General features: G+C 45.8%; 2 protein-coding genes, 1 long non-coding RNA gene and 1 other non-coding gene across 4 annotated transcripts; 2 read left to right on the top strand and 2 right to left on the bottom strand.

Moving 5' to 3' along the window:
• Positions 1 to 3362: 3362 nt before the first annotated feature.
• Positions 3363 to 13852, top strand: RBP3 (retinol binding protein 3). The gene is made up of 5 exons (XM_059397691.1): positions 3363 to 6407; positions 8664 to 8854; positions 10794 to 10936; positions 12368 to 12705; positions 13763 to 13852. The coding sequence occupies exons 1-5, from the start codon at positions 3363 to 3365 to the stop codon at positions 13850 to 13852; spliced, it is 3807 nt and encodes a 1268-aa protein (XP_059253674.1).
• Positions 13853 to 14931: 1079 nt separating this feature from the next.
• Positions 14932 to 15035, bottom strand: LOC132017041 (U6 spliceosomal RNA). Its single transcript, XR_009404125.1, has one exon. It is a non-coding gene; the product is annotated as a U6 spliceosomal RNA (small nuclear RNA).
• A 7283-nt stretch (positions 15036 to 22318) lies between these two features.
• On the bottom strand, positions 22319 to 29843 carry ZNF488 (zinc finger protein 488; the record flags this gene model as incomplete). The annotated part of the gene is made up of 2 exons (XM_059397690.1): positions 22319 to 23621; positions 29728 to 29843. Coding segments are annotated over 2 exons (1248 nt in total), but the record flags the coding sequence as incomplete, so codon positions are not given.
• Positions 29844 to 29946: 103 nt separating this feature from the next.
• On the top strand, positions 29947 to 49562 carry LOC132015280 (uncharacterized). Its single transcript, XR_009403609.1, has 3 exons — positions 29947 to 30377; positions 46959 to 47030; positions 49481 to 49562. It is a non-coding gene; the product is annotated as an uncharacterized LOC132015280 (long non-coding RNA).
• Positions 49563 to 71554: the final 21992 nt, after the last annotated feature.

The following is a 71554-nucleotide window of genomic DNA, read 5'->3' as shown; positions in this document are numbered from 1 at the left end:
GCCAAGATGCCCTTCAACAGACAAATGGATAAAGAAGACACGGTTCGTATACACTATGGAGTATTATGCCTCCATCAGAAAGGACAAATACCCAACTTTTGTATCAACATGGACAGGACTGGAAGAGATTATGCTGAGTGAAATAAGTCAAACAGAGAGAGTCAGTTATCATATGGTTTCACTTACTTGTGGAGCATAAGGAATAACACGGAGGACACTGGGAAATGGAGAGGAGATGTGAGTTGGGGGAAATCGGAGGGGGAGACGAACCATGAAAGACTGTGGACTCTGAGAAACAAACTGAGGGTTTTGGAGGGGAGGAGAGTGGGAGTTTGGATGAGCCTGGTGGTGGGTATTATGGAGGGCACATACTGCATGGAGCACTGGGTGTGGTGCATAAACAATGAATTCTGAAACACTGAAAAGAAATTTTTTAAAAAGTTACTAAAAATATGATAAAGGAAACAAGTGAACAAATACACATACTCTTCCGATTCAGTGAGCCCAGTTTTGGGAATTTACAGAAACAAGAAACACTAGTCCTTAAGAACCCATCTTTGAGAACATTTATAATGATACTGTTTATAGAAATAAAAACAGAAACAACTTAAAATCTCTCTCAGGAGGAAAATAGATCAGTAAAATGGCTACAATGAGTCATTAAAAGGATGAACTTCATGTATATGCTTCAGCAGTGAGGTTGTTTCTGCTGTATGTTTAAGTAAGTAAAACAAAAGGCAAATTACCATGTATACACAGTATGGACTCTATGTGAACACAGATGACACTAAATGGATGAATGGATGGGTGGGTGAATGGATGGACATCCTTAGATGAACAGACTGTACATCTCCTATATATATGCATTCGTGTATGAACCCAGAGAAAAGAGAGGACAGTCACACATTAAACATTATTTATGTATGTGTAATACACATTATTATTGGCTGGATTGGAACAGCTTTGGAAAAATATTGTTCACACATTTATGAATTATTTAACTTGTAAAATGAGTATGTTTTACTCTTATTTTTTAAAAAGTTAAAAAAAGAAAAAGGATTAAAATAAAATAAAGACAGGATATAACTTGCCTTGAAATGCATCCAAAAAATACGCTAGTTTGAGGTTTAGAGAGAGAGTCAGAGAGACAGAGGTGAGATAAAGAAAGGGTAATAAAATATCAATGTTAAAATCTGAGGACATGGATATTTGCTGTACTGCTTGAAAATGTCCATAAAGAACACAGAAAGAAAGATGAACTCTCGGGAGAGAATTTTCTCCCACTGGCCTCTGGCCACACCCGCAGGAGGAAACACCATGTCTCCCTGCAGGCACTAACTCTGCCCCTGTGGTGATATGCGACGCACCTCCATTCTGTTGCCCACATCCTCTGTGAGGCTCTGGGCCATCCATCCCCACAAGTCGGTGCCCAGCAATGGCTTCAGGCATCCCATCCTATAACTGCATTTTAAGAAGAGTCCAGGAGAAGCACTTTCCCCAAAGAAGGACTTTTTCCTGGTCATCTTTATCCTCTGCCCTTCCAGGTCCCAAGGCTTTGCCTGAGCTCAAGCAAGGACAGAGAAGTGCTCTCGGAGGGCCGGGATGGCACACTCTGACATGTGACTCCCCAAGTAGAGGCAGATCAGAAGGCCCAGTCTTCCCAGTGGGGGCTAAGGAGACCTTATTGTTATAATAAATCAGGCTTACCTCATTGGCTGTGAACAGTGGAGTGATGTGACCATATGTCACTTGGGCATTAAACAAATCCTAATGAGCTAAAAATATGTTTGTTTTAGCTAATTGACCTCTTTGGCCTTCATAAACCACTTGGTAAACATCCCCAGATAATGAGTTCCAGAGAGCAGATTGTGGTTCTCGAGGGTGCTGAGAAAGCCCCCTGTCCCTGGGCACAGCTCCTGCAGCTGCCTGCTGAGGCACACGTGTGCACCTGCTAGCTGTCTGCAGGCCCCTAGGAGGATGTGTGGGGCTAATGGGGCAAAGTGAGTTGAGGGGAACCACTCTTCCAGCGCTCTCCCCGGCTGTGCGTATTCTGAGCGGTGGGTGTCTGTTAAATATGGGAAGTGCCCATCCCCAGAGAGATGCGGAGACAAAGCAGAGGCTCTTGACGTAGGGTCCTTGGCAGGTATTCTTGGAGATCTCGGGCAAGTCAGCTGCAAGCATGTCAACTTCCATGTGGGAGGGAGGCTTAGAGTCTGGCTGGTCACCTGAGACAAGCCTGTGTTCTCTGTGCAAGTGGGGGAATGATCTGGAGGCCTGGGAGGCCTGGGACTGCAGAGACCCAAGTTCTACAGCTGGGTTCTCCCTGCAAACACCAGGCCATGGACGGAGCCCTCAACCAGCAGGGGCCTTCTTGAGCCAGGAGCATGGAACCTGTTAGGTCACAGAGACCACCTCATCAGACCTGGAATCACTGATCCCGTGGTGTCTGGAAGGCAGACACCCCACCCATACACCACATATACCAGTGAGGTCCAGACATTGTATTCTTACTGTTGGAAAGGGGTTGGGGGGCCAATTCCCTGGATGCATTAGCAAGACATAGAAATTAACTTCCACCTCTGAAGTGGATGGCAGCCTCAGACTCAGCCTCTGCACTGTCAGAGCCGACTACACCACCCTCCCCAGACTTGGTCTCAATGTCTCCTCCACCCCCACCTAAAATGATGGGCTGCAGGGAGCTACAGAGCTCCATTTCTTCAGCCATGCGGTGGAGATCATTTCCACCACGGAGAAATTACCAATAAGGGAATGCTCCCTTCTTGCTTGAAACCAAGAGATGCTTTACGCATAGTTTCTTACTTAATTTAGATAATAAGTAAGCCACTTCCCTAAGGCCACAGAGTAGAGAGTCACAGAGCCAGGGCTCCAATGAGTCCTACCTAGTTACTGGCATGCGGATTACCTGGTGTGGTGAGGAAATGCTGTTGAGAGCCAGTTAATAGTTCTTATTTTGCTAGGCTCTAGTAAAAAAAAAAAAAAAAAAAAAAAAAAAGGTTACCTTGCGAAGCGTAGCGCAGCGCCTGACGTGTGGCAGGAACTCAGAGTAAATGGTAGTTACTCAGATTACTATATACAGAGGTGGCACAGCAAGACGAGATCCAGCGCACCTTCTGGGTCAAACCACTTGGGCCCCTGCTCCCCAGTCCCCAGGGCTGATGTGCTGGAATTAGACAGGATTAAAGGCTTACTGGAGCTGGAAGCCGCACCCCAACTCCCGAGTTTAGCCCCAGACCTTCTGTCCACCTGCTGAGAAGGACGAGGGAGGAAGGCAGCCACACAGCAGTGCCGTGGCCTCACGCATAGTCTAGGGAGCTTTTGTGCAGCTCTCCTGCCGGATCTCCATGACGAGAGAATGGGCCCTGATCTTGTCCACGCTGTTCTGTGGTCTGGCCGGCCCCACGCACTTGTTCCAGCCAAGCCTGGTGCTGGACATGGCCAAGGTCCTCCTGGATAACTACTGCTTCCCGGAGAACCTGATGGGGATGCAGGAAGCCATCGAGCAGGCCATCAAGAGCCGGGAGATACTCGCCATCTCAGACCCGCAGACTCTCGCCCATGTGCTGACCACTGGGGTGCAGAGCTCCTTGAATGACCCTCGCCTGGTCATCTCTTATGAGCCCAGCACCCTCCAGGCTCCCCGGCAAGCTTCAGCCCTCACCAACCTCACCCAAGAGGAACTGCTTGCCCGCTTGCAGAAGGGCATCCGCCACGAGGTTCTGGAAGGCAACGTGGGATACTTGCGTGTGGACGACATCCCAGGCCAGGAGGTGGTGAGCAGGCTGGGGAGCTTCCTGGTGGCCAGCGTCTGGAGGAAGCTCATGGGCACCTCTGCCTTGGTCCTGGACCTCCGACACTGCACTGGGGGCCACATTTCTGGTATCTCCTACTTCATCTCCTACCTGCACCCAGGGAACACAGTCCTGCACGTGGATACCATCTACGACCGCCCCTCCAATACAACCACTGAGATCTGGACCCTGCCCCAGGTCCTGGGAGAAAGGTACAGTGCGGACAAGGATGTGGTGGTCCTCACCAGCGGCCACACGGGGGGTGTGGCTGAGGACATCACTTACATCCTCAAACAGATGCGCAGAGCCATTGTGGTGGGCGAGCGGACTGTGGGGGGTGCCCTTGACCTCCAGAAGCTAAGGATAGGCCAGTCCGACTTCTTCCTCACTGTGCCGGTGTCCAGGTCTCTAGGGCCCTTGGGAGGGGGCAGCCAGACCTGGGAGGGCAGCGGGGTACTGCCCTGTGTGGGGACACCAGCGGAGCAGGCCCTAGAGAAAGCCCTGGCCATCCTCACTTTGCGTCGGGCCCTGCCTGGAGTGGTGCGGCGCCTGCAGGGGGCCCTCCAGGCCTACTACACACTGGTGGACCGTGTGCCCGCTCTGCTGCACCACCTGGCCAATATGGACTTCTCTGCGGTGGTCTCTGAGGAAGACCTGGTCGCGAAGCTCAACGCAGGTCTGCAGACTGCGTCCGAGGACCCCAGGCTCCTGGTGCGGGCGGTCAGGCCCAAGGAAACTTCTGGGCCGGAAGTTGGAGAGGACGACCCTCCGGTGGTGGTCCCCACGGTGCCCGACAATGAGGCTGCCCGGCGAGCCCTAGTGGGCGCTATGTTCCAGGTGTCCGTGCTGCCCGGCAACGTGGGCTACCTCCGCTTTGACAGCTTTGCCAACGCCTCGGTGCTGGAGGCGCTGAGCCCCTACATCATGAGTCAGGTGTGGGGGCCCCTGCAGGACACGGAGCACCTCATCATGGACCTGCGCCAGAACCCCGGGGGGCCATCCTCGGCTGTGCCCCTGCTGCTCTCTTACTTCCAGGGTCCTGACGCCGGCTCCGTGCGCCTCTTCACCACGTACGACCGCCGCACCAACGTCACGCAGGAGCACTTCAGCCGCATGGAGCTGCTAGGCCAGCGCTACCCGACCCAGCGCGGCGTGTACCTGCTCACCAGCCACCGCACAGCCACCGCGGCGGAGGAGTTGGCCTTCCTCATGCAGTCGCTGGGCTGGGCCACGCTGGTGGGTGAGATCACCGCGGGCAGCCTGCTGCACACCCGCACGGTACCCTTGCTGGAAACGCCCGAGGGGGACCTGGTGCTCACGGTGCCCGTTCTCACCTTCATTGACAACCATGGCGAATGCTGGCTGGGGGGCGGTGTGGTGCCTGATGCCATCGTGCTGGCCGAAGAGGCCCTGGACAGGGCCCAAGAGGTGCTAGAGTTCCACCGCAGCCTGGAGGCTTTGGTGGAGGGCACGGGGCACCTGGTGGAGGCGCACTACGCCCGGCCAGAGGTCGTGGGGCAGACCAGCGCCCTGCTGCGGGCCAAGCTGGCCCAGGGGGCATACCGAACTGCTGTGGACCTGGAGTCGCTGGCCTCCCAGCTCACCGCCGACCTGCAGGAGATGTCTGGGGATCACCGCCTGCTGGTGTTCCACAGCCCCGGTGAGATGGTGGCCGAGGAGGTGCCCCCACCACCTCCTGCCGTCCCCTCCCCAGAGGAGGTATCCTACCTCATCGAAGCCCTGTTTAAGACAGAGGTGCTGCCCGGCCGCCTGGGTTACCTGCGCTTCGACGCCATGGCTGAGCTGGAGACAGTGAAGGCCATCGGGCCACAGCTGGTGCAGCTGGTGTGGCAAAGGCTGGTAGACACGGCAGCGCTGGTCGTCGACCTGCGGTACAACCCCGGGAGCTACTCCACCGCAGTGCCGCTGCTCTGCTCTTATTTCTTCGAGGCAGAGCCCCGCCAGCACCTCTACTCTGTCTTTGACAGGGCCACCTCAAGGGTCACGGAAGTGTGGACCCTGCCACAGGTGGCCGGTCAGCGCTACGGCCCCCACAAGGACCTCTACATCCTGATGAGCCACATCAGCGGGTCAGCCGCTGAGGCCTTTGCTCACACCATGCAGGACCTGCAGCGAGCCACGGTCATTGGGGAGCCCACTGCTGGAGGAGCACTCTCCGTGGGCATCTACCAGGTGGGCAGCAGCCCTTTGTATGCCTCCATGCCCACGCAGATGGCCCTGAGTGCCAGCACAGGTGAGGCCTGGGACCTGGCTGGGGTGGAGCCAGACATCACTGTGCCCATGAGCGAGGCCCTCTCCACAGCCCGGGACATAGTGGCCCTGCGTGCCAAGGTGCCCACGGTGCTGCAGACCACTGGGAAGCTGGTGGCCGATAACTATGCCTCCCCAGAACTGGGGGCCAAGATGGCTGCCAAGCTGAGCCGTCTGCAGGGCCGCTACTCCAGGGTGACCTCAGAAGGGGCCCTGGCTGAGATGCTGGGTGCCGACCTGCAGATGCTGTCTGGAGACCCACACCTGAAGACAGCCCACATCCCCGAGGATGCCAAGGACCGCATTCCCGGGATCGTGCCCATGCAGGTGAGATACGAGGGGCACTTAGCCTAGGACTCTGGGCATGGTGCAAGACAAAGGCCTCCAGACTTGTTTCTGGGTTTAAGGGCTCACCAGTCACACCTTTTCCTTCCTCTCCTCGCGTCATCCCTTCCCCTTCTCGCATCCATGAGGTCCCTGAGCAGCTCTGTAGAACACTGGTACCCACAGGAGCTCAGTGTGAAAAGCCCTCGTAGAGAAGGAGTTTCACTCTTAGCGGGGCAGAAGGCAAGTGTTTGCAGCACTTCTTATAGTCAGTGGTAAGGTAAAGGTCAGGTCACGAGAAGTCACAACAGTTTCCTCCTCTAGCAACACGGGGCTTGTGTTTGTTCTCACCACCTGCCCGCCTCGGGAGGTTGCAATTTGTGGGAAGGAGTTGAGGGGGTAGAGAGAGAAGCAGACAGAAGTCTTGGCCTCACAGTTGCCTCAGAGTTGAAGCATGGAGCTGGGACATGAGCTGGGGCATGGTCAGGGGTGCCAACGCACAGTCCCAAGAACCACAGCCATGAGGAGGCCCCAACTGTCTTCTCCTCCCCTCCCACCACGCATGTCATTGGGGTTTCCCTATATCTGGAAGGAGCTCGCTCAGTGGGTGTGCACTCTGAACCGAGGGCCAGCTGGATGGGAAATTTGAAGCAAGGCTATTGTGATCAGTTTATTTGAAGCCAGTAAGGATGTCTGGGGAAACATTGGAAAGTTGTTTCAATCAAGGTTGAGGATTTCCGCTGCCGGGTGGTTGAGGGAAAAGTTCTCCAGACCCTTGGCCCAGATGAACCAAGGGTTCCCCAAACGCTCCTGTCAGCTAGGAGCTTCATCGAAAGGCAGCATTTGCAATATCTCTCCACCTGGTTTATCATCCATCATTTCACTGCATTGTCTTGAGTAGGCAGGGCAGAATTTGTCTCGGGTTCCCTGGAAAGCAGGTCTTGGATGCAGGCAGTTTGTGGGGGAGGCAGTCTCTGAAGCAGGAGGGAGCAAAGAGAGTGGGAAGGAGGGAACCGGGCAGGGGGACAGGTGGGTGCATTATTGAGGCTGTTGCTTCTGAAGATTCCAGTGGGATCCTAACGAGTGTGGGGAAGACCTCCGGGGCTGTCCATCTGCAGATAAGACCTGCAGCTCCTGTCCTTCATCCCCCTGCCAATGTGAACTCTCTCAGACTCTGAAGCAGCTTGGAGAAGGTCTTGAAGGAGAGGGTGGCAAGACGTGGAGTATGCCAGAGGCAGGCCCCTGTAGCCAAGGCCGGCGGCAGCCAGAGTCAGAGGAGAGCTAAGGGCACCAGAAGCAACTACTGCAGCATCGCCATTCCCGTTTTACAAAAAAGTGAATGGAACCCCAGAGGGGGTGCAGAGGAGAGAGGTCAATGGTCGAAGAGCTTGAGACTGAGGGCAGAGGAGGCCTGGGAGGCCAGGCGTCCCAGTTAATAGCAGTGTCCCTGTACACTGCTTGCTCTCATTCCAGCCCACAGAGCCTGTGCCCTTCTAGCAGTCCTGCAGAAAGAAGAGGAGGCACAAGGCAGGTTGGGGGAGCCTTGTATGTGCCAGCACTGTGCTAGGCTCACAGGCCCACCAGATTCCAAATTGAGGACTCACCCCTTTCCAATAGAGCCAGGGTTCATGGTTTAGAGTCACATGTGGATTCAGCTTCTATACCAGCTTCTACACTGGCTGTGTGACCTTGGGCAAGTTACTTAATCACTCTGTGTTTCAGTTTCCTCATTGAAAGGATAGGGATGCTACAGGGTGCCCTGAGGGTGATGGTAAGGGCTCCAATATGCTCAGCCAAACCCCTACTAAACTACTAAAGACTCAGAGGCCCAGGAGCTAGCTAATGTCTTCCTCCCTTCCCCAGGGAAGGAGAGGAAGTTGAATTCAGAGTCATCAAGGTAGTGTCTTGTGAGGTCTGGGTGGGAGGAGGAGTCAGAGTGGAGACCATGACACCTGGGCCTTGCAGCTCTGAACAAAATGGCCCCTGGAGTAGGGTTGGCACACAGAGTGTTCTCTGTAAGGAGTCTGCCAACCACATCCTACCAAACTCGGGTCCACATCCCAGGCCCATGACCCACATAATGTCCTAGATTCTCCACTGGAAAAAGTCTTGACACCTACTGCCTCTTTCAGAAGTGTTAGTCCCCTCCCGGCCCTCCGTGTCATTCATGTATAAAGGAAAACTCCAGTGCCCACTTCCCCGAGTTGTAAAACCTGCTCCTTCGCTGACACCACCCTACCCTCCCCACCGATCTTTCAGATCCCTTCCCCTGAAGTCTTTGAGGACTTGATCAAGTTCTCCTTTCATACTAATGTGTTTGAGGACAACCTTGGCTACCTGAGGTTTGACATGTTTGGAGACTGTGAGCTGCTCACCCAGGTGTCAGAGCTGCTGGTGGAGCATGTCTGGAAGAAGATTGTGCACACGGACGCCATGATTATTGACATGAGGTCAGTGGTCCAGGGAGGGGGAGGTGTGGGCAGAGGTCTCTGACCCTGGGGGTCCTGGCTTCATTGGCTGCAGAGAGCCCCAGCAATGGTGGTCTTTTTAAGCTTCTCAGATGACCCCAATGTTAATTCCAGGCTGAGAGTCACTGGGCTACCCCTTGACTCCCAGGCTTGCCTGGTCATAGGATTCAGTGGAGAGAGAGGGACAAAGGAAGACATTGAGAACAGATTCTCAGGCCCCAATGTCATCCTACTGAAACCAGAGCACCAGGGGTGAGGGCTCCTCATCTGTGTACTTGAAAGACATCATCCCAGGTGATTCTGATGATCAATGATGTTTGGGACATCTAGGCCACCACCTGCAGCTGTGCCTCTCATGTCATACAAAATCAGCCTATGACCACTTCCATCATGAGAATTACAAAGCCAGAGTCCCGTATGTCAGTTGGCTAATTGAATTTAAGTAAATTTTTAAAGAAAGAAAGAAGAAAGAGGCAAATCAGGGTTCCCCTCTTTCTGCCTGCCTCTCTGCCTACTTGTGATTTCTCTCTGTCAAATAAATAAATAAAATAAAATAAAAAAAAGAAAGAAAGCCAGAGTCCCAGAGAGAATTTTCAAATTAGCCACTATTCTTGCAAAAAGAATTTTTTGCATCACAAAATGACTGTTAGAGGGATGCTTTCACCTAGGGACCTCTCTCCTAGAGCAGGTGGGAGAACACAGTCCGGGCCTACAGGGACCAGGCCCAGGCTTCCATGATTGCCCTGGGCACCCTCTGTGGACACAGGGCAAGGCAGACTGTTCCCCCACTCCCCCACCCCACTGAGCCAAAACCTCCACCACCAGCTGCATGAGGGAAGCTGCCAGAATTGATGGAGTCATGACCTGCAGCTCAGCCATGGCTCTTGGTCATCACTAGGGGGTCCGGATCTCAGAGGCTTTTTCTCCCTGGAAGAGGAAACACCTCCCGGGACTCGTGTGTGTGTTTGTGTGTGTGTGTGTGTGTGTGTGTGTGTTGTGTGTGTGTGTCTATGTCCAGAACTTGTGCTCGAGTGCTTCTGTAGTACTCCTGAAGATTTTATCCTTCAAACATATATTGAACATGCAGATGCTGCTCAGGCTAAGTCCCTTTCTGCTGAACTGTGAGGCCACATTTGTAAAAGGAAGTGGCCCAGCCTACAGGTGTGCTTTGCTTAAAGACCCTTCCACCCAGAGATTGGGGGAGGTTCAGATGCTGAGGTCACAGACCCTAAACCCTGTCCTAAGCCCTGTCAGGCCATCCTAGACCATCAACCAGAAGAGACTCCTCATATATTACCAGCCCACATTTCTTGTTCACAAATAAGAAGACAGAGGCCCAAGTAGTTCACCCTGTGCATGTCCTAGGATAGGCACAGGCTCTACCCTCCCCCACCCCATCGCCCCACCCAATATAGTTCCACAGTTCTGAGCACTCCGCTACACTAAGTGCCCCATGAGGACACAACAACAAAAAAGTCCAGTGGGTTTTGTGGAATTATGGAGAATACAGCTAGGGAAGGCTGCATCCTCACAGGCATCAAGGGTGCAGGAGAGCCGTCCGTAATCAGTAAGTGGGGAAAATTTATCAAAAATTTCACAACTCCATGACTTGTCAGAGGCTTTAATATAATTTCTACAGTATATACCACATAATGTATTAATATTTTATCAGAAGGGGTAGTTATGGCATTCAATATTTTCTATACAAATTTGACCACAAAGTCTCCTTATTCTTAAGACTTATATGCTGGGAAATACCAACCAAGGAATTCTGCAGGAGGAAGATGGGGCACTAGGATGGGGCACTGAGGCTGCCTGGTATTAGTGTCCTCCTCAAGGCAGAGATCCCAGGCTCTTCAGAGGGGAACTGAGGACCTCCCTGTGAACTCCTCCCTAGTGGTTCCTCCTTCCCTTCCCTCAGATTCAACATTGGCGGCCCCACTTCTTCCATCTCTGCCCTGTGCTCCTACTTCTTCGATGAAGGCCCTCCAATTCTGTTGGACAAAATCTACAGCCGGCCCAATGACTCTGTCAGTGAGCTCTGGACCCACTCCCGGCTCGCAGGTATGTGTAGAAGATTTCCTTTTCCTGTTCTCACTCCAGAAGCTTCTGGAAAATCAGGGAAAGGAAAGATAGATTGAGTTCAAGGAAAAGTAATAGTAAATGGGAATATAAAGCCCCTGCCCTATGCTGTGCACTTTTACAATGATCCTTAATCCCTGCAAAATGCTAGCATTATATTTAATTTCTAGAGGAGAAAAAATGAGTCTTAACTGAGTTGAGTATCTCATCCAACATCACCCAGCTAGTAAGTGAAAGAGCCAGAATTTGAACACTGGTTTGTCTAAAACCAAAATGCCCTCCACTCTCACCACTACAAGCATCAGACTACAAAACAAATCCCAAACTAGAAAGATCCCCCTGCCCATCGCCAAACCCTAGATGGTGTCTAGCGCCCACCCATCCTGCCTGAGCTCCCAGCAGAAGCTCGGAATACTTGCTTGAAGAAAGTTTGTGACTCTGGGCCCAGAGCAGTGGCCAGAGGAGCAAGTGCGGGCCCAGGGGTCTCACAGCTCCATTGTGGGTGACAGGCTTACTCTGACTCCCTTGCTCAGCATGACAAACCAAGGAACTTATACTCCTATCCAACAAGGGGCTGGGGGACCAACGGTGGGGGATGCATATTACCAGAAAATCACCCCACAATTCTCACTGGTACGCCTTATCAAACGAGGATTTAAGGGGAGCTGCAACACATACGTTCAAAAATACTGTAAAATGTAAATAAAAATTAGAACCAGGTGAATTGTAAATTCAAATAGACATTCAAAACCGAGAGGTACAAATGACTCCAATCTGCAGATCAGGAGGCCCTAGAATTGTGGAGTCTAACCTGGGATCTGTACACCACACTGAGCATGGAAACAGGGCTCATATGAACTGAGATGCGGAAAGTGGAAAGTGTACACCAGATTCGGAAGACTTTTTATGGAAAAATAAGGATGTAAAATATCTCAATAATTTTTGTGGATTACATTTTTGAGCTCTACTGAGTTAAATGAAACATTATTAGGATTCATTTCGTCTGTATCTTTTCACTTGTTTAAAGTGACTCCTAGAAAACTTAGAGTGACATCTAAGGCTCACATTTTGGCTTGTGTCGCATTTCTATCAGATATCGCTGTCCTAGAGATTGTTGCCCTGAATTTTCACATTTGGCTCTTCCTGGATTCTGGAGTAAAAAGTGAGACTGGTCAGGTTAGGCATTCTCATTATTCATGAAGAGGAAGCACCTCGTTTTCTGGGGCACACGTTCTCATCTCCATTTTACAGATGCAGAGCTGGGGCTCAGGGAGGAGTGATTTGCACGTGGACACGAGGTCACAGAACTAAATTCCAGGCCTTCCTCTCCGCTGGTCCAGACAGCATGGAGAAGGCAGGTGCCCCGGGGTACTGACTAGTACTCGCCATCTTGAAGGACCTTCTATTTTCCAGGTGAACGCTACGGCTCCAAGAAGAACGTGGCCATTCTGACCAGCGCCCTGACAGCCGGCGCCGCAGAGGAGTTTACCTACATCATGAAGAGGCTGGGCCGGGCACTCATCATTGGGGAGGTGACCAGTGGTGGCTGCCAACCACCTCAAACCTACCACGTAGACGACACCCATCTCTACATCACCATCCCCACGGCCCGCTCAGTGGGGGCTGCGGATGGCAGCTCCTGGGAAGGGGTGGGCGTGGTGCCCCATGTGGCTGTTCCTGCTGAGGCAGCCCTCACCAGAGCCAAGGAGATGCTCCAGCACACTCTGCTGAGGGCTAGGCGGAGCCCCGGGGTGGGCGGGACTTCCAGGCCACAGACAAAGGGCGCTCCAGCTCGGGGTCCTGCCTGAGGCTCCGAAGGGCAGCAAAGGGGGCTGCTGAACTCTGGTAGAGTCAGAGCTGGAGGCACCCTTGGAGTTCATCCAGTGGTCTCTTCACCACTGCCAACATCTCTGTTTGGGCCTCTAGGGACAGGGACCTCACCCCTCAGAGGCAGCCCCCTCCATAGTAGTTATTTTGGGGAGGTGAGGCCAGGGGCACCTGCATCCTTGCTTCTTAATGGCCAACCCCTGGTCCAGAGCAGCTCCAACCAATAGAGTTACAACGAGAGTCGCAGGTACGAGCACATGCGCCATTCATCATTTTCTAGTAGTAAAAAGAAACAGGTGATACTTATTTTCATAGTGTAATTTATTTAAGCAACTATATCCACAGTAGTGTCATCTCCTCAGGATAAACATCATGAATGAGATGTTTTGCAGGGAGACTTTGAAAGTTGGTATGTAGTCTGCACTCACTGGGTATTCCCTTCCTCACACACATACACCCAGTCCTCGGAGGCTGCCTCCAGCTGGGGGATCCCCTGTGAGACAGCACAGGCCCACAGGCCAGGGACCACCCCCACTTCCCCAGCACATTGTCCCCCTCTCTTCTCCCTGCATCTGTACCTTCCCCGTGCTCTAGGATTGTTTCTGTCACCATCATGCTTCTCCAGAGCCATGACCTCCTACTCACCCCAGCTCCTACTGCCCCCCACTTAGCACAGCACCTGATGCCCAAAAAACACACATGAGTATCTGGCAGCAAGTCTATTTTCCTCCAGATGTCAGTCCTTAGACACTTGAAGACAGGTCCAGTTTCACTTAGAATCCTCCCAGCCCAATTCTATATGGCAAGTCTCTCATCCGTTCAGGTGTTCCTCCCATGGCCTTGTTCTCCAGCTTCTGCCAGGGACCAAAAAGTGAGCTCTAGTGCCATGCATAGTTACAACTTGAGGGGAGAGGGTGCCCTTCTTGGCCTCGTGCAGTCTATCACTGTGCTGACTCCAGCAACCAAATGCACTCCTAACAGGAAGAGAAGCTGGCAGCCCTCAAGACCTCTTCCAAGGCCAAGCAAGCCCCAGAAGGAGATGGGAAGCTTGGGGGTAACCTGGAGGAATGAGGCCCCTGGCTAGCCCTGGGATCCAAGCAATCTTACTCTGCTGGGAATCACCAGGGACCCTAAAGTAAGACACTTCTGCTACCTGCCCAAAGTCATGGTAGGGATGAAGCTGGAATAGTGGGGACATCCACAGCCCCCAGTTAGTGCTCTCAGAGTCTGGGATCCAAGATGTCTAATGAGGATAAAGTCCTCATGTCATCTGGGCTTGCTGTCTGGTGAGTCCATCCTGGGGCTGCCATGGGTGACGTCCCCCAGGGCACTGAGCTGATTTCACTACTCAACCCTGATTTCACAGCCCCCTCTCCAGGTCCCAGAGAGCTGTGGAATCTGAGCACACCCGTGGGTCACCACCAATATCTAGGGACATGGTCACCTGGAAAACCTTGAACCAACCCTGTCTAAATAGGAAAGCTCTGTTGGAAGGCACTCCAGTTCCTCTTCCTTCTGCTAAATTCAAATAAGGTTAAGTGCATGATTGAACATTAGTGGGAGCATGGATACAGGGATCTCACCCTTTTCTTCGTTAGACCTATTAATAATATCCGAGCAGATGTGTGACACCCCTACATGCTTATATTCTAGGGGTTCTCTCTCCTCCCTCCTCCTTCCCACCCCTCCCCACACATAGCTATCTGAGGACCACCTAAATCAAACAATGGTTCCTCTGGGTGGTAGAATCAGGGGTAATATTTTAATGTGTATGTCTTTATACTTTTCTTTTTTTCTTAAATCCTTATAATTAAGCATAGATCATAATTTTCAAATGTAGCAGTCATTATTCCAAAAATGAAATAAATAAAACAAATTACATCTTGAGTCACTAATCAGGCCTTAGTGATCGCTAGTAATTACGTATTTTTTTCCATGGGTTTTCTTATGACATCATTTGGATGTCCTTGATTTACACAACTGACATTTATTGACAGTTGATTTTGTTTAAGGTGTCAGGCTAGGTGCTGGGGGTCTGCCAACGGCACACATCTCCATGGGTCTTAAAGAGGGGAAGGGATGGGGTAGCTCTTAGGGTAGATGACATAAATATTTCTCTTCCAAGCTTCACAGTGCATGGACAACCATTTCTTTTAATGGAACACATCACAAATTTGCATGTCATCCTTGCACAGGGGCCATGTTAATCTCTGTATCCTTGTGATTTGTGTGTATGTGCTGTTGAAGCGAGCACTGGACAACCATTCTTACCATTTCAGCAGGAGTCAGCTGACACTCAGTTAAGCTCAGTAATTCACAGGAGGTCACATGGGTAGCACAATGGACACGTGTCCTCCTTTAGGCCACCCAACATATGCACCCCCTTTAAATGTTCAGAGAATCGTTCCCCATATGAACCGGTGGGAAACAGACTCACTAATAGCAGTGAGGTGTTTGGGAGCCCAGGTTCAAGACAGAAACTGTCTTGAACCTGTCCTGGGGGAAAGGCCAGGCCAGCCACTTCCTAGCTGTGTAAGCCTGGCCAACTTGCTTCATTTCTCTGGGCCTCGGTTTTCCCATCTGTACAATGAGAGGCGTAATAGCACCTTTGGGGCTATGAAGATGAAATGAACCAATCCAGGGTCCAGCCAATGCCATCTAACACCACTTCCCCACCATTAAGCTGGACACAGCAGAAGTTCACTTTCCCAGCTCCCTGGCCAGTAGGGTATAGGTACAAGGTCTTTCCTGGGCCAATCAGAGAGGTTTCTATGTAGAATATTCCATCAGTGTAAGCAAGTTGAATGTTTAAGCAAGGGAGAGCTGGGCAGCAGCTGTGGCCAGATGCCCAGTGTGCAGGGCAGCGGAGTTATATCCCCACTCAGCAGGAATGAGAGAAACGTTTTCCAGAAGCAGTCCCCTGCCTGACCATGGCTGAGGTCCTGCTGAGTAATTCATTTTTCCTGCCCATTGTCCACCCCAAGCCCTCAGCATGGCTCTCCAAAACTGGGTGCAGGTCAGGCTCCTCTTAAGACCTCTTTTTCTGCTTCCATCAACCACAGACTTTTTTTTTTTTTTTTAAACAACACACTGCTCTGTCTGGTGAAGCTGGGCTAGGGGATAGGTGAGCTTTGAACCCACACCTGCCTGGCTCCAAAAACCCTGCTGTTTCTACCATATCATGAAGAGGCCTTGGGCCTGGTCTGGGAAGAGGGACTAAGGTGGGAGAAATGGACCAAAAGGGTCCTGTTCAGACCAAAGAGAAAGCGTCAGTGTTCCTGAACCAGTTTTCTTGCATTGTTACCCGCTTGGAGACAGAGAACTCAAGAAATAGGAAAAGGAAAACAAAATCCCACTAGGCCTCTCTTCTAGTGGGAGAGCCATGTGACCCCCAGCTGTCTAGGAGCCTCTGCTCCAAAAGACTACAGGCCTCTTGAGCTCTTGATACCCCAGTATGAGCTCATCACCTCTACCTTCTCTCACCTTGCTTGGCTAAGGCCTGCTCCTGTCCCCAAGACCCTGTCTTGTGCACAGCCACACCTCCCTCCTAAGATTAGGGCAGAGATCTGAGAACTAAGCCAAACTGCCTCCTCTCTACCCCCACCCCACTGTGTCCACACAGTCACCAGGATGATGAGTTGTCTGAGTTAATAGCACTCTGCCCTGGGCTCACCTGGCATGCCCTGTCCCTTGTTTTGGGGTCCTGGCTTGCTTCTTAAATCCCCACTGCAGACCCCTACCCCCATTTCTGTGATTCAGCCTGCAGTCAGGGCTATAGCTCTGACATGAAACCTTCTCAGGTCTCCCCCTGCTTAAGAACTAACCCCCACCAAGGTACCCACCGACCTGCAGTGAGAAGGGCTGAGCCAACCTGTCCTCCCCATTTCCCAAGGTAACCCCAACCCACAGACAGGCTGTACCTTCACCGTCCCGATCCTTGATGGAGACTTGTCTGAAGCCTCCAGTCCAGCAGGAGCCAGGGACCACACTAGAGCATCAGAGAGAAGGACCCCAGCCCTTTTTCCGTCTTGCCCTCCTTCTTGCTATGTCTCTGCATCTCCCCACACAGCCATTGGCCATGTTTGCATGTCAGTGAGGGCCTTGGTTATCCACACACCTTCATTTATCTTTGTATTGTGTCATGTTCGTCACCATACAGAACATCATTAGTTTTTGATGTAATTAGTGTTCCATGATTCCTTGTTTGTATATAACACCTTTAATGCAATGAGAGGACATGGCTTAGAAAAAAACACTTGTGGGCCAAGAAACTTGCCTAGGAGATCCCCACTGGAGGGCGCCCATCTCTTGCCTCCTGGGCCCTATAGGATTAGCCGCCACCTGGCCTGAGGACCTCCTTTGCTGATGAGGACAGCTGGCAGTGAAAATAGCTTGCTAATCCAAGCAGCTTAGAATCGCAAGGGTATCAGAGGCCACTGGCTTCCTGTCTCCCTCCCCCAGGAAAATACAAGACAGCCAGGGAAGAAAATGTTAAATTTAAGGAACCCCAACCCTCCCCCAAGAATGTACTGCCTCCCAACCCCCATTCAAAATTGGTTTCTGGAAATTCTCTCCTGGGAAGTGGCACAAATCAAAACACTGTGGAGAATAATTTATTTTGAAAAACCAAACATTTTTCTATGGGATTTATCTCTTACAATATGATATTTAGTCCTTTCTCATGACTTCTACTACCAAAAAAAAAAAAAAAAGCTATGCAATTAACCAAGGTATATAAAACCCTCTCTGAAGATAAGTGGACTGCTGGGGAGGCACGCTGCCTCCAGGGGGCGCCAGCACCTTTCAAGAAAAGGGAGGATGTCTGGTTCAACCTTAGAACAACTAGTGAGTGTCAGCTCCTTGCCGGAGGTTCTCTTCTTCTGCTCAGAAGAATAGGGCGGTTTGTGTGCGATTAGCAGGACTGGGCCCAGCACCCAGCCTCTTCCAAGTCTGGATACGTAATAGTCAGGGGTCTCCAGCTGGCCGTTCCTCTCCCTCCCCATCACCACCACCACAAATGTACTTCCTTAAGTCCATGTTATTCTGTCCATCAGCTTTCAAAAACCAACTGAATCACTAATTTCACATATAGTACTTATTTCTAGCCTTTCTTGAGGCCTGCATTCATCCTGTGACTGAAGAACTTTCTTTCACCCAGGACACAGGAATGCTAGGTGTCAGACCCACCCTCCTTCTTCTTCCCTCCCCTTCCCTAAGCCCAGGGGACTTCACTCATGTTCATTAATCTAATTATAGAGTCATTTGAGTAGGATACCCTGTCTTTACAATCTAAGATTCAGGAACTGGCCAGAAGTTGAAATCTAGGATCCAAGCCTTGTTAAGGTTTTACTTCTTGTCCAGATAAAAACAGGGAGGTATAAAGCAGATTTTGGTTACAACCGAGAACTAAAATCGACCTGAATTCAGAATTCCTCATTAGCACATTTTGTCCTGATTCTAAACTGAATGTCTGTTTCTTGGGAGATTAAGATATACATTGCCATGGTCCCAACCACTAGAAGGTATTTTCCCTCGCCTCTTCCAAGAAATTAGCCAAGCCTTTCTGTTCATTGACTCAGTGGTTTCTGTGTGACATCAGTAATGACAACATGGCCAGAAAAGAGCCAAGACCCAAGATCCTGGAAGAGAGGAGGAGTCTAAACACATTGGAAGACAGGGACAAAGATACCAGTGCCCCATGGGGAGACCATGTGACCCTCAGGGAGGCCACCATCCTAGGTGGGGCACATTGGGGGAACTTTCTGTGAACTTGAAAGACAGGGGAGGAATTTGAAAATGACGAACGGCATATCTTACCAGAACCACAGGACTGGGATACAAAGCAGTTCAAATTAGATATAGAGAATTTAAGGAATGTTGTCATTCTTACCCCAGACTTAAATAAGAAAGTTCTCATCTGCTGATGTGATGTTTTGTGGCAACATCACCAGCCAACTCTTAACTAGTATGGAAGGTGGCAGAGGGAGCTTTAAAAAAGTCATGATTCAGAGTGACTACTCTGGAAGGGCAGGAGAGAAGAAGGGATGAGACAGGATTTGACTGCTAAAGGGACTTTGGGAATCCAGTCTGGTGACAAGTAGGAGCTGCCACATTCATAATCTGTAAATCATCATTTCCACAAGTCATTTTGGAGTTTGTCAATTTCAATGGCTGCAAAGCAACTTGCGTGTCCATTACTTATTAAACAGACTGCATCTTATAAAGTTGGGGGATGATGTTCTGTTATGTTTCTTCATAACTTTTATTTGGTTAGCTTTAATATTTTTCAAAATGCCTCCCTTGCTTTAAAATGATGGGGTCACTGTTAGCAGTAATTCTGCGTGTGGCTATAGCCAATGTTCTTAGAGGCATGAGGGCACATCACAGAAGATGCCCAGGCTGACATTTCAGGGGTCCCAGCCTTGACCTCACCACTGCTTACCCTGCTTCACTTTGCAGGTCTGCTCATCAGGGGACCTCAGTGCTCACTGCTATAAAGTGAGAGGATGCAGGAGAGCTCTAGAGTCCCTTTCCATTCCAAATTTCGATTCTGCTTTAGTGTAGTGCACTTGTGCCTTTCAAAGTGATTTCACAGAAATATGGACCAATCCAATAAGCCAGAAGAGGACAGCAGTGCACATAATCTGACAGTTGTCAAAACACTTATGAGCAGCTGATTCCGGGTTTGTCAGGGGTGAGACTGGAATCAGGCATCTCATTCATTCATTCATTCATTCAACAAATATCTGTTGAACATCTACTACGTTCCTACATTGTTCTTCCTGCTGCAGATACAAAAGTGAACAAAGTCAAAAATCCCTTGTAGAGTTTATGTTCCAGTAATGGGAGAGACACTGTAAATAAGACAAATCAGTAAACTCATGTAGCATACATGATAATAGAAAAGTGTTCAAGGAAAGGGTGATAGGAAATGTGGGCGTGTATGGAGGGTGCAAGGTGAAATTTTAGAAGCGGTTAGTACCTGACCCTTAATCCTATTTGTAAACCATCCATGATGCCACATAACCACATGCTGAGCAGACACAAGGCAGGCTGGGAAGGATGTGAGCTCAGAACTCGGTGGTCCTGGGACTGTATTCTTGCACCATTTCTCCTGAACCTATGATCTTAGAAGAGACGCTTAACCTCTTGGAGCTTAGTTTCTTCTGCAGTAATATGGGAATTAAAGACCTACCTTCCACGTGTGTCATGCAGATTCAACCATGTATGTCCCTGAATCATGGAGAGCCTCAGGTTCACACTCCAAGGGGAGCCACATGGGATGGCAGAGGAAGGAGGCTCCCCAAAGCTTCAGTCCCCTTCTGTGGGGAAAGGGACCATCTTACAGAGCATCCCTTGTCTCTATCAGGGAAGGGAGCCTGCAAGTATGGAGGTGCTCCGTTGGTGCCAGCAGGGAGCACCGCTGGCTCCTTCCAGATGCAGAGGGTCCTTCAGGAGGTCCTCTCCTCTCCTCCAGACCACTCTTCCCCCTGCAGCCAGAGGATTCCCCGAAGTGCCTCTTAGAGCCAGCAGTCCTGTGCTTTGACCCAAACTCCTGTCCTTAGAGGCCTTCCTCCATCTCCATCTCACTCGGTTCTCACACAGACCTTGTAGCATCCTAAAGCATCTGTAGCTATGGTGCCCCACCCCAATCCAACACCCTGCATCTAAACCTCCAGCACCTGCTGAACTTCCACAATCTGCTCTTGCCCCGAATCCTCAGGAGCCTCTGGGAGCCCTGCCCTTCCCTCCCACAAGTCTGGTGCGGGCCTGCTCCCATGTGCCCGGCACCCCACACAGACCTCTGTTTGGCATCTGTCACGCCATACACTAGGTTACAGACCCGAACAAGGACCATGGGCTGAATTCAGGGGTCTCCCCCGGGGACTGGCACTGAGCATGACACAGCAGGGGTGCCTGGGGGAGATCAATAAATGAGTGAATAAATGGCTGGCTCTGGGTAGAGAATAGAGGGGTGTGTGGGTGGAAGGGGAGGGGAAAGAGAGTCAAGGGGATGGGGGTCGGGTGGGCCAGGAGGGATGAGCTGCTGCCTGCACCAGGTGGGCACATGGAAAGAGAGAGAAAAGGTCAGGTTTGGGGGCTATGTGGGTGGATCCCTGGTCTCTGAGATGCCCCAGCAGCAGTTTCCCAACCACAGCCTGAGCTCTGCATGGGTGGCCCCACCAGAGGGTTGAAAATTGCAGATCAAATGAACATGTCCTCAAAGGGAAGTGGAAACCAGTCAAAAGAACTCACTGACTCAAAAGAGCTCCCAGCTGATGGCCTTACACACAGACTGGCCTGAGTTACCTCAGAGTTTAGGACCGGAGGTTTACAAGGACAAAGGCAGATAAACAGAGCAGTTACCGAGAGAAACACAATATGCAATAGGTTCTGGTAGCCAGAGCTTTCTTAATTCCCACAAGGTTTTAAGCCTAAACTGTTGTACATGATCACTTCCTGAGAGCTAAGGGGTGTGTGGGTCTGAATTCACATATTTAGAATGTGAAAAACAATGGAGCGAGTGTTGGTTGAATTACTCGTCCCAATTCTTCATGCCCCTTCGGTAGGATTTCACATCTGCCCCCTCATCATGGCCTCACTGTGGTCATCACCCATTTACTTTGGGCCTGGCCATTGACTTGCTTCGGCTGAGAGGATGTACGTAGAAGTGACCCAAGGGATGCCGGGATGGCTCAGGCAATGGTCAAACGTCTGACTCTTGGTTTCGGCTCAGGTCTTGATCTCAGGGTCTTGAGATCCAGTCCTATGTCCGCCTCCATGCTGAGCATGGAACCTGTTTAAGATCCTATCTCTCTGCCCCTCCCTCCATACTCTTGAATTCTTTCTCTCTCTCAAAAAAAAAAAAAAAAAAAAAAAAAAGGAAAAAGTGACTCAAGCAGAGACTTGACGTGTGCTTCTGTATTTGGATTTTCCTTCTTGGGTTCTTGGCATAAACATGAGAGAAGTATTACCTGAGAAGCCCATCAGTACTAGAGTAAAACATATGAACTTAGAGATGATTTGTGACCTGGAGCCAAGCCTAGCCAAGACCAACTCAACCCTGCCAACCCATAGACCCTCAAGTGAGAAATAGATGCTTTAAGTTATTTGCCAGTGAAATTTTGTTATTTAACAATAGCTGACCGACCTGGACAATAATAAATATCATTTACTTAGTGATCACACTGCGCCAAGTGTTATGCAAGCTATTTCCACACATCTTCCCAAATAACCCTGACAACACCCCTAAGACACAGGTGTTCACCCTCTGCATTTACAGATAAGAATACTGGGGCTTTAACTCGGATAAAGCAATGTGTCCAAGGTCATAGCTAATATGTGAAAGCTTTGAATCCAGGTTTGTCTGCCTCCAAAGCCCAAACTTGCCTCCACATGGAACAAACAGAAAGGTGACAGGAGCAGGACCTCCATGTTGTGCCTCACAGTCCCGATGCCCTAGGTTTACAAAGCATATCATTTTATTGCATGACTTTATTTCGATCAAAACACATCAGAGCTGAGGATTCTCTTTTTCAAGGACTTCTCTTTTTCAAATGATGACCAAGCTGTTCGTCTACAAACTCAATGCAGATGGTCCTGCAGACAAGTCTGACCAGCCTTTCCAAAGGAAACACCCGTGAGCCATCTCTGGTTCCATGCCAAAGCCTAGAAGCTTCCCCTACAGGTTTGCTCCACGGACACTAACTAACTGTGAGAAGTCATGTGCCGAGACAGGTGGTGGCGCTCCCGGAAGTATTCATGGCAAATGGGACATGTGAGGGCTTCTTCTCTCAGCTTCTTAGAATGTAGGTCAGGCCTTGCGTGCTCCTTTTTGTGGTGGGACCGCATGTGAAAGACCAGGTCAGAGGTCAGGCGAAAGGACAGGTTGCACTTTGCGCACCAGTTCTGGGTGGACAGGCCCAGGGATGTGAACGTGGGTGGCAGCAGAGCCCAAGAGGCAGAGGAGGAGGACGATGAGGGCATGGGCATCTGGCCCATGGCATGCTTTTGCCACAGTGTAGGGGCACCCACTAAAGCACTCCAGACAGGAGCATTTTGTGGCAACATTTGCAGGTGCCAGAAATCACCTACCAAAAACTTAGAATTTGAAACTTGACCCCAACAAGGGACATCCACCGTGTTGATGAGTCCCAACAGCTCCCCAAGGACATCGGCCGGTCCGCCTGCCTGGAATATAGAGGTTGGCCCCGGTCTCCCTGTGGGACACCTGGCTGGTTTGCTGAAGGCACTTCTCTGTTCCCCTCGGGCTTCGCTGGGCCACACAGAGAAGACCTTGCTGCCAGCTGGATCCCTGGGGATATCCTGGGTCAGCTGCTGGGAATCACGCTGGCCTGCGGGGTTATCATGCTCCCTTTCCTTGGCCTGCACACCCACCAGCCTCTTGTTGAGCCGAGGCACCTCCGTGAAGGCGCTTTGCCCCTGTCCCCAGCATACCTTCTGCGACGTTGGCCTTCCCAGTCTGAGTCTGCCTGGGGTGGCTGATGGCACCAGTTCAGCACAAGCCTCATGCTGGCCCCCACTGCCTGGGGCAGCCTCAGAGTCCAGGTGGTTGGTTTTCTCCAGCAGCACTGGCTTGCAACCCTTGCCCTGGTCGGCTTCACTAAGCCGCCATCTGTTTTCAGCCGAAGAGCTCCACACAGCACCCTTCCCAGCAGCCATGTTCACCAGCAGGGTGTGAGCCGGCTGACGAAGGTAGAGGCCCCAACAGCTGTTGGTCTTCGGGGGTGCTGGTGTTCTGGAGGGCTTGGCCCAGGGAGGAGCCCTGAGACTGGAGAGCTCCCCTTGGCTGCACCAGCCACGCTTGGACCACAGGACTCTGCACAGAGAGGAAGCGACACCAGTGAGACATGCGCTCTTCATCTTTGTCTTGTGCATCCAAAGAAGCCTGATTGCTGCAGATGCAGCCGCTCACCCAGACTCAGAGCACTGTGCCACCTGCTTTCACCTCCAGGACTCCCTCAGGGAGGAAGGACCACACCACGGGCCCTGCCCCACAGGAACCAGGCTCAGCACTGCCCCTGCACCTGCCCGCATCCAGGCAGCAGCTACTGTGTTCGCACAGAACACAAGGTGTCAACCACCTGGGAGTTCTGACCCAGCTGACAAATCTAATGTGTTTATACCCTGATTTATGAAAAGCTTTCAATTTTTTAGAGCAGTCTTGCTGCTCAGTGTGTCCATTTTCCTTCCACACCATCAGACGTGGCAGGACACTGAGCACCTGGGAATGGAGTTCCTGCAGCACACGTGGCCAGAGGGTAAAGGCTGAACAATAAAATGCTCAGGCATGCCTGTGTGGGTCTGGGCCCTGACCCCACTCTTGGGGGACAGCCACCTCTTCTCCACCTGGCCCTGGCCCTGGAGCAAGCGTGGGTCTACCCTGTATCCACTCGCCAGAGTGCCCACACTTGGTTCTCCTCAGACATTAATCCATTTCCTTCTCCTCTGCTCACATTTCAACTGTCCTCTTGGGCCGGTCTGCTGGGCCTACTCAGGCAGACCAGCCTCCACTTTGCCCTGGAGGTGCTCAAGGCTTGGAGAAAAGTCATTCATGGCCATGAGGACGAGAGAGGACCATCAGCTCTGCTGGGGAGGCTTTCCTCCCTGCCCTTCCCTAATCAACTCCACCAGCCAGTTCTTGAAGCTAGAACACCCATCTTCAAGCTTCCCCCCCACTGTGAGCAGCACTGGCTGAACTAGACTCACATGCACACACACACACACACTCAAAGACACATACACTCAGAAAAACAAACACATATACACACGTATATACAAACACTCACCTGTACACACTCAGACATACACACATACACACACATACACTCGCACTTATATCGTCATACACACACACACACACACACACACACACATTCCCCCCAATACATCTCTCTTTCTCCCCCCAGATATGCCTCAGAAAACCCTCCAGATAACAATTTAGAATGACATGATATCTTTCCCAAGCCTGGACAGGCACCCATGCTACTGTCCTCCCATGTCCACCCATGCTACAGCGGGCTGGGCTGTACCCTGCACCCCTCTGCATACAGGCTCACTGGGCTGCCTTCTCAGCTTGGGCAACCTCAGCCAACCGCAGCCATGTAGACCCAATCATCAGAAATACCCAGAGTGCCCTGAGCCACAGACGTGACAACTCTGCTTTCAGCATTCAGATTTGAAACATGGGATCTTACTGCGGAATGAAATATTTACTGCCAGAGATGCTTCATCATGTAAACATAGCAGTGACTGTTTGTTGAGTATGTAGGTGAACACATGCCAGAGACAACAGAGGCTTCATACGCCTTATTGCATGGAATTTTCACCATAACCACATGAGGGAAGCTGCATGATTCAACCCAAGTGTATTCATCTCCAACCTGCCAAATGCCATATTGCTGAGTGCAGTGCTGCCTTCCAGCTTCCTGAGACCACTGTGGGTCTGATTTCTGTCAATCATTGTATTAGATATCCATCCGATTTCATTCTCCATCAATTTTATTATTCAAATCTTAATAATAATAATGGGACCAATAGGAGGAGGAGAAAGAAAAGGAGATAATATAAAATAATAATAATGATGATAATATTGAGGAGCAGAAGAAGAAGAAAAGGAGGAGACAAGGGTACTGAACTGGCTGGCTGGGGACCTTTGGCATGACCAAGCTCCCTGAGGGTCACCTCTCTCATGCATCAGCCTTGCTGGGCTAAGATTACTCAGCTAAGTACAAACCACGTCCTACAACACTGGCTGAGGCTCCATCTAACCGGTCTACTATGTGACATTGCCAGATAGAAGCCTCTCAACGAGAAAAATGATGTGTGTCTGACGTGGCCTGTCCCCAGTGAGCCTGTGCCAACTCCTGATGCTCATCTCTTCCTGTCAAATGGCTCACAGACCCTTTCCCAGGGTCAATATTGGACCCTGGGTCTCATCCAGCTCCAGGCTTCACGCACCTCTCCTGTGATCCACCTCCCAGATGACCTGTACAGAGACACGATGTCATCTCTGGGGTCATATCGTGCCCTGACCGTGAGTTCTGGGTCAGAAGACCACATGCACAGCTGCTCGTGCTGCCTTGCTGCTTCTTCCTTCTTCCTACGTGGACCTTCCAATGCCCTTTGTAACTGGAGGATGGTTCTCTGCCAGACGTTCAATCTATGCAGCTCTTGTTCTCCCTGCTCCCATGCAATAGTAAGGGACCCTTTGCTGTCCCTCCACTCTCCTCAATGGTCTCAGTTCATTCTGTGCTCTCACCTCCTGACACGATCTGCTCGTCCTCATCAGTCTGTTGTGTGTGTCTTGAGAAGGATTCTCTTGTCTTCCTTGGATTTTTTTCAGTCTGACCTTAGCAAGAAACCCCCTGAGCCACACAGACATCATTCAGTACCACACCATAGTCTTCCTATTGAAAGGACCTCATTTTGATCCCAGACTCTCCAACATTTCTGAGCCCTTAGATCACGGGTTTATAAGTGATCTTCTTTGAAACCTTTTGAATCTGAGCTCCCCAAGTTGACATGGTGTCTGACTATATCCATCCTTCCCTACCATACAGGATACTTCTCTCTCAGGCTCTCAACCTTCCTGGGCCACCAGTGAGGATTCCACTGATGAACACAAAAAGGGCTACATTCTTGGGAGATGAAGCTTCACCCACTTCACAATGTTACAAGCACATGTGTCCTTGTTTATTACCCATTTCCAGGGCACCAAGTGCAGACTCTGATCATTCTTTCACCTGGTCACATTCCATTCATGCTATGCCCAGGCCATCCCATGATCATCAAGCCACATATCACACAGAGGATAAGTGCATGGGCTTTCACGTCAGATGCGGCGACCAAACTCAACTCTGCTCTTACCAACCCGGTGACCACAGGCAAGGTGTTGATCCTCTCTCTGCCTATCTTCTCAACTAAAAAGACACTTTCTGAAAAAGGATCACCTTGGGGCCTACTTCATCAGGTGGTTGGTAAATATTAGATCGATTAAGGTATCGAAAGTGCTAAAGAGCCTGGTTCAATAAATGTTAGGTAGCATTAATTTATTCATTATTATCACACAAGTGCAAAGGGTAAGAGTCAACTTCCTGGCTGCCTTTCCTCTCCTCATGTGCTCCCAGGAGCCAGTACACAGTAGTGACCAGTGCACAGTGAACCAGTGCACAATGAGTGACCAAATGGCCTGCCTGTTTTCCTCCTTCCCCCTTCATTCATGTAAGAAAGAACTTTTAGTAAACAACTGGATGACCTCCTTTTCCTGAGGTATCTGGGGGTACTCTAGAACCTCAGTTAGCTGACCAGTCTTCAGCCTTTCCAAGCTGCATCTCACTTAAAAACTGGATCTTATTCAGTGATACCATTTATACCACCACCTATGTCTTCCTCTGCCTGCCTTCCTCTTTAGCTAAAACAAACAAGGCAGATAATATCTCCTGTGCTCTAATCCTTTGGTTTCCTTAGACCTTGGAGATGCTTCTCAGACCATTCTGGAAGGTGCCAGAGAATAATTATCTATCCACCTCTTCTACATATGAATTCTAACGTCCTGGGTTTTCCTGAAAGGGAAATACACATGCATCCTCCTAGCTCCAGAACCCTGAGAAAATTAAAAACTGGGGAGCTATCCAGGCTTTCCTGGAGGCTGGCTGATGATGCCACAGAGCTGGGAGAAAAGAGATCTTTCCAGCCAATCCCCACAGGCTCTACGTCCAGCTCTGCCTATACTCCTTCAGCAACAATGCCTGCTGTGTTCAAGCAAAACCAAATGCAGAATTCCCAGAATGTAGCCAGTCACCAGGCCCATAATATGTTCAACTGGAGTCCTAACACAGCTTGGCCATGTAGACCAATGCCACTGGCAACCTTCTGGGGAAAGTCTATAGCTTGTATATCAAACTGTTCATCCAGACTTTACCTGATGCCAATCATAGCATCATCATCTACTAGAATGGAGAGATACAGCCTACCAAAAGAAGGAAATGAAATTCAAAAGCATTGCAGCTCAACACATAACCTTGAAAAAATCTTTTTATTGTAATTATCTCTTTTTTAAAAAAATGAATGTTTAAAACAAGTAAATAAAACTTTATTTTTCTATTATGTTAGTCACCATACAGTATTACCTATTTTAAAGAAAAGTTGTCAATTCCTGGGTTTCTGAAAAAGAAATCTGCTAAGCAAAGCAGACATGATGGTTTTAAATCATTTGCAAAAGCATCCCTTCCATCCCACCTCTCCAGAGTTCTGATACATTGGAAGTCCACAGTACAATGACTTAAAAGTCAATTTGACTCTTCAGCACAGAAAACAACCCCCTGAATCAAAGTTCCATGCATATACTTAAGAATTTGTCCAATGTTCTTTGATTTAAAATGAAAAAATTCTTTCAATAAATACACTGCAATCCTCTTCCATCATGCTTCACTTTTGTTTGTGTGATTTATGGAAGGTCACATTTCCTTTCCCATAACAACTGAAAAGTCAAAGAAACTGAAATATCATTAAAATCATAATAAACCAAAAGGTAAAATTATTTTTTAAAAACCTGTGTTAGGTTAGCTTTAAAAACAAACATATATATATATATACATATATATATGTGTATATATATATAATTTTATATATATAGTGCATGTGTGTGTTTGAACATACAGCTATATGTTGTAAAAATAACATAAAACAATGAAATCACATCCCTCCAACAAAATCACATTTTTAACAAGAAGAAAAACATTGCTTTAATATACAATATTTCTACTTTATTCTCCCCAAATGAATCAGGTTTGTTTTTCTAGATTTCTTCACTTAGTATGTGTCTAAGACAATCTTTGATATTAAGATGAGGATACTTTCAACTGTGGTCCAACCTAATGTACACAAAAACATTAATCTTAAATGCCACAATAATTGCTATAAAATGCCTGCCTGATTCACCATAATTATGGAACTTAAATTCTGCACATCAGCAGCACTGACAAGTATCTATTTTAGAAACATACGGTTAATTTCATATTTTAACTATCAATGGTCTCACATGAAAAGCCCTGTCATCTCTATTGTCTTCCCACAAGTAAGCTCTGAATTCCACCCATCCCCTCCCTATCAACCTGGCCTTACACGATTTCCAAGGAAGGATGGTGTGGGTCCCAATGTCCCCTCAATGTTTCTGCATGATTTAGCTTCCTGGTGTGCTGTCTGTGCCTATTACTACAGGCAAATGTCAAGAAAACGATTCATTCAATGCCTTGTCTCTAAGAACTATTTTCTTCCAGCTCACCCTAAACCTCAGATATTTATAACTAGATCATTTATGTATTTTTCCCAAAACAGGCGCTGAATGCCCAAATGTTTGGATAGAGTCTGTTGGAGAAAGGATCTGGAACAGAGGCACCATTATTACCCTAGTGCCCAGCGCAAGCTCCAACTGAGTATAACAGAGCAACCCAGGATGAGAGGATGGGTGGATGGATAAATGGATGGATGAAAAGAACTGCAGCCTCAAAAGTCATCCTAGGAGAAAAAAAAAAAAAAAATCAAAAGACAAAATTCCTGGGGCGGTGGTGGGGGGGGGGTGGCGAAGACCAAGAGAGAGAAAGAAAAGAGAAGGGGTAGGACAGGGAAAGTAGGTAATGAAGAAGAGAAAGACAAGAAAAAGTGAGATAGACGACGGAGAAAAACAGGAAGAGACAAGGAGACAAAAGACAGAGGCAGAAGGCAGGGACTGGGGGGCACGGGGAGAAAAAGGGGGGGGGGGGCGCGCGCGGTGAAGGACGCTGGCGCCCAAGGGGAGGAAAAAGCCAGGCAGTCGAGGGCAGAACTGCTCACTATGCCCTGGGGAAAGGCCAGCAGAAGTGGGATGAAACGCACCCCCCACGTCCACTCGCAGCCCGTCCCGGGGGCAGGACGGCGCGTCTCACCTCGGCTTTTCCGCGGCGCTGGGCGCTGGAGAGGCGCTGGCAGCCGCGACCGCTTCCAGGTCGGACCGCACCACACGCGAGTGGGAACCTGGCGCGCGAACCCCGGGGGCCCGGCCGGACCCCGCCCTCCCGGACTGCTCCCGCCTCCGGGGCGGGGCCTCGGGCAGCCCACCCCCACGGCCCCTTCCGGGAGGGGCCTGCGAGTCGACGCAACCCGCTCAGAGAGGAGCGGCGTGCAGGCCTCCCGCGCTCTGCACCGCCAGCCCGGATCCGCCTCCAGGGGTCTCGGCGTCCGCCCACGCCTCGCAGCAGCGGGGCTGAAGCGGAGCGTGCCGATGCGGGCCACGCCACCGAGTGCCTAGGGAGGTGACGCCTAGGCCACGGCGGAGCCGCCCCTGCCGCTGCTCACCCGCCCTAGACGCCGCGACTTCTCCGTGGGGCTCGGGGTCCCAGGTTGCGGCTCGGGTGTTAGTGCGGGGATCCCCCCCCCACACACTCCCGGAGTCCGGGCAATTCTTCCTCCTGCCCGCTGAGCCGCGGAGCCCACTGCATCTCTGCATCGCCGCGAGAATCTCCCAAACTTCGTTGGAACTGTCCCTCTGCTTCGGGGACTCCTCTGCGGGGAGATGGCAGCACTGCGCCAGACCACGGTGAGTTCTGCGACCTCACAGAAAGCAAAGGTGTCGGGGAACTTAAGCACCCACGGAGGTGGGACGCGCCGCTGGGCGGCGGAAGGGAACGGCTTCTGAGGGGGGACATTCATGACAGGACTCGAATGAGCTCGTAGTGACAGGTGAGAAGAGATTGGAGAAGTGTGTCAGGTCACCAGAATGGTTGCAATGGCAGCCAGACGTGAGGGTCCCATTGTTGGAGCGCGAGGGAGTGCAGAGCAGATTAGACTGAGGAAAGGAGATTCCTGACGGACTGAAGAGAGAACAGCCCTGAGTCCCTGCTCCGTCGTTCCTTCAGTCACTCAGTCAGTTTTCTGGATGCCCGTGGGGGGCAGGGGATGCAGGGACAGAAGGGGACAGGTTCATTGCTTTTCCCCAGGTTTTGGAGCATCTATTAAACGAATAACATCGTCAAAAAAGAAAAAAATGTTTTATGGTAAATCTGGGGTGGGGGGGGAAGCTGATTCAGAACATACATTAGAAGATCCACAAAGCAAAACTTTTCTTTTGATGAATCTGGAAATGAGACATCAAATCCCTAATGTGAGTATTTATATAGCTTTAGTGAAAGAGAAGCTTAGAGGAAAATTTGTGGCCAAAGATGGTTATGTTATGGGGAAAAAATGGTGAAAAATAAATGAGCTGATAATTAACCTAAAAGTATTTGAAAAAGAATACTAAAATGAAACCCAAAGAAAATGAAAGGGAGAATATTTTAGAGAAAAAATAAACACCAAAAAATAGTAAAGTAGTAAAACAAAGCCAAAAGTTACTTGAAAAGATTATTACTATAGATAATATTCTAATGAAATTGATTATAAAACAAGACAGTGCTTCTCAATGATGATTATGATGATGATTATAACCTCCCCCAGGAGCTTTTAAAATTTTTTTTCCTTATAGACCCCCATGAAATCTTAATACCAAGAACTTACTGTATATTTCTTTACGTACTGTGCTTTGTAATTAAAAACCATAAGAAATATTTTCACCCTCTTGGGGCAATATGCTCCCTGTTGTGAATGCATAGGCTAAGGAATGATATGAGTAATATTAGCAATTAAAAAGATATACTACAGATAGAGCTGAAATAGAAAACTCAAACATATTCTGAACAACTTTATGCCAATACATGGAAACAAATGTCCAAATTCCTAGGAAAAAAAAGGTATCTAAATGACTGATAAAAGAAATACAAGCACAAAATAAGCCAGTGTGTTCGTCTCCTCAGATTGCCATAACAAAGTACCACAAAAAAAAGTTCCTCCTCTTATGAAACCAGACCTATAGGATGAGAGCCAATTTCTAATGACCTCCTTTAACGTGAATCACCTCCTCATAGTATAGAGTACTATGTGACTGTAATGTGACATTATATATTAGATATATAGTTAAATAATAGTCACATTATTAGAGCTTCATAATATGAATTGAGGTTGGGGAACACAAATCAAGAATATATAATATATAATATATAATATATAATATATAATAATATATAATGTCCAGGAAACATTAAATAAATGATACCAGTAGTTTAAAAAATTCTCACAAAGAAAACACCAGACACAGATGATATTATACCAAATATACATGGAGCAGATTGTTAGGCTCACATTGAAAGTATTTCCAAGATCTTGGAAAGAAAAGCAAAAACACACTAAGCACATTTTCTGAGGCTACTATTACCTAACAAACGAGTTAGGACAGCATAAAAATAGTAAATTACAGATCAGCCCCTCTCATGTATATAAATAAAAAAAGATTCTAAACAAATATTAAACTCAATCTAGCAGTGTTTACAGAAATCATGGCCAAGTTGGGTTTATTTATAAAATATTAAAATTGGTTTTGTACACATTAATGTAGTTAATCATATTAATAGATTACTGGAAAAATTAAATCCATCACAAAACGGTCAGAAAAAGAACTTAGATAACTCATTAATGATTTGTAGCAAACTAAGAAGAGTAGTGAAACTGCCTAATTTGTGAGAAGATGTCCACCAAAAGAAGTATTCTTTCTAAAATCAAGAATGCCTCTATCACATCTTCCAGTCAACATGTCATTAGAGAACTAGTCAGCACCATGTTTTTTGTTTTTTATAGAAACCCAAATGGCTCTACAGATATATTTTAGAATAAAAGAGTTTAGCAAGTTAGCTGAATAATCAATAAATTAATAAATGTGTCCACAACACCAATTAACAGTTTAAAAACTGTATTTTTAAAATGCCATTTATAATAGCAGCTATATGTATGTGTATATGTATGTAAATATATGTGTGTATATGTATGCATGTATATAAGCAGACATATATTGGTATATATACAGTATAGAAAGGCATGTGGCTAAATAGTTTAAGATGTTCGTAGGGAAGTTTATATGAAAGCGTTAAAAAAGACCAAACAGAGCTATTGCCATGTTCACCAATAGGTGAGGCTAGATGACAATTTCATTTTTTTTTTAATTTTTTAAAATTATTTTATTTTATTTATTTTTTAAAAAATAGATGACAATTTCAAATCCTTTCAAATGTATCTATATATTTAATGTTATTGTAATCAAATATTAAGAGGGTTTGGGGGAGTGGAGAATTGATGATCTGATTCTAAGATTTACATGAAAGAACAAGTGGCTATAAGAAAAATAAGGTAGCTGATTTATCTTGCCCCTGCCAGAACTTGCTGTAGACCTCTGTATGCTAGATTAGTAACCAATGCCCTGTGTGTATCATATTTGGCCAGGCTGTCTTCTGATAACAACCCCCCAATCTGATCAGCTTAAGGCACAAATATTATTTTCTACCCATGTTTCTCACTCTCCCACATATATACAACCACCTCAGATTCCCAGGAGGGCACTACCATTGGGATTGCTGTTGGGTCCACCAGAATCATATCTAGATTCTTAAAGTGTCTGTCCAGAAGTGGCACATGTACTTCTGTTAACATTTCACTGGTGGAATCAAGTCCAAGCCTGTCCTGAATGTGGTAGGGAAGCACAGTTCTTCTCTACGAGAGGAAGGGACAGCAAGGAAAAATAATACAAACATCCACACTATAATAATTGAGATAGTGTGGTATTCACACTATCAATATAAACCAGTAGATAGATGCACGGAATGGATAAGAGAGCACAGATCCACATCCATACCTTCATGGGACTTGCAACACATCAGAGGTGACATGAAAATCATTCAGAAGAAAATAGAACAGTCAATAAATTGAAAAGGATGGCATTGAGACATACACATAAAGGGCTAGTATCCAAAATCTATAAAGAACTTATCAAACTTAACACCCAAAGAACAAATACTCCAATCAAGAAATGGGCAGAGGACATGAACGGACATTTCTGCAAAGAAGACATCCAGATGGCCAACAGACACATCAAAAAAATGCTCAACATCACTCATCATAACGGAAATACAAGTCAAAACCACAATGAGATACACCTCACACCAGTCAGAATGGCTAAAATTAACAAGTCAGGAAAGGACAGATGTTGGAGAGGATGCGGAGAAAGGGAACCCTCCTACACTGTTGGTGGAAATTCAAGCTGGGGCAACCACTCTGGAAAACAGAATGGAGTTTCCTCAAAAAGTTGAAAATAGAGCTACCCTATGACCCAGCAATCGCACTACTGGATATTTACCCTAAAGATACAAACATAGTGATCTGAGGGGGCACATACACCCAAATGTTTATAGAAGCAATGTCCACAATAGCCAAAATATGGAAAGAACCTAGATGTCCGTTAACAGATGAATGGATAAAGAAGATGTGGTATATATATACATTGGAATACTATGCAGCCATCAAAAGAAATGAAATCTTGCCATTTACAACAGTGTGGATGGAACTAGAGAGTATTATGCTGAGTGAAATAAGTCAATCAGAGAAAAACAATTATCATATGATCTCCCTGATATGAGGAGTTTGAGAGGCAGAGTGGGGGGTTTGGAGGGTAGAGAAGGGAAAAATGAAACAAGATGGGAGCAAGTGGGAGACAAACTGTAAGAGACTCTATATCTCACAAAACAAACTGAGGGTTGCTGGGGGGGGCGGGTATGGTGAGGGTGGTGGGGTTATGGACATTGGGGAGGATATGTGATATGGTGAGTGCTGTGAAGTGTGTAAGCCTGACGATTCAGACCTGTAACCCCTGGGGCAAATAATACATTATATGTTAATAAAAATAATTAATAAAAAAAGATGTTCCATGGTTTTAAATACCACTCCAAAAAAAGAAAACAAAACTGCCTTTTTATCACTTGTAATTTTTATATAATAAACATTGGAAGATCTATTTTAAACTTAGAAGGATATTTAGTATATATCATTCTTGTTTTGTGTATATAAAAAATGAAGAAAATAAAATCAGTTAATGAATTTCTAAATGCTTTTTACATTGCTTACTGACTTTTTGCAATCACTTTTGACTCAGAGTTGTCCATGCCTGTGTTTTTTCCATGAAGCACAGGCAAGCCATCCCCTCTCAGCCTTCTCTGCATTTCTGATCCACAGAACCTGTGCACATAGGAAATGGTTCTCTTGTATGTCATTACATTGGGGTGGTTTGTTACATAGCAGTACCTAACTGGAGTGTCCCTCATTCACAAAGGACTTTGGAATGCTTGCACAAACCTTCTTGACCTTCTAGATCCTTCCATGTCCATGGGTGTTCACACCAATGACTATTATTGTACTCTAGTATCCCGGTTCCTGGACCTTCTCACCCACAGGGATGGCCTCATCTAAACCACCTCAGCTACCTGCTTTGAGTTACAAAAGGGCAGGGTCTTGAGAATTTGAATGGCCATCTGGAGGGTTTGGGATAAGGGAAAAATGGCAGCCTCATCTTATCCCCCATTCAAAGATCCCATGACCACATGGGGTTGTCAACAGGCAGGACACTGAGCAGAGCTGCAGGTCACAAAGTCACCATGCCAACCCTCCTGTCCATCATAAGGAACACCACAGGGAATTCTGCCTCTGTGGGGGCAGGGGAAGGGCCACTAAGGCAGTGGGGCCATCTTTCCAGAGCCAGCCATTGGCCTCTTCTGCCCAAAGGGCAGGTACCAGGTGGGGCTCTCAGAGCATCTTAGGGAAAGGGCTGGAGGGGACAAGGCCTCAGGGCACAGGGGTTGCGGGGAGACAGTGGGTGAGGCAGAGGCCTGTGGTGGTTGGGCATGGCCAGCACTAATCCCACTTCTGCTCCAGGAGAGAGTGGGGCCTCAGGGACAGCTAAGAAAATAGGGAGCAGCAGCATCTGCATCCCAGGCCCTGCACTTTCCCTGTTCCTGCTCCTGCTGCTGCCACCTCCATTGCTGAGCACAGGGAGCTTCCTGCACCACCTCCCAAGCTGAAGAAACTCCCACCAGGGCACCAGGTACTACAGGAGCAAGACAGAGAAGGTGAAAACCTGCGAGGGTGCCTTTGATCTCTACTTTATCCTGAACACGTAAGCAGCCCTCCCACCCTGATCCGGGGTGCCCCTCAGGGCAATTCTGACCCCATGGTCACTGCTGGCATGAAGGTGTTCAAGGAGACCCCAGCCTCTGGGAAAGGGGAGGTAGTAAAATTCTTGACAGACCTAACATAAAACCCTCTTTAAGCACCTTATTCCTGAGATAGAAGGAAAGCCCCAAGAATTTGTTCCCTGAGACTCTTCCTTTTAGAAAGGAAAAAAGGCCACCATAGAGTTTCTGGGTGGCTCTCAGTCCCTCCATCAGCATGGCCTGGTTCTGTAATGTGAATGCCCTTAAACAGTCGGAGGGGAGGTGATTGCTAGAAGCTCCTCCTCAGCACTTGTTAGAAGCTATCTATGGGTCTGGGCTTTTGTCTGTTGTTTTATACCCAAATGAGTTCTGTTTTTATAGGACCACAGAGATTGACATGTTGCTTCCATTGGGCATTCTTATAGTATCACTGATTGGGAAGTTCTTTGCTTTCCTGCTGCTAAGTGTTTTCCTTCTTTCTTTGACAGCTTGGAGACCACTTTTCTGAAAGTGTGTACTTTCAGAATAGTTTGATCTGACCAGGTTTTGTCCTAGGCAGCTGTGCTATGCATTAGACAATTTGTGGCCCTTAAGAAGGAAAGAAGGTGGATCTTCATGCTTGGAGAGATTGCAAACATTACCTTGGTTCCATTTTCAACTTCTCTAATAGGTTGAGAATGAACTTTACTAAATCTACAGTAACAGTAACATGACTGTCAATAAAATGTTAAAGCACTTTTTTATTTCCAGAGCCCATTTTACTGCACTTTTGTCATTCTCAAAGCCACACTGGGGGGGAAAAAGCATCCTGGGATGTAGAGTAGGGAAGGTATTTGCATTTTTGATCTCCTAGAAAGGTGGGAGGCATCTAGAGGTTTGAAGTAGCTTCCTGCATGCCCTGATTGCAGCTTCTTAGGCTGTACTGCCTCTGATTCCTTCTATTCTCCATGGAGGCTACTGACTGGGGAGATGTATGCCCGGTCCACTAGCATTTAAGGAAAGCCAGCAGAGGTGGAAGCTACTGTGCCCACTGAATAAGTCCCTTCACACTGTCCCATGGAGGGACTTCTGAGTTGTCCTGAGCAGATTGTGCCTCATTGGTACCTGGCATAGCCCAAAGGGATGATGGTTTCTCACTTGGGCATTGGGGCTGGGGTATGGATGGGAATTGTGAGGAAATGAAGTTTCCCTTTCTGTCAGTTTTTGCAGAGAATAGCATTGAGTCCAAAGGGCTCCCTCTGGTGCCATCCTGTTACAGTGCCCCAGTCCAAACCTCTCTTTCTGCTATTATGCCCAATGTGGGCACAGTCCAACCCTGCAATGGATATGAAGGGCTCTTGTCACAGGTAGAATATAAAACAATATTAATTGAGCACTTTTTGTATGCCAGGCAATGTGTTGACCACTTTAAGCCTCCTCCTGCTTGGAGGAGCAAGATCTATTTTTCTATTTGGGGTAATGCAACAGATTCTGGAGAGTCAAGTGATTTTCTCAGTATCATTTAAGCTAGTTTGCTGCACAACATTAAACAATAGGGGTTGGTCTCTTCTCCTCTCTCCCAAAGAAGGTGTGAGGTGGGGGAGTGAGAAGGCATTCTAAAGAGGTGGTCAGAAAAGGCAGGACTGATAGGACTATGAGGAGGTTTGGTGTGGGGACCATGTTTTTGAGCAGAGGAGAAGTATGTGATCAGAACCTGTTCTAAAAGGATCATAGTTTGTGGACACAAAGACAGCAGTGAGGAGCTGGTGCAGAGGTCCACAGGTGACCTGATAATGGTATAGACCAATAAGGTAGGGGTGATAATGATAAATGGCCAGATTCTACATTTAATTTGAAACTAGAGTTCACAGGAATCCAGACAGATTGGATGGGGGAGACCAAGTATGGCTCTAGACTGGGGGTAAGAGTAAGGTAGGAAAACAGCTTCATCACTGAATCTTCCTCACAACTGTAGATAAATGTAATTATCCCTATTTTATTGATGATGGAGGGAGGCTTCTCAGGGCAGGGAATTAGGCCCTTAGGTTTGGCATTGCCTGATTCAGACCCCTCAAAGAGAGAGACATGGAACCAGAACTGACACTCCGAAATGTCTGATTCCAAAGCCCATTTCAAAGACTTCAAGGCTGGGTAAATTTCTGAGAATACGTGTGCTCATCTTAAATATAAAAGGAATCTGTCACCTGTAGGAAGGTCTTGAAGGTTTGCTTCCAGTTTATTCATTGGATTCCTTATTTATTTGGTCATTCATTAGACTGAAAATGATGAAAATGAGTGACTTTCCCAGTGTGCCTGCCTTATTGGTATGTGAAAGCCAGGGAGCTCCAGGCAGAGGGAGTGGACTTTGCAAAGACCTGAGCTTTGAGGCTCTCAGGGGATCCCAGAAGATCCAAGTGTAAGGAGAAAGAGGGTGAAGGAAGAAGACAGGCTGATGGGGGTGGGAGTGGTACTTAACCTTAAGCTGAAGGAGGAGGTGTGTACTTCACCTTAAGGGTAACTGGGAGTCCATGGAAGGAGGGCTCTTATCAGACGAGAGATGGATCAGATCTGTTTTTGTTAGAGCCAGTTGGCTTCCTTGGGGAGCATGGGTAAGAAAGAGTGAAGGATAGAAGTAACAGCTGTAGTGAAAAGGGGGAAGGTCTTGGGAGTTCCCAGGAGGCCTGAAAGGCTAGGGAAAAATGGGTAGGATCCCAGGGCAGATGTGTCCCGTGAAAGGAGAATGGATGGACTGACCCCAAGACAGCTCCTGCCTGTGTGGTATGGATGTGGAAAGAGAAGCTGATGTAGAGGGGAGAAGCAGAGCTTCAAGATCCATTCATTCTAAGGACATTGGAATTCTAGACATTGTCACTGTGGGCGCATTGGGGATGGGAGAGGAGCTCACAGCCACCTTCCTTGGTGTTAAAAGATAAACTGAGGCACTTTATAATTTTTAAGGATTTGAGTGTGCATAGATTTGAATCAGGAAGCTCAAAAGCCCAGTTGTTAGGGACACTCCACTGATAGGAGTTTTATATAGAGAAGATGTGGAAGAAAATCAAAGAAATTATTTGAATAATTATAGTTTAAGCAGTTGCCTTATTTGGGAAAGCCTATTTCGCTACTTGTGTTTGGTGTGCATATGTATGCTTTCAAGGCATTAGAGCCACCTCAGTACAATGGCTCTTTGTGTTAACACTTTAATAATTCCCCCCTTTTGGTCATCCTTTCATATAGGAGAGACTGATCCACAATTCAGTATGATGAGCACTGGGTGTTATATTCAACTAATGAATCATTGAACATTATGTCAAAGACAAACAATGAGCTTACCTTGGCTAATTGAATTTAAATTTAAAAAATTGATATTAGTGCCACTTTTAGTTACCATTAGGGTTAAATTGTTCTTGTCTTGTCATTAAGCTTGAGGTAATGATGTCAGATACATTGGAAGAATTGTTTTTGCTATTTATCTGTTCATCTTTTTTGTTTCTCCAAGTGCACTGAGACCATCTGATGTACTGATGATGGTTGCAGACATATATTTAAGACTCTTGAGAGAATATAGCACACCAGGGAGACTACCATGCTGACTATCAGGAGGACACTAGTAAGAAACTGAAGAATGTACCTTAGCCAGTGCATACATGAATAAAACCAGTTGGTATCAAATAAATCAAAGAATATACCAGAAGAGACAGCCACCTGTTTAGTTAAGTGGCTTATTTATTAATTTCTCATATTTTAATGTATATAATATCAGTGTTGAAATAATTACAGCAGGAAGTAATTGCTATGTCAGAGACTCCTCATTGTTAGCTTGAGTCTTGTATCTAAAACCACCTTAACTCGTTTGCCTTCAGCTCAGGTCATGATCCCAGGGTCCTAGGATCGAGCCCAGCATCAGGCTGCCTACTCAGCGAGGTGCCTGCTTCTCCCTCTTCCACTCCCTCTGCTTGTGTTCCCTCTCTCTCTCTGTCAAATAAATAAATAAAACCACCTTAACAGCTTGAAATAATCCTTAAATCAGGCACACTTTGAAATTTCCTCAAGAATTTTCAGTCTGGAAGTTGAGTTGGTAGTTTGTTTCCTCCCATTGAACCCATCCCTTAGTCTCAAGAATAGGTCAGTTCAGTTAAACAGTGACATCTCATTTCAGGAGATGGTATTGTAGGTGCACTTCCAAAGTTTGACTTATACCATGTCAGCAATCAGGTATTTAATTCGAGGCATTTCAGTGAAAACAGTCAATGATTGAAGCAGACTCTTCATAAGGTTCTAAATTCAGAGAGAAGCCAGATGAGAAGACTTCTAGTCATTGGGTTCCTAGATGTTGGTTCAAAGCATCTTCTGTAAATTGATTGTCTCTGGTGATGTTATTGGATCCTAAAGTAAATGTTCTGAGTGGCCCACATAGCAATAGACACAAAAATTATCTGTTCATGAGTCATTGTGTTGATTTCTTTGAAGTTTCATATCAAGTTATCCAGCTCAGTTTGCAGGGCTTTGGGAAAAGGGCAGTTTTTGTTCTTGGTAATTCCTAATATAAGGGTGGAAGAAAATTGAAACCATTAGTTTGGAGAGTTGGAGACAAATATTGGAGAAAAACAATAATTTAGAATCCATTTCATTTTACAAGTAGATAACAACATTCAAAGTCAGTGAACAGGTCTAAAATCTGATACCCATCAGGGTGTGTTATAGTTTCTATTGAAAATACTTTTTATCTCTACAATTCCTCCAATTTCTACCAGAGACTATCATAGTAAGACTAATCTGTTTGCAAAACATGTCTAATCCTATTAAACTGGGTATGGTTATTTTCCTAAGTAGAGCAAGAATAGTGATTTAGCATATAATCTCAAATACAATATTCCAGTTAAAGCTTTGGTGATAGCTAAGGGGATTTATTGCCTTTATAAAGTCCATGTTGTTTTCTTAAACCTTGTCATAACTTAGATTTCATTTTTAAAAGCCTTTTTAGGCTAATAAACCAGACTAAGCAGTTGCCCAATTTTGTCCTGTAACAAGAACAAATTTTCATTGAACTTATGCAAATACCTATATTGTCATGTAAAACAAAAATACTCAAGAATTTCTGGATAATAGAGGAGTCAGATAGAAAAAGACAGCTACAGTTGACCTTTGAACAACAGGGGTTTGAATTGTATAGGTCCATTTATACATAGATTTTTTAAATATAAATACTGGACATCAGTAGAAAGAGACATTACATTTCTCCTCATCTGCATCCAAAGTTAGCAAAGCTGGATCCTTAAATGATGCCCATTTTTTCCTCCCTCCCTCCCTTCCCTTTCTTTCTTGTTTTTGGGTTTTTTGTTTGTTTGTTTGTTTTAAGTTTAAATTCAATTAGCCAACAGATAGCACATCATTAGTTTTTGACATAGCGTTCTATGATTCATTAGTTACATGTAACACCCAGTGCTCATCACATCACATGCCCTCCTTTAGGAGCTCACAGAGTTCCAGTGGTGGAATCAGTTAGCAGGCAGTACTTATACCACTCCTTGCTCTCTACCCAGGAATATGGGAATCCTTCTTCCTTTTTTTTTTTTAATTTATTTATTTGACAGAGAAAGAAGTCATAAGTAGGCAGAGCAGTAGGCAGAGAGAGAGGGGAGAACAGGCTCCCTGCTGAGCAGAGAGCCCGATGCAGGGCTCAATACCAGGACCCTGAGATCATGACCTGAGCCAAAGGCAGAGGCTTAACCCACTGAGCCACCCAGGTGCCCCGGGAACCCTTCTTCCAAGCAAAGTCTGGGGGAAGACAGAGCATTTTTAATCATCTCTCTAGGTCACTTGCTCCACCTGGCCCCTCTTATGTGGTTGTAATGCAGTTCCTACTTGCAGGAAATTATGACAAGCCTTAAGCCTCCAGTTCCCTGGTGGTATTAGTTACCAAGCCCAGAGAATTTTCAGCACCATGAACAGCACCCTATTGCTGTCTGCTGTCTGCTGCCTGCTGCCTGCTGCTATCCCGCACCTGGTGTTCTGTTAGACCCCCATCCCAGAGGTCCTTTTTCTGTAGTCCTTCGCTGACTCTGGCCAGTGACTGGACCCACCACTTTGGCAAGAATCCCTCCACAGAACTGGTTTCTTTATGCCTCTCAGTTTGGGATCTCCATGATCTAAGCTTCACATAAGAGGGCCAGGAACAGATCAGAACCCTGCTGCTTGCTGTTCCAGCCTTCCCTACATCTTTCCTCCACCTTCCCTTCACTTCTAGTCATTTGGCAACTTCTACCTTACTTTTAAATCACAGTGTGATTTAAAATACAGTTGAATTTTGAGGGGAGGTAAATTTATATGTGAATTTTCAACTCCACAAGGGGTTGGCACTCCTCTAACACCCATGTTGTACAAAGGCCAACAGTATTCCATTTTTGTTGTAAAAAGTTTGCTTTAGCAAATTGCTATGTTATAGATAGATTAAAAGAAAAGAGAAATGATGCTTCTTAACTCTGGAAAACAAAATGTAGACAAAACAGCAATGTTTCAAAGTCTTACAAAATTATAATCATCCTTATCAGTTCTTTCAGTCCTGTGTACTTAATTCTTGTTAACAGTTTTATGAATCTATAATTCTCTCAATTAGAGTTTAAAAAAAATTCTTGTAGTATAACCAGCTGAAAGTATGCTCTTAAAGTTATCAAAAACCTGTATTCGTGGGTGTCTGGGTGGCTCAGTGGGTTAGCCTCTGCCTTTAGCTCAGGTCATGATCTCAGGGTCCTGGGATGGAGCCCTGCATTGGGCTCTCTGCTCAGCAGGGAGCCTGCTTCCCCCTCTCTCTCTACCTGTTTCTCTGCCTACTTGTGATCTCTGTCTTTCAAATAAATAAATAAAATCTTTTAAAAAAAAAAAACCTGTATTTGTCAGTCCCTTTCATGAATCTCTTTGAAGAGGAAGCACTTTTGCAAAAGCATTAAAGTAAAGCAATAACTGTAAATGTCAAAAGACTTAAAGGTAGCCAATTGGAAAGATTTCATGAGAGTCTGTTACAATGAAATTGACAAGAAAATTTTATTTTTTCTGACAGACATTTTAAGATAATAATTAAAATTATGACTGATAACATTATACCAACACATATCAGATTTCTAGAAATGTCATACAATCTCTGGAACATATATCAGTAACATATATCCATACAAATATAACCTAAAGAAGGTTTAGCATCACTTATTATTTGACAATGTTTCCCATGTAATTTGACATGTTAAATTAACCTAATTAGTCTAACATGTATCTTTTATAAAGAGAGAAAAAAATCTTTTGAGATGTTCCAGGGACCTTCTTATATATATCAAAGTTAATTCAAGATCAAAAGGACTTCATTTAGAATTTCTATGGGAAGTTTATAAAAAATATCAAAAGGTGATCTGGGGGCGCCTGGATGGCTCAGTGGGTTAAGCCACTGCATTCCGCTCAGGTCATGATCTCAGGGTCCTGGGATCAAGTCCCGCATCAGGCTCTCTGCTCAGTACGGAGCCTGCTTCTCTCTCTCTCTCTCTCTCTCTACCTGCCTCTCTGTCTACTTGTGATCTCTGTCTGTCAAATAAACAAATAAAATCTTTAAAAAAAAAAAAAGGTGATCTGGGTTAGCTATTCAACAAAAGTGACAAAGATTTCTAAGGCAAACTAAAAAAGTTACATAGTTGCTAAAAAAAAGTTTAGCTCTTTTAATAGAGAAGGCTCAGTACCCCAAATAATCAAAGACCTGATAATGATAACATGAAGCACAAGAAATTATTCTGGTAAGATGAAATATATTTGCTTTCAAAATAGATTACAGGGTAAATAACAACCTTTCTTAATCTCTTATGAAGAGCACACCAATAGTTTAAGAAAACTTTCTGTTCAACAAAAGAAAGAATTACATTTTAATTTTGCATAGGTATACCATTATTTTTAAAACCCAACAATAAATTCATTCATTTTTCATCAGCTTTACTAAATAAGATTTTATCTTGCTTTCTGCTTTCTACTTCCATTTGGTTTTTATCTTCTATTCCTTTTTTTTCCATTCTAAAATGACCATCCTCTTTAGAACAAATTTACTTTCTTTTCCCTTAACAAAAGTTCGTTTTCATATCTCATACCTTTTCTTAACAAAAATACTTTCTGTTCTCCCAGTAGAGAGTCATTTGTCTTATGATTTCTAGTAGTTTTAATTGCACATATTAATTAAAATTATTAGCCCTTGGAAACTTTAGTTACTAGTGAAAACTGAAAGGTGAGCTATTATGTACTCTTCTCCCAAGATTCTGAAGATTGGCAAATTTATGAATACATTTCATAATTTCTGGAAGTATATTCTTCCTCACTATAAACTTTTCAGTGTTGCATACAACATGTTTATTAAACCCAAATAGCTTTAGTTCCTCTGTAATAAAAGACCAATGTAGATAAACTTATGTTGAGTAATTAATATTTCCATGTTTTATCTTACTTGGAAATTGATGTAGTCATTACTGGAGGAAAGAGGAAGGGCCTCTTTGTGGGTTTCTTTAATTCATATGACATGGGAAAGACATGACTTGTCATAGATCCAGAAAAAGAGTCTAGGCTAGGTATCCAACTGTTTCACCTTTTGTCATCAGCAGGATCTTGACCAAAACACTTAGTGAACCTCATTTGCGAATCATAAATTTGAATTAGTACAGAACTATAGATTATGTATGTTGGACTGCAAAGATCTTTGAACCCTGGGCTGGTAGAGCACATTTAAGAACTTCTCATCTAGACATAGGGGATATCATAAGGCTCCACCCCCATTCAGCATCTTCACTATCCAGGAACTAAGGTGGGAGCTGATGAGTAAGAAATGGAAAATAGGGAGAGGAAGGATCTGTGGCTTTCCTTGCTGGTCAGCGCATGATGGCAACAGAACATCAGTGTCCCAGGTCTATTCCTATCTCTCCTCTTGCAGTGGTCTTCGAATAGGCCTTTCATGTCCAGAGTGGCTCAGCTTTGAAGGATGGAGGAAAATAAAATTGTCTGAGTAGCACATCCTTCCTGGCCTGAGGTGTAGTCCCCTATTGTGAATGTCTCTTCCTGCTCTGTGAGTGCTGGAAACCATGAAGGTGTGAGAAGAATTTGTGTGTATCATGAGGGATGGTTGGCAGGTCAGACTTAGGGTTACAATGGATCCCCAATCTAAGGAAGTATGTAAGGGTAGCCTGATACCCAAGAATCCAGAATCCAGCAGAGGATTACAGGACTGGCTTGGGCTACCTTCTGAGGCTGTATCTGTTGGTTCAAAAAGGTATATAATAGAATGCAGTGCTAAAAGCCCTGCCTTGCACCCCACTATACAACTTTAAAGAATAGATGAGGAGCATATGGCTGTTAATAGCTATTCCAAAGGAAAATGGGGAACCAAGAGAGCTAACATGTCAGAATCAGAATGTGTTTTCTAGCAAATGTATCCTCCTTCATTTCTTGTCCACCTACTGTAACCACCTACCATAACCAAACCCACCATCCTGGTTTGCCACCCAAAGTCCTTCCTCCCTGGAACTCACATGGTCCCAAGCATATGGGTCTGGTTATTCAACATTCCCACCATCCACACTGATGAAAATCACCACCAGGGTGACCTAAAGAGGTCACCAAGGGTGCGTGGCAGACTTCAGTTATGTGGGATAAAGAGGACTTGCTAAAGGAGCTATGGGAGGTATTGGGCAGAAACTTCCCACCCAATGTATATGCCTCTTCTGTCTGACTCAAGTCTTTGTTTTTAGGTCAGAGAGTGTGAACAACAATTGGATGATGCAGTGAAGAAGTTTCCAAAGTAAGGCTCTCCATGCTGCAGGGTATTTTCCTCTGCCAGGAAGATACACAGCTGCTTAGATTCAGTGGACATGGGAGTCCCTCAGGCCAAAAGCACAGTGCTCACAATGGTGTTCTGAAACAGGAAAGAGGGAAAGTCAAATTGTCCATTGCTTCTCAGCATATTTTGCTGGCTCTTGCCTGAGAGGCGAAATTAAAGGAAACATAGTCTGCTTCTGAGAACCTTACCAGCTTGGAAAGGAAGTTAAAGCACACTGACCAGTAGTTCAGTAACTGAACACCTGGTTAAATGATACCAATGGCCAAGAGAAAGGGACAAAAGTCTTACATGGCAATATAAAGGTAAAAGCAAGAATTCCTAGAGGAAAAAGTCAAGGATAATTACCTAGAATATGTGGAAATTTGAACTAGACCTTGAAGAATGGGGAAAGCCAAAGTAACAGGAACCATTAAGAAGATGTCTTGTGGAAGAAATGGTAGAATATGTTTAGTCAGGAGAAGACTTGAAGATGAGGCTGGACCAGTCAACTTGGAGCCAAGAGTATAGGGGCTCTTAATGCCAAGCCACAGGGCTTGAATTTCCTGCTGGAAATTCCTACTTCCTATAGAAAGTATAGGATTCTTGAGTAGGGGTCTCACATGATCAAGGATGTGCTTCATAAAAAGAAGTCTGTTACTAAGTGGATAAAATTAGTTGGAAAGGAAGGGATGTATATAAATGGCTTCCAAGAAAGAGAATAATTTCTTTGGCAAGAGAAGGAGATGAAGAAGGAGTTAGGAGGGAAGGGAATGAAGGTCCAAAGAATGTTAAAGTAGAAGAGAAGACAGGGGCGAGCTCCGCATGCAGGAATGTGAAGGTGTTTATCTCCTTGTGATATGTTGTATATATGCCTCTTTGTGTGTGTGTGTGTGTATGTGCATGTGCATGTGTGTGTGGAATACATTCTTTAAGAATGTAAGAAGGGAGCAGGATGCCATCTTGGCATTCTATTCTGAGGAGGTGACACATCTTACCAGCCTCAAAGTTTTTCACTACATTTGTGGGAACTTCCAGTGTTTGGGAAATGGACCTGAAATCAGAAGAGTTATAGTGGGAACTGTAAAAACTGACATAGACTGCCTCTCACTGGCTGCAGTGAAACTTTTTTTGGGGGTGGGTGGTTTTGGGTGTTTTTTTGTTTTGTTTTGTTTTTTGTTTTTAGCTTTATTGGCATCATTTTGAGCCTGTGTTGATGGCTTCTCACAAGCACATGCTTCCTCCCTAGCTTGAAAATGCGGATGCCCTTCACTACCTACTCCACACAGGGCCACACCCTTATGGAGCTCACCTCAGACAGGTAAGCACTGATTGGATCCCCCATGGCAGACATGAAGAGCAGAGTCTCAGGGACAGCCAGGAAGCTGAAGTATTCCCTGAAGCCACATTGGAAAGGCCAATGGAGTGCAGGCTGCTCTGGCTTGAGGTCCACTCATTGTGCACCCTGACTCCCAGATCTGGCTCCCTAGCCTTCTCTGAGCCCTGGCTTCACTGACATTGGCAGATGATATGTTGCTAGACCATCTCCACCACTCTAAGCCCTGACCTAGAGCTGTCCTGAATGCTTTCCTCCATGCTATTTGATTTTTGAAGAATGTGCTATATGTGAGGACTCCTAGGATTGTATGGAGCAGATGTGCAGGTCCTTTATGAACAGTGACCTGTGTTGTGTATCACTCTCTGCCCTGGTCCAGTGTGGGAGTAGGGGTGGATGGGAGACAGATCAGACACAGGAAGGAAGGGATGGGCAGCATCGAAGTATCGATGTTTTCAGTGGAGGGGTTTTGCTCCCTTGGTGGGTCTGAGACAAGAGAGCACATGAGTAGGGTTCTGAGCACAAGGCTGGGATAGGGCACTTGAGAAAGGCATGATGTGCCTGCATCCTAGGTGGACCATGGTGGGCCCAGCAGTTTACCAAAAGTCTGAAAGTGGAAAATTATGGTGGTTAAGATTCTCATGAACACAAATGGCTGAAACCTAATTTAGAGAGGGGGGATACATAAAAGAGGCTGAGCACCCTTAGAACTGGATGGACACAGGATTTGGAACATAGAGCCGCCATTCAATACCATGGAGACCAATCAGGAGCAGCAGAGTGCTGATGTCAGTGCATGGAATCAGCACTCCCATGTCTGACTCCAGGAGAAGCAGGGCGTGGGCTGGCTGCTCCAAGCATTAGTGGAGGCATGGATTTGTGCATATGTGTGGTTACGTGTTTAGAACAGATAGACCTGAGTGCATATGAGGTGGAAGAAAGCATGTTCATTGGGGGTGATGCTGGCAGGTGGCAGAGAGATGCAAGACTACTGGGCATGGGGCTCTGGTGGAAGGGCCGTCCTTTGGGGAGGGAAAGGCTTCTGCCTTCTCCAAGGTGAGAGTCTCGGGGCCCAGATGTGAGAAGCTGTGTGGGGGCTTAGGGAAGGCCTCCTGGTCCTCTCTGGACAGTGAATATAGTGACATCTTCCCCAAATGAAGGTACGGATTATCAGTGTGCCCAGAAGAGTGGAAATGATGAGTAATTATGTTTTGGCAAGGGAGTAATACCTTAAGAGGAGTCTGTCTGAGGGTGATAAGAGCCTGTATTCCTTCCAAGTTCAGAGCTAGGAGTAGGGCTGGAGAGGCAACACTTCCTTGGGGGCATTGGGGCAAGCAAGTGTATGCCTGGCCAGGGGATTCCTAGGCCAGAGATTAAGAAGGGATGAGAATTACCCCATATTTGAGGGTTCAGGAAAAAAAAATCCAAAATATGGCAAGAAGAAGGAGAATGATTCTGCTGGGCTGGGTAGTGCCTGGTGTGGCCTCTACTGGCCTCAGGTCCCAGGCCTCACCTCCTGGGTTGGGTGGGCTGGGCAGGGCTGGACCTGGGGCTCTTAAGTCTCCCCCACAGCAACATCTGCACAGTGAGAAGCCTTCTCAGGGTCCACACTCTCCTAGACTGGCTGTGCCAGTCCAGATTGTCACATGGGATTGGCCTGAACCTAAACACCCAGCCCCTCCTATGTCCCCATCCCACCTATGAGATCTGCCTTCACAGCAGTTGTCTGGCCACAGACCCGTGGCTGCCAGGGGATCACTCCTCAGGGCCACTTCCCCAGGTTTTGGCCTTTTTCTTCAGGAGCACATGAGCTCAGGAGCTCCAGTGTACTCACAAAGCATCTTGCTACTTCCTTTAGCACCAGTCCAGAAGGGAAAAAACCTTGGGGGTACTGGGTCAACCTCAGGGGTCTGTGGCAAGGGAGGATGGGACAGAGCAGGAGCATCAATCAGAAGGATGACTTTTCCAAACTCAGCCTTACATGTTGGAGGATAGTGTGCCTTCCTGAGGGACCTAGTAACTTCTAGCATCCCTGCCCATCACATCGTGAGTGGGATTCACAGTGACACCTCCATGGGTGTGCCCCATATTGACCGTGGATGGTCAAGGCAAGCCCTTGGGGGTCCCCGAGGTCTGTGTGCCTGACACAGTGATGAGTGCAGAGAAAGCCAGGCCATACCCATGGGACTAGCAAAGCAGCATCCCCCACCCTATGCTCACCCGAATGGAGACAGTGGAGGCCTGAGCATGGCCTGTCAATAGCAAGGACAGGGGGCTGAAGGTCATGACCCAGCTAATTAACTTATGTCCTGTCCCAGCCAGACATGTGCACACTGCACAGTGGCTCCAGAACGGCTTGGGGCTGCCTTTAATATCAAGACCAAATTACACTTCAACCACTTTTCTGATTTTTTTTTTTTTTTTTTTTTTTTTAGAAATGAAATAAGTGATGGGCTCACTAAACTCCAGAATATAGTGCCTACCGGAGCCACAAATATGCAGGAAGGATTTAAAAAGGTACCGAATCTAGAGTTCTGATGACTTCTGCTTTATGGAGTTTTTAGAGTATTCCTGGGTCCTCCCACTGTCCTCCCCCAATACTCTTCCATTTCCTTGCAGGCAAATGAGCATATTGAACAAGAAAATGCTAAAGGTAAATTGCCTGGTGACTTCACTATGGGCAGGTTTGGGGGCAGAGCAGGCCTGGGCCTCAGGGAGGTCTGGTGCAGACCCTGGTCAGCCCCTTACTATCACTGACTCTTGGAGCAAGGTGCTGTCCTCTCTGGACCATGGCTCCCTCCTCTGTGCATTGAAAATGAAAACCATCCCTAGTGATGTGTCTCAGAGTAATATGAGGCCATATGTGTACCTTCTAAGTTCTTGGTAACTGAGAGGTGCTTGAACTATACTTGGGATGCCTGAACAAGAAAACGGAAAAGCCAGGGGACCTAGAGCAGACAAGATTCCATTTCCCGAAAAAAGTGATGGATTCCCCCCTTGCTGCCCACACTTTGTCTCCATTACATTTCTGGTCCTGGCTCTTTTCCCTTCCTTTCCTTCCCTTTGGCTGATATCATCCTGCGACTGTGTTTCCAACACTGGGAAAGGCTGTGCTCTGCCCAGACCATCTTCATCTAACATCCTGGCTAAGGCTCCTTTTCCTTCCAGATCTGGCCTTCTAGTCCTCCAGATGATTGTGATGGCAGGTGCTGAGGTCTTGGCACTTTTCACTTGGAGAAGGAGGTACGGGGAGCAGTGTTGTGGCTCCAGCAGCCTGCAAAGCCTCATTTTCTATGCCCCTACCAATGGAGTCACTCCCCATTTCCCCTGCAGGCAACAGTGCTGCCAGTCTGATATTGCTCTGAACACAGGACCATTGACGCAAAAAGCATTTGAGGAGGGGCGCCTGGGTGGCTCAGCGGGTTAAGGCCTCTGCCTTCGGCCCAGGTCATGATCCCAGGGTCCTGGGATCGAGCCCTGCGTCGGGCTCTCTGCTCAGTGCAGAGCCTGCTTCTCTCTCTCTCTGCCTGCCTCTCTGCCTACTTGTGTTCCCTGTCAAATGAATAAATAAAATCTTTAAAAAAAAAAAAGGCATTTGAGGAGACTACGTCTGAAGTGAGTCCAACCAGTTGTTACCAGCATTTTGTTCCATGTATTTGGTACTTTGTACTCAAAGGGTTCTTTCTCTTAGGCTGAGAAGGCTCGAGATATGGGTGCCAAAGTTTATTGCATGAGTGTCGTATGTGCATGTAACACAGTTGTACAGAAACATTTTGGGCATATGAGTGTGCATGGAGCATAGTAGTACAGCTATGTTTCACTGGAGTGTGCATGTCAAGCATGGGTTGTGGTGTGATGATATCCTTAATAACTGTTTCCCCATTATTATAGAGATATAATTGACACATACCTGTGTATAAGTTTAAGGTATTCCATGTAAAGACTTGACATGCATATATCGTGAAATGATTACCACAATAAGAACAGTGTCATTACTTTTTAAATCTCACAGTCAAAAGTTTATACATAACAAGAAAAGATATATTTAAAAACCTTCAACAGAACACTGTAAAATGAAATCTGAGAATATATAAAAAGCACAGCACATCAAGAAGAATTAGAGACAACTCCCACAATACAAGTCCGATTCAGTATGTAAAGCATCAGTGTAACTTACCACATCAGCAACGTGCAGAAGAGAAACATTATCTCAATGGATGACTAAAGAATTGAACACATTTCAATGGCCAGCGTCATACTGGGAACACAGCCAGACAGAAGGCATCCATACAAATACAGCTAACATCTCATCCAGTGGTTATATGGGGAACTCCTCTCCCTCACATCTGGAACTTCACAAGGGTGCCCTCTCCCCATCCAGGGGTCTCTGTGTCAGTCTGGTGAGAACTCCTATGCAGTGACTACTGGGACAGAAGCCCCCTCTCTGTAATGGGCTCTGTGTGTGCCCACTGGGGATCAGTACAGCGGAAGTGGAGGGAGAAGCACATTTCTTCCACTGCTAACAGCACTGAGCTGGATCTAGCCAGATGCAGACCCAGAGGCCTGCTCTGGCCTCTGCACTCCTAACTGTAGGGGCATACTGCCACAGACCATGGGGTCAGACAGACCTGTGTTCACATCTGGTTGTGCTGCCCATGAAATGCCACCCAGAACAAACCACTGAACATCTGTGAGCTCCCGTCTTGTCCCCCAGAAGTAGCAATAACACCCATGAGCAGATGTGAGATGGAAGGCCAGGGGATTTTATGAGGACTGGCACAGGGTCTAGAAGTTGGTCAGCCCTAAGCAGGAGTAGTGGTACTAATATTCCCATCATCATGGTGCCCCCGACCCCAGGGCTGAGGCCATGTGTGGAGGGTGTGGGGAAATCATCCCTGATGAAAGCATCTCCAGCCAAATAAGCTGTGGGCCCGCAACTCTCTGATTCCTCCTGTCTTCTGCACCAACCTGCTGCGCGAGGAGGGAGGTGGGCAAGAGACCCCACATAAGGCTCTTCTGGTTTAAAGCACTGAGCCGTGTAGCTGACCTGACAGCTTCGTTTCTCTGATTATGTCCCCTGGACACGCACAGGCCATGGCGTCGCAGCAGCCTGTCAAACTGCAGGTGCAAATGGCAGTCATCGTCCGTCCCCCATGGTGGCCAGGCCGGGGTGACAGGTGCCTGCCGCACACCCACTGACAGCTTAACTCAGCATTCCTGTTCTGACCTTTTCAATTGTTGCCCTCTTGAGGAAGCTGCCACAACGTGACAGTCACTGAGAGGCCAAGCTCAAGGCAGGATCCTGGACCCCAAATGAAATCAAAGGAGGCATTTCATCAGGCTGTCAGTTGAAATAAATCAGTGGGTCAGGGAGCCTTGGGAAGCAGACAGGGGACGAACATGAGACTCAGGACCTTTTCAGCCCCTCATGGTACTCTCCAGGGTGAGGCAGAGGCCTCTGCTAGCCTTCCTGCCTTTATGTCTGGTCCCCAGCCCATCCTCAGCTCAGTGCCCTCTGGCCCTGTGTGGGTGTTTGGTGTTAGTGTGACTTCTGTTGAGTGCTGGTCTTTGCATGGTGAATAAATCCCATGGCCAGAGCACCTAGAAAAGCTGGCAGGGTGAGCACAGACTCAGTTTCTCCACTGTGGTGGCTCAGGCTGGCATCTCCTACACAGGGCCCGAGGGCACTGAGCAAGCCTCTTCCCAACCCCCGCCTGGCCTGAGAGTGTGAGGTCCCTAGCCCCCATCAAGGCCAGGCAGGTCCTCCCTCAGCTCTAAGGCTGGGGCACGGGGTGACACTGGGCTTTCTGCAAGCCCCTCTGTCCACTTTCCCGGGTTCAGTCCACCCCTCCCTTGAGGCCTCACTCCCAGGAGTCTGCCCCTTGCCCCTTCCCTGATTCACTGGCCCCCTGGATTCACACAGCCCTTGGTCTGTCCCTCTCATTAGTCACTTGTCACTTTGTACCTGCCATGACTTTGCCTTGGCTGTGTCACCATTTATTTTTACCATTCAGTACTTTGATATTTTCTCGGACTTTGTGAAGGAAATTTCCAAACCTACAGCAAAGTGGAAACACCAGTACAAGAAACAGCCCCATCTCTACTACCTGGGTTTTACAGTTCATATTTAATATCTGACCATATTTCATTATAATTTTGTCTATCTAATGCTTTCTCTCTGTCTTGCAAACACCCATCTATGCCCACACACAAATACAGACACAATGCATCTTAATTTTTTGTGCGCTTCAAACCAGTTACAGGCATCAGGCTACCTCATCCCCAAAACCCATCATTCTGTATGTATTTCACTGTTTACACCGATATTTGTTAAGAGTTCTCTTTTTTAAATTGCAGCAAACTTTAGTGTATCATTTGATGACTTCTGGTAAATGCACATCTCAGGAAGACAAAGAGTTTACCACTGACCCCAGAAAACCCCTCAGATCACTTGCCAGGCGATCCTTGCCCCCCTCCACCCATCCTGAAGGCAACTGCCCTTCTCAGTTTTTCTCCCATAGGCTAGTTTGCTGCTTTAAAACATCCTCTCGGTGGACTCATGTGGTACGAACACCGTGTTTGAATATCATGCTTGCTCTGGTACTCTTGGCACGGTGGTTTGGAGATTCATCCTTCCTGTGTGTGTGCTGGCTGGACTTGGAGTTTTGTGTCAGGGAGGAAGGCTGGAGGGGGCACGCTGTCATTCTTTTTTCTGTCTGTGACTGGCCCAGAGCGAGTCCGTGGTGGCACGTAGCAGGACCCAGGACAGAGGAGGGCTCTCCTCAGAGATCCAGTGAGCACGGCTGCACTGTGTGCAGAGGGCAGGGTGGGCTGTGTGGGGCAGGAGCCCCCAGAGGGGGAAGGCAGGACCCACGGTGCTGGGCAGAGACACCTTTGCCACCAACGTGGGTAGCTGCTATCCATCTACCATGATCAAGCTCCCCTTTCATCCCATCCTCTGTCTGCCCGAGATAACTACCATAGACAGTTCATCGTATGTCTATACAGAGCTATCTAAATATGCTTTCCAAGGATGTTTTTACATGAATGGGGTCATGCAGTATGTAACATTCCCCAACCATCAGCACATATTCCATTCTACAGATGGAGGAAGTTTATTTCACTAGTCTCCCTGGTCAATATTCTGGTTGTTCCTAACGTGGCTACAGCAGGCTGTGAACACCGTGAGGCTCACTCTGTGGGCATGGGTCAGGATTCCCTGGGTCAATCCCACAAGTAGGATTGCAGCATGAAGAGGACACACAGGATAAGTATTGGTCAGTAGAGTCGGATTTCTCCCAAAGAGCCTGTGCTGAACAGCAGGGGGTATTCCCAGAGCCTGACCCTCCCCAGGGCAGTCACGTCCACTTGTGTTACCTTGTCAGTCACATGGTCAGTGGGTTGCCCTTCCTCACTGCTGGTTTCCTCCTGGCCTCCTTGGGGAGCTCCTCTCTCTGGAGCCCTGGGCGGCCCACTGTACAACTTCTTCTCCAGAAAGAAAATTCTCCATCCAGAAGGACCAGTCTCCCTTCCAGGGGATTTGGGTCCTCATGCCACCCAACCGCTGCGATGCAATGGCCCCTTGTGTTGGAAATGCAGCTCCCTCAAGCTGATGTTAGTCTGTGCTTCATTTTCATCCAGTGGTGGTTACTGTTTGAGGAATTGGGTGGGGGGTCTTGGAGCAGAAGGCGCAGTTACTGGACAGAGCAAAATCCTTTAACTCCACATCTCTTCTGCTCAAAAATCTGAGCCCATCACCATGCTTTCCACTTACAGAGTTTTGCCAAAGTGACAGGACCCTCTGAGAGCAGCAGTGCCTGGGGACACAGATGGCACTGCTACAGAGGAGTGATGATTGAGGAGGGCCCCGAGGGCTACAGTGCACACCTCATGGGAAGGGGGCATGTGGGCAGAAGGACAGTGTGCAAGATTCCCGAGGAGTGCAGGCTCTGTGAGATCCCCGGCTGTCAGGCAGCCTTGCCCTCAGCGGCCGCCCTATATCCTGCGCAAACTGGTGATAGCTGCTCAGAACTAAGAGAAGAGCAGAAGTGGGACTTGCCTTGGGCACATGAGGCCAGATCCTAGCCCTGTACCTGCCAGGGCTCCAGGGAAAGCCACCTGCCCTCTCTTAGCCTCAGCTTCCTTCTGTGTAATTTAGGGCATAATGCCTAGTGCGGGCATGTTGGGAGGTGAGGGAAAGTATAGATCAGCCCATAGAATATGCTGTTCGTGGGGAGTGTTATTTTGGATGAACACCGGCATTACACACCTTGGCCTGGCACAGATTTGCCCACTTCTGGTTCCTTCTGCCTGTTTGCTAGTGGCAGGAAGAGTCTACTTGCTGTTTTGGCCTCCTCTGGAGCCTGATCTCACCTGCTGCCACACACAGCCCGCTGAATTTTCCCTTCTCTGCCTGTATCTAATAACAATGTGGGCTATGCATTTACTGTTGTCTTGCAAGGAAATACTTTTTTGCAATAAAAAATCCTGGGATAATGTGTAAATGCTACTTCTGTGAGACTGAGGGGCAGCAGCTGTGTTCAGGGTGGCCTTAGCTGGGCTGGCTAATGGTTTCAGGGGAGATAACCCCAACTGCTTGTTTCAGGCCAATTACGGAGCGCTGTGTCATGGCTGGCAGGGTGAGCAGTGAGTAGGCAGCCTAGCGCAATCGAATTCAAAGCAGCATTGTGGTACTGGCTACTGTATGTGGGAAAGGACGTGTTCCTTAGGGATATGAAGTCTACCCGGAGTAGACTACATGCAGATTTCTTTGCATAGGCCAACAGCTGGACTTTTCTGTCCTCTATCAAGTCCTCAGTACTCTCATCTTGCTTCCATGTGGTTCATGCTCCTTTAAGGCAGAGACGCTGGTGTCAGGAGCCTTCAGAGGCCAAGCAGGTACCATGAGCTGAAACAGTGAGTCAGGGAAAGCCAAGGATGATGTGCTGCAGTGTAATGGAGAAAAGGCAGCCACTGGCGCCAGGGAGATGCTCCCTTGTGAGCAGGACTGTGGCCCCTGGCTAAGCCAATTGTTGCCTTGCAGAATTGTAAACCCACTGATGCCAGGTGTTCCCATATTCCAAAAATCCAGTAATCTGGATTTTTAGGGAAACTATGTAGACTTTGAGTGCTGACTTCCATTTTTAGAAAATACTTGAAAGACAAACATACCATGTCAGGAGGTCTGCAAAATATACAGAGTAAGAATCTGTTTTCTTTAAAGCAGAAAATTTTCAAACTTTCCCTCAATCAGTGGGAGATGCAGTAAGAACTGAAGTAGGAGAAATCAGGACAGCCATATCCAAGGTTGCACTGGAATTCTGAGAAATTGTTCCAATAACTCATTGACCTAAGGCAAATCAAGCTTTAGGAACTGGAATGACCTATGCTGGGAAAGGTACAGAGGAGGATGCTAATGACATTGCGCTTGCAGCTGAAGACCTGCCTGTTATCCTGGCTAAATCCTTACTAGGATTTATCCCTCCTGGCTAGAGCCTATCTACTAACTATCCTCTCTGTCCCCTGCTGTTTACCTCCAGCACCAGGAAGCACCAGGGGCATATAGCAGCCTGGTGAAGGTCTAATATCTCAGTGTCTCCACACTGAGAGAGGAAGTGTTTGCTGAACCCCAGGTGGATTAGTAATGTCCATGAAGCTTCAGGAGGAGGCAGTGGAGATGTAATCATCTGTAAACTTCCAGAACCACAGTTGAGACTGGATTTCTCTTTCCCTGGCAAATTCTTCTGCACAGGGTCCTGGGCTCCTTGCTTGCCACGCCTTAGTCCAGGTCCTACTCCTGGGATCTCCAGCCTGCACAGAGGAGGAGAGGCAGGATGAGAAAACCCTAAGCATCAGAAAGTCACACAGGCACCAGGCCTGGGTAACCAGCTCAGGCATGGGACAGGGCTGTCTCCAGGCTTGTGGTCCTGGCTCTTCTCTCATTCATGTGGGAGACCCCATGGAGAGCATTGCCTGTACCCCTCAGGGAGTACTTGGGCATTTCAGGGTTTGAAAACCAGGACTAGCATTGCCCCCATGGAGGAGATGAAGCTGGATGCCTTCATGGGCTCCGTGGGTCAGGGATGGATGTGAGGGGACCCTGAGTGTTCAAGTCCCCTCAGCACTCCGAGAGGACTCTCAGTGACACTGGGTGAGGATCTGGCCCTGGAGTGTCACACATGTTGGTTTGAACATAGTTGCTTCCTCAGGAGGAGACCCTGGGAATAATATTCTGGGGTGACCTGCTATAACTAGCAGATAAGAGGGGAGGCAGCCCTAAGTTCTGCCTCACACAGACCTTCAAATGTTGCCTTTGCAGAAGAATATGCTGTGACATTTTATGATACTGCCTTAGATCTATACACAAAGGATGAAATTGTTTGCAGATACAAGTTGGAATTCAAAGCAGCATTTTCTACGGGTAAGTAGCCCCAATGTTGCCTCCAAGTGACAAATCCCCCACTTCAGGCTGCCTTCCCCTCAGCCAGCCAGGCCTTCAGAGCCCTTGCTGACCATGCACTGTGAACATTGTGAGGATAGACCCATGTGGACAAGGGGAAGGAGGGATCTGACTGAGAATTTGGGAAGTCATCAACCCCAAAACACAAGAGCCTCTTGGAGCAGGGCTTTCCCCCTACTGAGAATGGCTCTGGGTGCGGGGTGTGCCCCAGAGCTGCTCTCCCCTCCCTTGGCTCAGCACTCACTTGTTTTGAGTGACAAGGACCCAAATCCATGGAGATTGCTGGTGGAAACAGAGGCAGCCCTGGGGCTCTGAGCATGGGCCAGGTGCACTGGTAGTTTCCCCGGAGGGTACATCACCTGGGACGGAGAGAGGCTGCCAGCTGCCAGGCCCGGACCCTGGAATCCTGGCACAGGCGTATGTCACATGTGTGACCTTCACCAAATGAGGAATCTATTCTCAGCCTCTCTTTTCTCTGCCATAAAATGAGGCCAATATGGTAGCTGAACTAACTAAGCCATGTTGCCTATGTAAACCAACGTTTGGGAAACAGGTTCAGGCGTACCTCTGTAGGGTCGAATGGCTTGAGGAAGTACACAGGTGGACAGGCAGATATGCCCTTAGTGCTGAAGTGGGTGTGATTCTCCCCAGAGATCTGGGGGGCAGGAAGACTTGCTGTGTCGTCCTTTGCTTTCCCATTTAGCCCCCTGATGCCATCATTTGACCTGATTATAGTATGTTCAGTGACATCCTCCTCCAATCAATCCTTAGCAAATGCTCTCCCCTGGGGTATCTCTAGACTCTCTTCTTTCCTGTGGGCACACAGAACAAGATAGGGCCCTGCTGTGGCCACATTCCCACAGCTGCAGTGTGTAGATGGCCTCAGGGGATTAGATTTTCCTCACTCAGTACTTTCTCAGGAGTGGCTTAAGGACTGAGGAAGCCTTTATTTGGAAAACAATGTTCATGGAGCCCTTACTGTACCAAGTAATGCGCTAAGCGCCTTGCATATACCATGTCCCTAATTTCTTAAAACAGACCTATTGTTATTTCTTAGTATAGCTCTGGGATGAGGCAGAGGGGTAATAATGAATTTGCCCAAGGTCTGGAGCCACTGTAGAAAGAGCTGGAAAGCAGACAGAGGCGATCTTATTGCCTAGTCTGGGCCTTGCCTTGCTCAGGTGACATTTTTTTTTATATAATTTTTTATTTTTTATAAACATATATTTTTATCCCCAGGGGTACAGGTCTGTGAATCACCAGGTTTACACACTTCACAGCACTCACCAAAGCACATACCCTCCCCAATGTCCATAATCCCACCCCCTTCTCCCAAAACCCCTCCCCCCAGCAACCCTCAGTTTGTTTTGTGAGATAAAGAGTCACTTATGGTTTGTCTCCCTCCCAATCCCATTTTCTTTCATTTATTCTTCTCGTACCCACTTAAGCCCCCATGTTGCATCACCACTTCCTCATATCAGGGAGATCATATGATAGTTGTCTTTCTCTGCTTGACTTATTTCGCTAAGCATGATACGCTCTAGTTCCATCCATGTTGTCGCAAATGGCAAGATTTCATTTCTTTTGATGGCTGCATAGTATTCCATTGTGTATATATACCACATCTTCTTGATCCATTCATCTGTTGATGGACATCTAGGTTCTTTCCATAGTTTGGCTATTGTGGACATTGCTGCTATAAACATTCGGGTGCATGTGTCCCTTTGGATCACTACATTTGTATCTTTAGGGTAAATACCCAATAGTGCAATTGCTGGGTCATAGGGCAGTTCTATTTTCAACATTTTGAGGAACCTCCATGCTGTTTTCCAGAGTGGCTGCACCAGCTTGCATTCCCACCAACAGTGTAGGAGGGTTCCCCTTTCTCCGCATCCTCGCCAGCATCTGTCATTTCCTGACTTGTTGATTTTAGCCATTCTGACTGGTGTGAGGTGATATCTCATTGTGGTTTTGATTTGTATTTCCCTGATGCCGAGTGATATGGAGCACTTTTTCATGTGTCTGTTGGCCATCTGGATGTCTTCTTTGCAGAAATGTCTGTTCATGTCCTCTGCCCATTTCTTGATTGGATTATTTGTTCTTTGGGTGTTGAGTTTGCTAAGTTCTTTATAGATTCTGGACACTAGTCCTTTATCTGATATGTCGTTTGCAAATATCTTCTCCCATTCTGTCAGTTGTCTTTTGATTTTGTTAACTGTTTCCTTTGCTGTGCAAAAGCTTTTGATCTTGATGAAATCCCAATAGTTCATTTTTGCCCTTGCTTCCCTTGCCTTTGGCGTTGTTCCTAGGAAGATGTTGCTGCGGCAGAGGTCGAAGAGGTTGCTGCCTGTGTTCTCCTCAAGGATTTTGATGGATTCCTTTTGCACATTGAGGTCCTTCATCCATTTTGAGTCTATTTTTGTGTGTGGTGTAAGGAAATGGTCCAATTTCATTTTTCTGCATGTGGCTGTCCAATTTTCCCAGCACCATTTATTGAAGAGGCTGTCTTTTTTCCATTGGACATTCTTTCCTGCTTTGTCAAAGATGAGTTGACCATAGAGTTGAGGGTCTATTTCTGGGCTCTCTATTCTGTTCCATTGATCTATGTGTCTGTTTTTGTGCCAGTACCATGCTGTCTTGATGATGACAGCTTTGTAATAGAGCTTGAGGTCCGGAATTGTGATGCCACCAACGTTGGCTATCTTTTTCAATATCCCTTTGGCTATTCGAGGTCTTTTCTGGTTCTATATAAATTTTAGAATTATTTGTTCCATTTATTTGAAAAAGATGGATGGTACTTAGATAAGAATTGCATTAAATGTGTAGATTGCTTTAGGTAGCATAGACATTTTCACAATATTTATTCTTCCAATCCAGGAGCATGGAACATTTTTCCATTTCTTTGTGTCTTCCTCAATTTCTTTCATGAGTACTTTATAGTTTTCTGAGTATAGATTCTGTGTCTCTTTGGTTAGGTTTATTCCTAGGTATCTTATGGTTTTGGATGCAATTGTAAATGGGATTGACTCCTTAATATCTCTTTCTTCTGTCTTGCTGTTGGTGTAGAGAAATGCAACTGATTTCTGTGCATTGATTTTATATCCTGACACTTTACTGAATTCCTGTATAAGTTCTAGCAGTTTTGGAGTGGAGTCTTTTGGGTTTTCCACATAGAGTATCATATCATCTGCGAAGAGTGATAATTTGACTTCTTCTTTGCCGATTTGGATGCCTTTAATTTCCTTTTGTTGTCTGATTGCTGAGGCTAGGACCTCTAGTACTATGTTGAATAGCAGTGGTGATAATGGACATCCCTGCCGTGTTCCTGACCTTAGCGGAAAAGCTTTCAGTTTTTCTCCATTGAGAATGATATTTGCGGTGGGTTTTTCATAGATGGCTTTGATGATATTGAGGTATGTGCCCTCTATCCCTACACTTTGAAGAGTTTTGATCAGGAAGGGATGCTGTACTTTGTCAAATGCTTTTTCAGCATCTATTGAGAGTATCATATGGTTCTTGTTCTTTCTTTTATTGATGTGTTGTATCACATTGACTGATTTGCGGATGTTGAACCAACCTTGCAGCCCTGGAATAAATCCCACTTGGTCGTGGTGAATAATCTTTTTAATGTACTGTTGAATCCTATTGGCTAGTATTTTGTTGAGTATTTTCGCATCTGTGTTCATCAAGGATATTGGTCTATAGCTCTCTTTTTTGGTGGGATCCTTGCCTGGTTTTGGGATCAAGGTGATGCTGGCCTCATAAAATGAGTTTGGAAGTTTTCCTTCCATTTCTATTTTTTGGAACAGTTTTAGGAGAATAGGAATTAGTTCTTCTTTAAATGTTTGGTAGAATTCCCCCGGGAAGCCGTCTGGCCCTGGGCTTTTGTTTGTTTGGAGATTTTTAATGACTGTTTCAATCTCCTTACTGGTTATGGGTCTGTTCAGGCTTTCTATTTCTTCCTCGTTCAGTTGTGGTAGTTTATATGTTTCTAGGAATGCATCCATTTCTTCCAGATTGTCAAATTTATTGCCTTAGAGTTGCTCATAGTATGTTCTTATAATAATTTGTATTTCTTTGGTGTTAGTTGTGATCTCTCCTCTTTCATTCATGATTTTATTTATTTGGGTCCTTTCTCTTTTCTTTTTGATAAGTCGGGCCAGGGGTTTATCAATTTTATTAATTCTTTCAAAGAACCAGCTCCTAGTTTCGTTGATTTGTTCTATTGTTTTTTTGGTTTCTATTTCATTGATTTCTGCTCTGATCTTTATGATTTCTCTTCTCCTGCTGGGCTTAGGGTTTCTTTCTTGTTCTTTCTCCAGCTCCTTTAGGTGTAGGGTTAGGTTGTGTACCTGAGACCTTTCTTGTTTCTTGAGAAAGGCTTGTACCGCTATATATTTTCCTCTCAGGACTGCCTTTGTTGTGTCCCACAGATTTTGAACCGTTGTATTTTCATTATCATTTGTTTCCATGATTTTTTTCAATTCTTCTTTAATTTCCCGGTTGACCCATTCATTCTTTAGAAGGATGCTGTTTAGTCTCCATGTATTTGGGTTCTTTCCAAACTTCCTTTTGTGGTTGAGTTCTAGCTTTAGAGCATTGTCGTCTGAAAATATGCAGGGAATAATCCCAATCTTTTGATACCGGTTGAGTCCTGATTTAGGACCGAGGATGTGATCTATTCTGGAGAATGTTCCATGTGCACTAGAGAAGAATGTGTATTCTGTTGCTTTGGGATGAAATGTTCTGAATATATCTGTGATGTCCATCTGGTCCAGTGTGTCATTTAAGGCCTTTATTTCCTTGCTGATCTTTTGCTTGGATGATCTGTCCATTTCAGTGAGGGGAGTGTTAAAGTCCCCTACTATTATTGTATGATTGTTGATGTGTTTCTTTGATTTTGTTATTAATTGGTTTATATAGTTGGCTGCTCCCACGTTGGGGGCATAGATATTTAAAATTGTTAAATCTTCTTGTTGGACAGACCCTTTGAGTATGATATAGTGTCCTTCCTCATCTCTTATTATAGTCTTTGGCTTAAAATCTAATTGATCTGATATAAGGATTGCCACTCCTGCTTTCTTCTGATGTCCATTAGCATGGTAAATTCTTTTCCACCCCCTCACTTTAAATCTGGAGGTATCTTCGGGCTTAAAATGTGTTTCTTGGAGGCAACATATAGATGGGTTTTGTTTTTTTATCCATTCTGATACCCTGTGTCTTTTGACAGGGGCATTTAGCCCATTCACATTCAGGGTAACTATTGAGAGATATGAACTTAGTGCCATTGTATTGCCTGTAAGGTGACTGTTACTGTATATGGTCTCTGTTCCTTTCTGATCTACCACTTGTAGGCTCTCTCTTTGCTTAGAGGACCCCTTTCAATATTTCCTGTAGAGCTGGTTTGGTATTTGCAAATTCTTTCAGTTGTTGTTTGTCCTGGAAGCTTTTAATCTCTCCTTCTATTTTCAATGATAGCCTAGCTGGATATAGTATTCTTGGCTGCATGTTTTTCTCGTTTAGTGCTCTGAAAATATCATGCCAGCTCTTTCTGGCCTGCCAGGTCTCTGTGGATAAGTCAGCTGCCAATCTAATATTTTTACCATTGTATGTTACAGACTTCTTTTCCCGGGCTGCTTTCAGGATTTTCTCTTTGTCATTGAGACTTGTAAATTTTACTATTAGGTGACGGGGTGTGGGCCTATTCTTATTGATTTTGAGGGGCATTCTCTGAACCTCCTGAATTTTGATGCTCGTTCCCTTTGCCATATTGGGGAAATTCTCCCCAATAATTCTCTCCAGTATACCTTCTGCTCCCCTCTCACTTTCTTCTTCTTCTGGAATCCCAATTATTCTAATGTTGTTTCGTCTTATGGTGTCACTTATCTCTCGAATTCTCCCCTCGTGGTCCAGTAGCTGTTTGTCCCTCTTTTGCTCAGCTTCTTTATTCTCTGTCATTTGGTCTTCTATATCACTAATTCTTTCTTCTGCCTCATTTATCCTAGCAGTGAGAGCCTCCATTTTTGATTGCACCTCATTAATAGCTTTTTTGATTTCACCTTGGTTAGATTTTAGTTCTTTTATTTCTCCAGAAAGGGCTTTTATATCTCTCGAGAGGGTTTCTCTAATATCTTCCATGCCTTTTTCGAGCCCGGCTAGAACCTTGAGAATTGTCATTCTGAACTCTAGATCTGACATATTACCGATGTCTGTATTGATTAGGTCCCTAGCCTTCGGTACTGCCTCTTGTTCTTTTTTTTGTGTTGAATTTTTACATCTTGTCATTTTGTCCAGATAAGACCAAATGAAGGGGCAAGTAAAATACTAAAAGGGTGGCAACAACCCCAGGAAAATATGCTTTAACCAAATTAGAAGAGATCCAAAATCGTGAGTGGGGAGAAAGGGGATAAAAAGAGGTTCAAAAAGGAAGAAAGAAAAAAATAAAAAACAAAAAGAAAAGAAAAAAAAAAGAAAAGAAAAGAATTTTTTAAAAAAAGAATACACCTAAGAAAAATGTAAAAAAGAAAAAATATATATATTAGATAAACTAGTATAAAATCGTTAAAAAAGAAAAAGGTAACAGTTAAAAAAAAATTTTACCCGAAGGCGAGAAAAAGAAAAAAATGAAAAAGAAAAAATTAAATTAACTGCAAGACTAAAAAAAAATCACAGGAAAAAAGCCATGAGTTCTGTGCTTGGCTTTCTCCTCCTCTGGAATTCTGCTGCTCTCCTTGGTATTGAAACCGCACTCCTTGGTAGGTGAACTTGGTCTTGGCTGGATTTCTTGTTGATCTTCTGGGGGAGGGGCCTGTTGTAGTGATTCTCAAGTGTCTTTGCCCCAGGCGGAATTACACCGCCCTTACCCGGGGCCGGGGTTTGCTTTCAGGAGCTTTTGTTCCCTGAGCGCTTTCCGTAGAGTTCCAGAGGACGGGAATACAAATGGCGGCCTCCTGGTCTCCGGCCCGGAGGAGCCGAGAGCCCAGGGCCGCACTCCTCAGTGCGCGCTCAGAGAACAGCACCCAGTTACTCCCGTCTGCCTGACCTCCGGCCGCGCTCCGAGCTCACCGAGCCTACGACCGGTTCAAGGTAACACGGAGCTGCGAGCTTACTGTCGGCTCTGTCTCTGTAGCCGGCTTTCCCGTTCCAATACCCGCAAGCTCTGCGACACTCAGACACCCCCGATCCTTCTGTGACCCTGCGGGACCTGAGGCCACGCTGACCCCGCGTGGGCTTCGCCCCGGTTTAGCCTCTGGAGCGATGTCCCTCAGCGGAACAGACTTTTAAAAGTCCTGATTTTGTGCGCGGTTGCTCCGCCGCTTGCCGGGAGCCGGCCCCTCCCCCCGGGGTCTATCTTCCCGTCGCTTTGGATTCACTTCTCCGCCGGTCCTACCTTTCAGAAAGTGGTTGTTTTTCTGTTTCCAGAATTGCTGTTTTTCTTCTCTTCGATCTGCCGATGGATTTTCAGGTGTTTGCAATCTTTAGATAAGCTATCTAGCTGATCTCCGGCTAGCTGAAGCAGTCTCAGCTTGCTACTTCTCCGCCATCTTCGGTATTCGTCCTTTCTGATGGAGGCATAATACTCCATAGTGTAGATGGACCACATCTTCCTTATCCATTTGTCCTTTGAAGGGCATCTTGGTCCTTTCCACAGTTTGGCGACCGTGGCCATTGCTGCTATAAACATTGGGGTACAGATGGCCCTTCTTTTCACTACATCTGTATCTTTGGGGTAAATACCCAGGAGTGCAATTGCAGGGTCATAGGGAAGCTCTATTTTTAATTTCTTGAGGAATCTCCACACTGTTCTCCAAAGTGGCTGCACCAACTTGCATTCCCACCAACAGTGTAAGAGGGTTCCCCTTTCTCCGCATCCTCTCCAACACACGCTGTTTCCTGTCTTGCTAATTTTGTCCATTCTAACTGGTGTAAGGTGGTATCTCAATGTGGTTTTAATTTGAATCTCCCTAAGGGCTAGTGATGATGAACATTTTTTCATGTGTCTGATAGCCATTTGTATGTCTTCATTGGAGAAGAGTCTGTTCATATCTTCTGCCCATTTTTTTATATGATTGTCTGTTTTTTGTGTGTTGAGTTTGAAGAGTCCTTTATAGATCCTGGATATCAGCCTTTTGTCTGTACTGTCATTTGCAAATATCTTCTCCCATTCCGTGGGTTGCCTCTTTGTTTAATTGACTGTTTCCTTTGCTGTACAGAAGCTTTTGATCTTGGGACTTCGTCAAGATCTTCTGCCCATTTTTTGATGTGATTATCTATGTTTTGAATGTTGAGTTTGAGGAGTTCTTTATAGATCTTAGATATCAGACCTTTGTTTGTAGCACCATTTGCAAATATCTTCTCCCATTCCATGGGGTGCCTGTTTGTTTTGTTCACTGTTTTCTTTGATGTGCAGAAGTTTGTTATCTTGATGAACTCCCAAAAGTTCATTTTCGCTTTTTTTCCTTCTGTCTTTTTAGACAAGTCATGAAAGAAGTTGCTGTGGCCGATTTCTTTATAGATTTTAGATAGTAGCCCTTTTTCTGATATTTCACTTGCAAATATCTTCTCCTTATCATTGGTTGACTGTTTCCTTTGCTGTGCAAAGGCTTTTTATCTTGATAAAATACCAGGAGTTCACATTTGTCCTTGCTTTCCTTGCCTTTGCAATGTATCTAGGAAGATGTTACTGGAGCTGAGGTTGAAAATGTTGTTGCCTGTGTTCTCCTGAAGGATTTTAATGGATTCCTGTCTCACATTGAGGTTTTTCATCCATTTGGAGTCTGTTTTTTTTGTGTGTGGTGTAAGGAAGTGGTTCAGTTTCATTCTTCTGTATGTGGCTGTCCAATTTTCCCAACACCATTTGTTGAAGAGACTTCTTTTTTCTCCTGGACATTCTATCCTGCTTTGTCAAAGATTAGTTGACTGTAGAGGGTTCATTTCTGGGCTCTCTATTCTGTTCCATTGATCTATGTGTCTGCTTTTGTGCCAGTACCATACTGTCTTGATGATGACAGTTTTGTAATAGAGCTTGAAGTCTGGAATTGTGATGCTGCCAACTTTGGCTTTCTTTTTCAACATTCCTTGGGCTATTTGAGGTCTTTTGTGTTCCATATAAATTTAGAATTATTTGTTCCAGTTCTTTGAAAAAAGTTGATGGTGTTTTGATAGGGATTGTATTAAATGTGTAGATTGCTCTATGTAGCATAGACATTTTCACAATATTTGTTCTTCCAATCCATGAGCATGGAACATTTTTTCCATTATTTTGTGTCTTCCTCAATTTCTTGCATGAGTACTTTATAGTTTTCTGAGTACAGATATTTTGCCTTCTTGGTCAGATTTATTTCTAGTATCTTATGGCTTTGGGTGTAATTGCAAATGCACCCAGTTCCTTAATTGCTCTTTCTTCTGTCTTGTCATCAGTGTATAGAAATGCAACTGATTTCTGTGTATTGATTTTATATCCTGACACTGTAGTGAATTCCTGTATGAGGTCTAGCAGTTTTGGAGTGGAGTCTTTTGGATTTTTCATATAAAGTATCATATCATTGGCAAAGAGTGAGAGTTTGACGTTGGTTCGGATACCTTTTATTTCTTATTGCTGTCTGATTGCTAAGGCTAGGACTTCTGGTACTATATTAATAGCAGTGGTGATAGTGGACAGCCCTGCCATAGCTCCTGAACTTAGGGCAAAAGCTCTCAGTTTTTCCCCATTGAGAATGATATTCACTGTGGTTTATTCATAGATGACTTTTATGATATTGTGGTATGTCCCTCTATCCCTACACTGTGAAGAGTTCTGATCAATAAAAAATCCTGTAATGTGTCAAATGCTTTTTCAACATCTGTTGAGAATCTCATATGGTCCTTGTTCTTTTTTTATTAATGTATTGTATCACATTGATTGATTTGCTGGTGTTAAAACACATTGCATCCCTGTAATAAATCCCACTTGGTCATGGCGAATAATCCTTTTAATGTACTGTTGGATCCTATTGGCTAGTATTTTGGTGAGAATTTTTGCATCCATGTTCATCAGGGATATTGGTCTGTAATTCTTCTTTTTGGTGGGGTCTTGTCTGGTTTGGTGAATCAAAGGAATGCTGGCCTCATAAAATGAATTTGGAAGTTTTACTTCCATTTCTATTTTTTGGAACCATTTCAGGAGAATAGGTACTAATTCTTCTTTAAATGTTTGGTAGAATTCCCCTGGGAAAGCTGCCTGGCCCTGGGCTCTTCGTTGTTGGGAGATTTTTGATGACTGCTTCAATCTCCTTACTGGTTATGGGTCTGTTCAGGTTTTCTTTCTTCCTGGTTCAGTTGTAGTTTATACATCTCTACGAATGCATCCATTTCTTCCAGATTGTCAAATTTGCTGGTGCATAGTTGCTCATAATATGCACTTATAATTGTTTGTATTTCTTTGGTGTTGGTTGTGATCTCTCCTCTGTCATTCATGATTTTATTAATTTGGATCCTTTTTCTTTTCTTTTTAATAAGCCTGGCCAGGGGATTACCAATCTTATTTATTCTTTCAAAGAACCAGCTCCTAGTTTCATTGATCTGTTCTACTGTTCTTTGGTTTCTTTTTCATTGATTTTTGCTCTGATCTTTATTATTTCTCTTTTCCCATGGGGTTTAGGCTTTATTTGATGTTTTTTCTCCAGCTTCATTAGGTGTAGGATTAGGTTGTATACTTGAGGCTTTCATGTTTCTTGAGAAAGTCTTGTATTGCTATATACTCTGCACAGGACCGCCTTTGCTGCATCCCAAAGATTTTGAACAGCTGTGTTTTCATTTTCATTTGTTTCCATGCATTTTTAAAATTCTTCCTTAATTTCCTGGTTGATCCATTCACTCTTAAGAAGGATGCTCTTTAGCCTCCATGTATTTGAGTTCCTTCCAACTTTCCTCTTGTGGTTGAGTTCTAGCTCCAAAGCACTGTGGTCTGAAAATATGTAGGGAATGATCCCAATCTTTTGGTACCAGCTGAGACCTGATTTGTGACCCAGGATGTGATCTCTTCTGGATAATGTTCCATGTGCACTGGAGAAGAATGTGTAGTCTGTTGCCTAGGGATGGAATGTTCTGGAGAGATCCTTGGTGTCCATCTGGTCCAGTGTGTCATTTAAAGCCTTTATTTCCTTGTTGATCTTTTGCTTAGATGATCTGTCCATTTCAGTGAAGGGGACATTAAATATCATTGTATTATTGTCTATGTGTTTCTTTGATTTTGTTATTTATTGGTCTATATAGTTGTCTGCTCCCATGTTAGGGGCATAGATATTTAAAATTGTTAGATCTTCTTGTTGGACAGAGCCTTTAAGTATGATATAGTGTCCTTCCTCATCTCTTATTATAGTCTTTGGCTTAAAATCTAATTTGTCTAATAGAGGGTTTGCCACCCCAGCTTTCTTTTGATGTCCTTTGGCATGGTAAATTGTTTTCCACCCCCTCACTTTAAATCTGGAGGAGTTTTTCAGTCCCAAATGAGTTTCTTGCAGACAGCATATCAATGTGTCTTATTTTTTTTTTATACATTCTGATACCCTGTCTTTTGATTGGGTATTTAGCCCATTTATATTCAGGGTAACTATTGAAAGATATGTATTTAGTGCCATTGTGTTGCCTATAAGGTGACTGTTACTGTTAATTGTCTCTGTTCCTTTCCAGTCTGTTTACTTTTAGGCTCTCTCTTTGCTTGGAAGACCCCTTTCAGTATTTACTGTAGGGCTGGTTTGGTGCTTGCAAATTCTTTTAGATTTTGTTTGTCCTGGAAACTTTCTATTTCTCCTTCTATTTTCAATGACAGCCTAGTTGGATATAGTATTCTTGGCTGCATATTTTTCCCATTTAGTGCTCTGAATATATCATGCCAGTCCTTTCTGGTCTGCCAGGTCTCTGTGGTTAGGTCTGCTGCCAATATAATATTTCTACTATTATATGTTACAGACCTCTTGTCCTGAGCTTCTTTCAGGATTTTCTCTTTGTCTCTGAGACTTGTAAATTTTATTATTAGATGACAGGGTGTAGACCTATTTTTACTGATTTTGAGGGGAGTTCTCTGTGCCTCCTGGAATTTGATGCTCGTTTCCTTCCCCAAATTAGGGTAGTTCTGTGTTATAATTTGCTCCAATATGCCTTCTGCCCCCTCTTCTTCTTCTTATAGGATCCCAATTATTCTAATATTGTTTCATTTTATGGCATCACTTATCTCTCGAATTCTCCCTTTGTGGTCCAGTAGTTGTTTATCTGTCTTTTTCTCACCTTCCTTATTCTCATCATTTGGTCTTCTACATCACTAATTCTCTCTTCTGCCTCATTTATCCTAGCCACCATAGCCTCCATTTTTTATTGTACCTCATTAATTGCTTTTTTAAAAATTTCAACTTGGTTAGATTTTAGTTCCTTTATTTCTCCAGAAAGGGTCTTATTTTTCCAAAAAGGTATTCTCTAGTATCTTCCATGCCTCTTTTGAGCCCAGCAAAAACCCCTTTCTCCACATCCAGCTAGCACCTTGATAATCATCATTCTGAACTCTAGTTCTGACATCTTACTAGTGCCCTTATTGATTAAGTCTCTAGCAGTGGATAATGCCTCGGTTTTTTGTTTTTGTTTTTGTTTTTGTTTTGCAGTGAGTTTTTCTGCCTCATCATTTTTTCCAGAGAAGAATAGAAGAATGAGAGAACAAAATGCTACAGAAAAATATACATTAACCAAATTAGAAAATACCAGAATCCAGGGGAAGAAGAAAGGGGAAAAATATGATTAGGCTGGTGAATAGATCAGAGCCACACACATGTTTGGGTGTATTTTGGTCCATTAGAAGAAACTGCCTCCCAAAATTTTAAAGAAAGAAAACCATATATATGTAAAAATAAGAGTAAACACAATGAAGGGGTGGAATATGATTGTAAAGATGAAAATTTAAAAAGATTTTGAAAGGGAATTAATAAGATAAGAAGTTGGTTGAAAAAAATGAAGAAAAAAAAAAGGAGGGAATACAATCAGGATAAGACTTAAAAAAAAAAGCTATATGCTAGATTTAGGGTATATTTTGGTCTGTTAGAAGAAACCATATCCCAAGATTTTAAAGAAAGAAAAACTTATATGTATACAAAAATAAGGTTAAATACAATGAAATAACAGAATGTGACTATAAAAATGAAAGTTTTAAAAGATTTTTAAAAAGGTACCCCTGGGGATAAAAATATATGTTTATAAAAAATAAAAAATTAATAATTCAAAAAAAAGTATTGATAAAATAGTTAAAATAGGAAAGAGAAAAAATTCAAGATTCCATAAATTCTGATTCCATAAATTTTAGGATTATTTGCTCCAGATATAGTGAAATGAAGGGCCATCTGTACCCCAATGTTTATAGCAGCAATGGCCACGGTCGCCAAACTATGGAAAGAACCAAGATGCCCTTCAATGGACGAATGAATAAGGAAGATGTGGTCCATCTACACTATAGAGTATTATGCCTCCATCAGAAAAGACGAATACCCAACTTTTGTAGCAACATGGACGGGACTGGAAGAGATTATGCTGAGTGAAATAAGTCAAGCAGAGAGAGTCAATTATCATATGGTTTCACTTATTTGTGGAGCATAACAAATAGCATGAAGGACATGGGGAGTTAGAGAGGAGAAGGGAGTTGATGGAAATTGGAAGGGGAGGTCAACCATGTGAGACTATGGATGCTGAAAAACAATCTGAGTGTTTTGAAGGGGTGGGGGGTGGGAGGTTGGGGAAACCAGGTGGTGGGTATTAGAGAGGACACGGATTGCATGGAGCACTGGGTGTGATGCAAAAACAATGAATACTGTTCGCTGAAAATAAAGTAAAAAAAGAAATTAAAAAATAAAGTAAAATAAAGGAAAGGTATTGAATTAAAAAAAAAAAAAGACTAATTTTCACCCCTGGGGGCAATATCCTCCTAGAGTAAGAAAAGACATAATTAAGTTATAAGAATTATAAAGAAAGTATAGCTGCAGATAGAGCAGAAATATAAAAGTCAAATATAACCTGAACAACACTATTCCAATAT

This window comes from Mustela nigripes, chromosome 4 (genome assembly GCF_022355385.1).
Source record: "Mustela nigripes isolate SB6536 chromosome 4, MUSNIG.SB6536, whole genome shotgun sequence".
NCBI classification, from domain to species: domain Eukaryota; kingdom Metazoa; phylum Chordata; class Mammalia; order Carnivora; family Mustelidae; genus Mustela; species Mustela nigripes.
This window is presented reverse-complemented; position numbering and strand designations above follow the sequence as displayed.

Bases quoted from the DNA above. Each gene is read 5' to 3' on its own strand.
- RBP3 (XM_059397691.1), top strand. From the start codon at position 3,363: ATGACGAGAGAATGGGCCCTGATCTTGTCCACGCTGTTCTGTGGTCTG. The intron at 6,408-8,663 runs GTGAGATACGAG...CCGATCTTTCAG, and splicing joins CCGGGATCGTGCCCATGCAG to ATCCCTTCCCCTGAAGTCTT. The intron at 10,937-12,367 runs GTATGTGTAGAA...TCTATTTTCCAG, and splicing joins GACCCACTCCCGGCTCGCAG to GTGAACGCTACGGCTCCAAG.